Source organism: Argopecten irradians, unplaced genomic scaffold, assembly GCF_041381155.1.
Source record: "Argopecten irradians isolate NY unplaced genomic scaffold, Ai_NY scaffold_0467, whole genome shotgun sequence".
Taxonomy (NCBI): domain Eukaryota; kingdom Metazoa; phylum Mollusca; class Bivalvia; order Pectinida; family Pectinidae; genus Argopecten; species Argopecten irradians.
In genome coordinates, this window is record NW_027187934.1 from 1 (window position 1) to 55728 (window position 55728).

Consider the following 55728-nt stretch of genomic DNA (forward strand, 5'->3'; position numbering starts at 1 on the left):
ACAAACTGCAATAATTTGTTAGTTTTTCTTTATTGTTTGAAGTAGTATTTTTATCATTATCTTATTTGCTTTCATTTAGATTGACTCTCGCAACATAAAATAAATGAATCTGCATTATGTTTGTAGGTGGAAGGCAATGCATTCAACACATGGAAGAGTAAGACATGTCGTTTGGATTTGTTCAAACAGTTGAGCCAAGCGTGTCCGGAGATACAGAATTTGATCAGATTGCCTCTGAAATAAGCACGCGAAATGGCTGGACAACACCAGAAACTTGGCAACAAGCTCTGCAGCAGTTTCTCTACCTATGCGAACAATTCAATTAATAACAACGTAAATGCATGGCTTTATGAATTAAACGCAAACAAAAATAATGATTCATTAACTTGGTCTTTTATTTTTGTTCCTATTGCAATTTTGGTATGACAGCACAATTCTATACCAGTAAAAAAATCGCTCGTACATATTTTTGTAATATTATTACTAATATGCTTTGGGAATGGAATATGAAACAGAAATTAAGCGTCTGGGGGTTTTAATTTTGCAATGATTAAGAAAAGTGAGATAAACAGAGATATGGGAGATAAAACTTAGCCCAATGCTATTCCTTCAAATCTTGACGAAATGAAGCTGCCAGTCCATAAGTACTGCTTGCCATGTATTACTCCACATTATCTGACCAAAATACGTATATGGTATGCATGCCCCCTGCATACAGGATGGCCCTGTCAAGCTTTAGGCAGAGAGTTATACACTGGAATTATCAGAGCGCATGCACACGTGTTTGCTCTTGGTAAAAACCCGTCATCCGCTTCGTGATCAAAATGTACATAGACTCCTGTGATTCCAAGTGGAGGTAGTTTGGAGAGTCCGGTGCAAAATGACAATAAAGAGCCTAGCTCTATTGTGTGGTCATCCATGGACCTCGGTGAATCTGTAGAGCACAAAATATTTTTTTACGTTTTAAAAGAAAACAACACCGACACAGCGTTTTACATAACAGCGTTAATTTGGAGTTATTACTGCGCATTAGCGTTATCGATGCTGATTTTGGTAGGAGGAGGTGATGTTTTGGTGTTTGAAATAAGCTTATACGTATAATATTCTTCATTAACTTATTAAAAGTACAGTTCTAAATAAATAGTTCAAGGTAAAACTTTTTAGTTCAATCGGCCAATAAGATCTTGATATCATAGTTTATTGTATTTATTCCTAAGAGCCGTCAATTCATTTTACGAAAATGAATGCTCTATTTATATGAACTGAATCAAGGTAGAACTGTGTTTGGTTACTGTGATTATAACGGGCAATTTTCTGAAACAGCATACTACATTAAATACTTTAGACATTTATCATGCAAATATCATCTACTTACGATAGACTTCATCTATGTAATCCATGAGGCGTTTAGCCAGTCTTTCTTCGGAAGGCAAATGGTTTGATCCCATCGGGGAGAAAGTTATTTTAGCATCTCTTTCATCCTAATGGCATTCACTTGAAACCTGCAAAATGTATCTAAATATTTTCATAAAATTCGGAATGAACTCGGTAACGTCAATATTACAGACAGGTCCTTGGCCCTGCAGGTAGGGCGTTAGAATTGTACCTGCTGCCCCTATTGCATGATCGTAAAAGGCGACTAAATTTAGGATCTTATCTTTTCTTCCTAACTGACTTTATCTTTCCTAATGCCTCCCTTGCCACCGCCTCACTTTTGGCCTTGAGTTGAGCGTTCGCCTCTGTGAGGAAGGCTCTGGGTTCTGTCCCCTGGCCGAGACACACCAAAGTCTATAAAAGTGGTAGTTTCTGCTCCTGCTTAGCGCTCAGCACACAGGGAGTGGGACGACTGGTTCGCCCGTTGTAAGTATAATGTGACCGGGTGGGGTGTATTGCTTGGTGTCTTCGGCAACATGCTGCAGTGATATAGCACTGGAAAAGGGCAACAGTTCCACTATACAAGAAGATAGAACATAAATATACCGCAGTCTCCCAAAACACGCACCTCGTACAACATACACGCAACACACCGCATGCACAGGAGGCCGTCATTACATGACCATAGCTGTTAATAGGACGTTAATTAATCAAACAAACAAACAAACATACAGAATTTCATTAATCTTTGTGCATTTACTCACATTATGGTCTTTACAAGGTTCAATAAGTATTATTGCAAAGGGCAATAATTCCTGAATTACCGTCGAATCAAGCTGATTTTCGAACTCGTCATGCAAAGTTTCATTTAACTCCGTGCATATTTACTCAAGTTATCCTATTCACAGGTCCAATAATAATTATTAGTGCCAATGGCAATAACTCCGTAAATTCACACTCGTTCGAGATCTTTGCAATGTTAGTTTACGTACAAAACTTCATTAAGTTCGGTTCACATTTACTCAATTTATCGTGTTCACAAGGAAATGACAACGGACGGCGCACGACTGACGACGGACAACAGACTATCACAATATATCATCTTGAACTTTGGTCAGGTGACCAAAAAGTCCTTCACGTATATTATGATTGTCGTTCAAATGCTACATTCCCTAGTAGGATATGAATCACACTGTATGATTTTTGGTTTGATTGATTTAACATCCTATTGATACTTCACGGCCATGGTCATTTAAAGACGTGAAAGGGTAAGGTGGTGGAAGAAAATCGGAGTACCCGGGGGAAAACGACCGACCAACAGTAAGTACCTGGCAACTAATTCGGACTCGCGTCGAAGATGTGGTTATATGTCTGAACATATTAACCACACAGCTTTCGCGTTCCAACAAACAATGTATAAAATTCTATTTTCTTATAAAAAAGTATAATTTGAAAAATATCTTTATAGGAGCAATTATTGAAAGTGTGCATTGCAAATACTTCAGCGCAGATAATATTAAGCTCTTTTCGATTTGGAACATTTTGGGCTTAACTAACGTCTTCAAAATCAATTGCGCCAAAATAAGTACCTTGCCAGTGTCAGCAACGCTGAACTCTAAAATCCAATTCCATTAATACCTACTTGCCATATCCCCACACTTTCAAGTCTGGCTTTAAACTGTCGGTGGTGTTCTTTCTGATTTTTAAGTTGTGGTAAAAGAATATGAAGAAAAGGTACACATGGTCCGCCTTTCATTGCGCTTAGACCTGGAATTTTTAAACACATTAATCAATTTGTTAGTGAAAGCAAAATGCATTTAGCTAAAAACTGTTTTAGATAAAAGCACCGAACTATTAAACGTGTCATTTGAGCTGCAATATTATTATTTTATTGCAATTATTACAATAATATTTCTTACCAATGATGATCCCACTGGCATACTATCTTTGATGTACAATGTCATCAGTTGATTTCCTCAAAGTTATTTTCTCTTCTTCCACACAGACTTGGGTCTCATCTATAAAGAGGCGAGAAACTCTAGGCAGGGCCCGCCTAGATCCTCTCCTAGCTCTCCACAGAAGGTTACTTAAACAGTATTTCGCAGATTTGAGGCTGTCATTACCTCCTCCGTCCCATTCCCGGTCCCTCTCCCTATGTATAGATGTGTAGTTTCACCTTCATCTAAAGGTGTCGTGACATCCGTCATATCCAGAGCTCGTCATGTGATAACTCACGAAGAATTTCTATGGGCTCTTCCGTATTAGCTCTGAAAAATAAGGCTTAAACTGAAAATGCCTCGGTATGCTTTCGAAATCCATCCTTACTGACAAAGTCACACTCAGGAAATAAATGTATACCAATAACACCTCAATAACAATATCAACCTATATCAAACAATGTATACAAAGTGGTAGCTTCTAAACTGTTCTGCCCTGCAGGTAGGGCGTTAGAATTGTACCTGCTGCCCCTATTGCATGATCGTAAAAGGCGACTAAATTTAGAATCTTATCTTTTCTCTTCTTCCTAACTGACTTTATCTTCCCTAATGCCTCCCTTGGCACCGCCTCACTTTTGGCCTTGAGTTGAGCGTTCGCCCCTGTGAGGAAGGCTCTGGGTTCTGTTCTCTGAGCGAGACACCAAAGTCTATAAAAGTAGTAGTTTCTGCTCCTGCTTAGCGCTCAGCATACAGGGAGTGGGACGACTGGTTCGCCCATTGTCAGTATAATGTGACCGGGTGTGGTGTGTTGCTTGGTGTCTTCGGCGGCATGCTTCAGTGATATAGCACTATAAAAAGGGCAACAGTTCCACTATACCAGAAGACACAACATGAATATACCGCAGTCTCCCAAAACATGCACCTCGCACAACATACACGCAACACACCACATAAATGGAAGGCCGTCCTTACATGATCATAGCTGTTAATAGGACGTTAATTAATCAAACAAACAAAACAAACAAATCTAAACTGTTAATGCGTATGTTTTGCATATTAAGACAGACAGTTGACAATATCATCCAAGCCCAACATCATTTAGCTAATCTATTGATCGAATAGACGAATAGAAAATGAATTAGATATGTTGGCATGGCGGCCATCTTGGATTTCGGGCAGGTTTCAGCTAGATAGAATTTTAAATGCGTTTTCAAAATGGCGGCTGCGGTAGCCGACTTGAAAAATAATAGGTAGCCGACTTGAAAAATAATAGGTAGGGATCATTTCAGAAAAGTTTGCGCACTAAGAACGACACACGAAACACGATGATACGATGGCCGACAGCGGCCGTCACCTCGTACACGCATATTAGAAAAAATTGTACCATGACACCTCGTACACGCGAATTAGAAAAACGTGTACACGGAAAATGTGTACCATCATGACACTTCGTACACGCGATTTGGAAAAATGTGTACACGAAAAATTTGTCCAATCACAAATTGCATGTACACTTTTTCTGTGACCTATAACAATACCCCCTCCTCAACCCATACTACTGTAATTTAATCGACTGCATTCCAAAGCGTGATAAGGCGTGATTAATGAGTAGATATTGTTTCTGCGAGACGCAGACACATCGCGCCGGGCTCTCGCACATTTACCTGGTGGGGGAAGAAGGAACCTCAGTTGTATTCAAAACTAAAAAAAAATGTAAGTATTACATTCTATTCAATATTTTGTTATGAGTTGAAGTTTTATACAAAAATACAATTTAACGGAGGACATACATTGAATTTATTCACAAGTCTTATTGATAGGTCTTACATATCCACTATACGGAACAGCGATGGAGAGGACTCCACAATTATCTACTTCCCAGTGCCTGCTGATGGGAATCTTACCCTCGATGATTTGCTTAAGTCTGGAAATATTACCACCATGATGTCAACCGTTAAATATGAATTAAGTATGATCTTATTTTGTCTCTTGAAATCGATACAATTCTTATATGAAAAAACAAGAGGCCCAGAGGGCCTGTATCGCTCACCTGGTTTGTAATGCCAAGTAATGTTCTGAATACAGGTTCACTGTTTCTTTTCTGAAGGAATCTTAATATTAACCTCTAAATCCCCTATTGGGCCCCACCCCTCCTGCCCCTGGGGGATCAGAGCCAAAATTTATACAAGTTCTGTTCCCCTTCCCCCAAGGATGTTTGTGGCCAAATTTGGTTACAATCCATTCAGAACTCTATGACTAGTAGCGATTTAAAGGATTTACCTCTATTTCCCCTATTGGGCCCCGCCCCTCCTGCCCCCGGGGGGCCAGAGCCAAAATTTATACAAGTTCTGTTCCCCTTCCCCCAAGGATGTTTGTGGCCAAATTTGGTTACAATCCATTCAGAACTCTATGACTAGTAGCGATTTAAAGGATTTACCTCTATTTCCCCTATTGGGCCCCGCCCCTCCTGCCCCCGAGGGACCAGAGCCAAAATTTATACAAGTTCTGTTCCCCTTCCCCCAAGGATGTTTGTGGCCAAATTTGGTTACATTCCATTCAGAACTCTATGACTAGTAGCGATTTAAAGGATTTACCTCTATATCCCCTATTGGGCCCCGCCCCTCCTGCCCCTGGGGGGTCAGAGCCAAAATTTATACAAGTTCTGTTCCCCCTCCCCCAAGGATGTTTGTGGCCAAATTTGGTTACAATCCATGCAGAACTCTATGACTAGTAGCGATTTAAAGGAAATGTGGACGACGGACGCCGCGCCATGACATAAGCTCTGGGCCAGGTAAGCTAAAAAATATGTTGTTATTCAAATTAGGACATGTATGGTCGATAATAAAGCGGAAGACGCTTAGTATTTATACCAAATGGTCTTATCTATGTGATTTTCAATCTTGTAAATCTGCCTATGCAAATCTCAAATGTATATTTTTTAATTTGAATCGTCGGCTTAAGTCGGGATAAATTTGTAAACTGTAATCGCAATCTGGTATGCTTCAAGTAATTAAAAACGCTTAGTAATCATCTAAAGAAACAGTTTGTCATGTTTGTTGGATTCAAAATGGAAGACTAAAATATACTATATAATATATATTCGAATTTGCTCATTGAATTATTTCGAAAGCATTAGCAATGTTAAAACAGTTCACATATCCAAAAAAAGACCTAAATGTAAATTGAATAAGATATTTGTAGTGTTGTTCAGTAAAATAAGCTATAGTGATGATTTTACTAACAAAAAACTATATGAATATGTAATGACATTGCATATAATCATCGACAAACACAGAAATGTTTAAGAGTGTTTGAAAAAGTAATTGTAATGAGTTTAACTATTAATGTATGGACAATTTAAAATATTTGCTAAAATTCACAACTTCTACAATTCGAATTTCCAAAGATTTTGAAGTGCTTCAGTATCTTTTCAAAACGGTTTGTATGTATGAAATTTAAAATTTCAACAGTGAAACAGTAACACTGACAGCAAAACCTAGCGCATACTTCTCCTTACTTATTTTGATTCCATATAAACGAATAAACGTTTGGAAACTAGTAAACGAACAAACACTATAATCAAACTTATATCTCTTTATAATCCAATTGTATAGTTTTCTTATTTAATATTGTTTTTCCCATATGCTTCTTATACTCTGTAATAATCTTGTTTAAAATTTGTAATAATCTTGTTTTTTTTAAACTTTTGAATATCACTTTTTAGATATATATAACATTATAGTTTCATGTTAGCGGTACCTACATTCCAAAAAGGATGCATTAGTGTACTGTGTCCTATTCACACATGTCATGTGCATCTTATTTCCTATATTTGGTTGTTAAACAAATGACATTAATATACCAATATATAATGTTACATGATAATTATAGTACACTAACATATTCCGACTCAAACCAAACCAATAGCTCACAATACATGTTACTTCTTAAATAGACTAAGTATATTAATTGTGCTGGTTGAGGTGCATATTGACAGCAAGTGGGCACCGCTCATGACTTTTTAACACAAAGTTCCCTACACATGTATTTTACTAGTCAAACTACATTAAGTAACTTGAAATCGTTGTGTTAATAACTTAATTATAATACAATATATTTCTTAAGTACAGAAGTTATCCACTAAGGAACAATTATATCTACTACGAGCCATGATATTCAAGAGGCATCTCTACACAAGCCAAGACAGGCTCCTTTTGATGCAGCTTCCAGTCGAATTCTTAAAGAAATACATTTTACGTATTAAATGCAGCAATCAGATATATAAATGTGTATTTGTGATGATACTGGTTTAGGCGCATTTTTATAGGTATAGAATCTGGTGTATACAGCTGAAGAGATAAACAACAGTGTTAGTGTGTAATTGACAGCATGCTGACCCCACTGAAGACCTTTTACCGGAAGTCCCCTATACTAGCGAATGCGTATATTTAATAAGTCTATGGGCTATGGGCGGAAATAACAATATACTGCGTTGGGCATCACGCCCTACGCAATAAAAATACTTTCAAAGCAGATTGCACGCTAATTGCTACATACCAAAGTATATTACCTAGGTATTCTGAAATACTTAATTGCTACTGAAAACTATAGATTTTTTACTTTTATATCCAATTAACAATACTAAGATAGGTTTCACTAATTTACATAAAAATATACATCGTTAATCATATGGCCAATTTGTGATGTCAACTACATGTATATAACAATAAACATAGATAATTATTATTCAATAAAAAAAAATATTAAATCAACTATTGTGCTATGAAACAATCCATTGCTTGTATTTGTGTTTAACTATGGTTAAAACAGACGAAACAGTCAAACGACTAGCTGAGATGTTAATATCCCCATAGTGTTCATTAAATGACGCATAAATAGTATGTTCTAAATTTGTAAATTTGTGTTGAATTAAAGGAATCTTGTAATATGTAATAGTACTTATGTTGCTAATGAGTTTCACAAGATTGTTTTACTTTTGATTAATATTGTGTTTTGTACAGGACTCACCGCTTTACAAGACGGTCCCTGTGTGGAATTTTATACACGCGATCCTCCAGGGTCAACCTAGTGATGAACTTAGACAATTTCAAAATGGCCTAGCAAGAACTATATACTAAATATACTATTTCTTCATTATTTGTTGAACTTTTGAGAGAACAAATTAGTTAATGTATAACATATGGTATAAAGCCTACGTGCACCGTTCATATAATTATAGTGCATCGTGCCATGGGTTATTTTCCATTACGTTGTCACTTTCTCTGTATTGTAATATCACGTTTGCGACCATTCGTATAACTATATTTTGAAAATAAATCTCACGATGACAGATTTTCAGGCACATACTGTCATCAGGATTTCATACCTCAATTTCTTTGTTATGTGTGCATATTCAAATGAGATTTGTGACTGCACTATATAACACAAACAAATATTTAGTATTCTGGTGTCACAGTGGGGCTATATAAGGGCATATACTTTACATTTATGATCAATGATATAAATCACGAGTTACCTCTAACTATTGAATCATCATTTTTTAACATTTTTTGTTTTGTAATTTTTTGCTTCAGTTATACGAGAAAAAAACATCACTGAAGTTTCTGTTCATGCCATCAACAACCAACGCTTTAAACGTCGGTAAATTCTTCCACCTGTTCAATGTAAACTTTAAAGAAGAAGGAACTTGGCAGAGGATACGACAAGAACAATGTTACATACTTTTTGTTCGATATGTCCGAGACGTTTATGGTAAGTTTGTACAGATAAGGACTGTAATAAATGGCCATGGAGCTTCATGTGCTACTACTATATGTATACTGTTAACCGATATTCAGAGTAATCAAAAATAAACACTGACAAAGCACTACAGGGGCACTGGAAACTATAGCAATGTGTCATAAAAGTAATAGGGCAAAACATTTTGTTTGTTTGTTTGATCAATTTACGTCCTATTAACAGCTATGGTCATGTAAGGACGGCCTCCCATGTATGATGTGTGTTGCGTGTATGTTGTGCGAGGTGCGTGTTTTGGGAGACTGCGGTATATTCATGTAGTGTCTTCTTGTATAGTGGAACTGTTGCCCTTTTTTATAGTGATGCCCTGCAGGTAGGGCGTTAGAATTGTACCTGCTGCCCCTATTGCATGATCGTAAAAGGCGACTAAATTTAGGATCTTATCTTTTCTCTTCTTCCTAACTGACTTTATCTTTCCTAATGCCTTCCTTGGCACCGCCTCACTTTTGGCCTTGAGTTGAGCGTTCGCCCCTGTGAGGAAGGCTCTGGGTTCTGTCCCCTGGCCGAGACACACCAAAGTCTATAAAAGTGGTAGTTTCTGCTCCTGCTTAGCGCTCAGCATACAGGGAGTGGGACGACTGGTTCGACCGTTGTCAGTATAATGTGACCGGGTGGAGTGTGTTGCTTGGTGTCTTCGGCGGCATGCTTCAGTGATATAGCACTATAAAATGGGCAACAGTTCCACTATACAAGAAGACACAACATGAACATACCACAGTCTCCCAGTACACTCACCTCGCACAACATACACGCAACACACCGCATACATGGGAGGCCGTCCTTACATGACCATAGCTGTTAATAGGACGTAAATAAATCAAACAAACAAACAAACAAATTTTTATAGTGCTATATCACTGAAGCATGCCGCCGAAGACACCAAACAACATACCCCACCCGGTCACATTATACTGACAACGGGCTAACCAGTCGTCCGACTCCCAGTGTGCTGAGCGCTAAGCAGGAGCAGAAACTACCACTTTTATAGACTTTGGTGTGTCTCGGCCTGGGGACAGAACCCAGAGCCTTCCTCACAGGGGCGAACGCTCAACTCAAGGCCAAAAGTGAGGCGGTGCCAAGAGAGGCATTAGGAAGGATAATGTCAGTTAGGAAGAAGAGAAAAGATAAGATCCTAAATTTAGTCGCCTTTTACGATCATGCAATAGGGGCAGCAGGTACAATTCTTAAGCCCTACCTGCAGGGCCTGTTTGATACAGGCAGGTTTAGCGGAGAAAAGGCACGTGTATGTGTTAGGAGTTTTAAAATGGTTCGGACATGATCTGCAATAATAACAATAATAATATTTTAATTGCCTTTTGCGTCTGTGGCTTATAAAACCAGAGAAGGCTATAAATCTTTTTCTAGGGTTGGCCTTGTCTCCTGATATTGTAGTTAAAGATGCTCCACTGCTGACAAATAGCATTTTTCTCAATAAAAAAACAGGAGCAGACGATTTAGTATTTTTCTTCTGTTACAAAAGTTACTTACTTTACACCATGCAACCATTGGAAAGTTAGAGCTTTATATTTTACTTCAAGATACAAATATTAAAAATAATTGCAAGTCGAAAAAAAATCGTGGCAAAATGTTCTATATGGAATGAAGTACTGATTGTGTATGCACCAAAGGCAAAATTAATTATTTAATATGCATTTTAATGTTAATTAAATATATATATATATATATATATATATGAATAAATTTCAGTTATTATTCAAATGATGAGTATGGTTTTCGCTCTGTCGACGGTGGAGTATCTTTGATATAGTATGTGGCATTTTGCATCTTTTAGCTGTGGAGTGCTTTGTTTTTACACGCTATTCGTCGACATTCCTTGTTTAATTTTCAGGAGGCAGAAGACCAGGCGTCAGTCTGGATATGATACTGAAGTTTGTAACCGGGTTATAGTATTGCCTTTACTGGGATTTTCGATCCACCCAATGATTGACTTCAGTAGCGAGATGATCTAACCAACCGCTAGGACATGCACAAACCACCCGGGGGGCGGGGTAATAAGGGGTCAATTTGGCTATTTCCATATAAACGACTTCTTCTCTGAAACCAAGCATGAGATAGCACTCATAATGCAATGGTATCATCCTTATAGGGTTGGGATTAAAAATTGTACAAATGGCTGACCCCCCCCCCATTCCGGGGCCTGAGGTGACCCCCCCCCCATTCCGGGGCCTGAGGTGCGGGGTCAAAAGGGGTCAATTTGGCAATTTGGCAATGGTAGCATCCTTATAGGGTGGGGATTTCAAATTGTGCAAATGATAGGACTGACCCCGCGGGGGCCTGGGGGGGGTCAAAGGTGGTAAATTTGACTATTTCCATATAAATGACTTCTTCTCTGCAACTAAAAATGGGATTACACTGATAATGCAATGGTTAAATCCTTATAGGGTGGGGATTTCAAATTGTGCCAATGATAGGGCTGACCCCCCGGGGGCCTGAAGGTTGGGGTCAAAAGGGGTCAATTTGGCTATTTCCATATAAATGACTTCTTCTCTGCAACTGATCATGGAACAGCTTTCATAATGCAATGATAGCATCCTTATAGGGTTGGGATTTGAAATTGTACAAATGATAGGGCTGACCCCCGGGGCTTGTTTGTTTGAGTTTTACGGCCCATCGACAACTAAGGTCATTTAGGGCCAAACTACAAGTCATGCATTATTATCAGGATAAAAGATCAGGGTAAGAAAAGGGATATAAAAAAAGGTTTGCATGGGATAAAATAGTTTTGGCTAAAACACACGAGAATACTCATGCAAAATGTTGATGAAACGATGAAATGTTGAGTTGATACGATACGAGATATGATGAGAAAACGTTCATATTTTATCTATAATACCGATTTCTCTGAGATAATTAAAAATACGATTATGTCTCACGGCATGAAACAAAGTGTACATGTCGGAGACATCGTAGTGCTTATCTCGTATGTGCTTAAAATCAATACAGTGCACTGCACTCCAAGATATGCTCCACTGTGAGAGGATCCACCCCTCTCTGCAGGTAGGGCGTGGGCCCTGCAGGTAGGGCGTTAGAATTGTACCTGCTGCCCCTATTGCATGATCGTAAAAGGCGACTAAATTTAGGATCTTATCTTTTCTCTTCTTCCTAACTGACTTTATCTTTCCTAATGCCTCCCTTGGCACTGCCTCACTTTTGGCCTTGAGTTGAGCGTTCGCCCCTGTGAGGAAGGCTCTGGGTTCTGTCCCCTGGCCGAGACACACCAAAGTCTATAAAAGTGGTAGTTTCTGCTCCTGCTTAGCGTTCAGCATACAGGGAGTGGGACGACTGGTTCGCCCGTTGTCAGTATAATGTGACCGGGTGGGGTGTGTTGCTTGGTGTCTTCGGCGGCATGCTTCAGTGATATAGCACTATAAAAAGGGCAACAGTTCCCCTATACAAGAAGACACAACACGAACATACCGCAGTCTCCCAGTACACTCACCCCGCACAACATACACGCAACACACCGCATACATGGGAGGCCGTCCTTACATGACCATAGCTGTTAATAGGACGTTAATAAATCAAACAAACAAGGTAGGGCGTTAGAATTGTACCTGCTGCCCCTATTGCATGATCGTAAAAGGCGACTAAATTTGCTATTTTCTATTCTTCCTAACTGACTTTATCCTTCCTAATGCCTCCCTTGGCACGACTTTTGGCCTTGAATTGAGCGTTTGTGAGGAAGGCTCTTCTTTGGCCTATTCTCCTCTTAGCGCTAACTGTTCACCCGTTGTTTAATGTGACCGGGTGGGGTGTGTTGCTTGGTGTCTTCAATGCTTCAGTGATATAGCACTATAAAAAGGGCAACAGTTCCACTATACAAGAAGACACAACATGAATATACCGCAGTCTCCCGAAACACGCACCTCGCACAACATACACGCAACACACTGCATACATGGGAGGCCGTCCTTACATGACCATAGCTGTTAATAGGACGTTAATTAATCAAACAAACAAACAAAAAACAAACAAACAAACAATAGATAGGAATGTGTAAAATATGTGTGTCCAGTTCGGAGCCGAGAGAGAACAACTTCCTCCCTGCGGTCTCTCCGACTGGACAGGTTAGGATTAAGTGTAGGTTGAATTTTAAACAGTTTGTTGTTTGTTTCGGTTGACCACCTTTGTTGCCAATGGTGTTTGATGAATTGAGTGAATTGAAGGTTTTGATGTCGGTGTATGGTAGTTTCAAATCTGTTTGTGCTAGGCGAAGAGCAGTATTAGCTGCTTTATCAGCCTGTTCATTCCCCCCATTATAACCCACATGACTGGGAATCCAGAGATAAGTAATTTGAGTTTTAGAAGACAATCGAAATGTTCGGATCAAAAGATTTTGGATTAATGTGTTTCTAGGGTTTCTTGATTTCAAAGCCTGAAGAACCGAAAGAGAGTCGGAACAGATAATTGCCTTTTCAATGCGGTGTTCTTCGATATGGTCAAGAGCCAGACAGATAGCACAAGATTCCGCAGAGAAAATGGAGGCAACATCCGGGGTGGTCGGATTAGAGAGCAAGGAGCAGTGGATTAGATGTACAGCATGCTGCCGCAACATTTATCACCGATCTTTTGCTAGTTCCTGTCAGTGTAGATGTCTGAACAAGAGTCAGGGAAAAGCGCCTAAATCGTTTTACAATCTGGTGTTTTAACCCCTTACTTGCACTTTTTTTACCATGATTCTTTATCCGGATTAATAATTGCCATGACTTGTAGTTTTGGGCCGTTTAATGACCATTAGGTTGTCGATGGGCGTTAAAACTCAAATAAACAAAAAAAAAAAAAAAAAAAAAAAAAAAAAAAAAAAAAAAAAAAAAAAAAAACAAAAAAAAAAAAAAAAAAAAAAAATAAAAAAAAAAAAAAACAAAAAAAAAAAAAATAAAAAAAAAAAATAAAAAAAAAAATAAAAAAAATAAAAAAAAACAAAAAAAAAAAAAAAATTAACAAAATAAAAAAAAAAAAAAAAAAAAAAAAAAAAAAAAAACAAACAGCTTATGCTTTTGTGTAGAATATTTCTTGATGTTGTGGATTGAATACAAGGTTAAATGCGGGAATTTTGGGGTTGGGATTTCAGTTTGAGCAGCATACTGTTAGGATAATTTTAATTCCATTGAGTGTTGAGGTCAGGATAATTGTGCGGGTTTTCCGTTTTTGACAGAAGTGCACTACAGACATGTTTTTGATCTTGAAAATCTAAAGTAATTTTTCGTCAGCCCAAATTTATGAATTTGCCTAAAAATTGTTGTAGTTGTCGTTCTATAGTGTGCATGTTTTCTGATCTAACAGATCAAGAAATCATCCACGAAATAGAGACCCATCTCCGTAGGATTGGCCAAGACATTTAGTTATGCTGTTATTTTTTAATCCTAAAAAGTTGTGACGGACAGGATACCACCCTGAGGGACGCCCATCTCCTGTGTTTTCAGTTTCTGAATAAGTTGAACCCGTGCGAAACGTTGAAATGCCTGTCAGATATAAAAATGAAATAAACTTTGGCAAATTACCACGTATACCGATGATAATGGAGATCGTTCATGATTCCATATTGCCAAGTTGTGTCGTATGCCTTTTCAAGGTCAAAAGAATACGGCCACAAGATGTTCTTTCTTGGCAAATGCTTCTCGTATAAATGTTTCTAGTCTAACTAAGTGGTCTACCGTTCCCCTGCGGTTTCTGAAGCCGCTTTTGCAAAGGACTTAAAATTATTGTTTGATTCCAGGAACCAAACTAATCTAGTATTTATCATACGTTTCTAGAGTTTTACAAATACAACTCGTCAATGAAATAGGACGATAGTTATTGGCATCAGTAGCATCTTTCCCGGGCTTCGGAAGGGTATAATAGTAGATTCCTTCCAAGACTCGGGAATTTTGCCAGAAGAGTAAACTTGATGTAATATAGTTAAAAGACATTTTAGTGAAGAGTCTTTTAAAAAACATATATGGAATTTCGTCTGGTCCAGCTGCCGAGTCCCTTTGATTTCTCAAGGGACTCGAGCAATTCTGGTAAACTCGAAAGGCCAATTGTAACTGTCACTATTGGAGGATTTAAAATTAAGACGTCTCTTTTCCTTTTCTTTTTTAAATTTTTTTGAAATTTTTTGGAATGATTTTTTGACGGATGAATTTTTAGCAAAATTTTTGGCAAAGGCGTCAGCTATTTCGGATTTTGAAGAAAATATTTAATTTTGTTAATGAGGTGGGAGGATGGTGTTGCTTTTCTTTTCCCACTGATTTTACCAATCATTTCCCAAACTTTCTTCGAAAATGTATTGGAATTAATTTTTTGAGACGTACTCTTTCCAAGTACTTTTCTTGTCGGACTTAATAGACCTTCGAGGTTTAGCTCTCCATATTTTAAAATTGTTATAGTTTGAGACGGTTTGCGAAGCCAAGTACCGCCTCAGGGGCCTTAGACGGCAATAGACGTGGGGTCAAAAAGGTCAATTAGGCAACTAATTTCATATAAATTACTTTGTCTCTTAACCTATATATTGGATAGCATATTTGTATGGTATCAATAGAATCATTGTATGGTTGTGATTCAAAATTAAACTTTGGGAGTCAATTTTGTTTTTTTTTTCTAATTGTCAGAGTCTTTGTGATAATTACAAAAAAACCAGGTGAGCGATACAGGCGATCTGGGCCTCTTGTATTTATCACATAACTTTTATTAAAGATGCTCCACCGCTGACAAATGTTATTTTTTTCACTATCAAAGACAGGATCAGACGATTTAGCATTTTTCTTCAGTTACAAAAGTTACTTACTTTACACCATTACCACCTTTGAAAAGTTTGAGCTTCTAATTTTACTTCAAGTTAAAAATATGAAAAATAATTAATTGCATCCCGAAAAAATTCTTTGGCACTTTATCCTATATGGAATGAAGTACTAATTGCGCATGCATCAAAGGAAAATAAATTATTTATTTTTATTTTTTCTGTTAATTAGACATATATATACACGATAAGACATCAATTAATGTTAAATTGATGATTATCATTTATGCTCTGTCGGCGGTGGAGCATCTTTAATAAAACTATGGGTAAAACTTTTAACTTAGGCGTCTGTATATAAAACAGGATGTGACGCTTCCGTCTACTGAGACGTCATATATAAATTATGACGTCAAAACTACATGTGACGTCATAAAAGTGTTATTACACATGGTCGTACGACATGACTGGACGGGCCAGTTATGTGATAAAAATAATACAATGTATAACAATTTCCAACATTTGTGCAGAAAACATTGTATTTATACCTTGTTCTTCTGGAATTGTATGCAGTATTATTGGTCTCCCATTTGGAATGACAGCCGTTCTTTTGCGTGCAATATGGTGATTATTCCATCTATCCACCAATAAGTCAAGTTCTCGCTGAATTACTGACATGAAACAAAACCTGATGCAACGGCTGCAAAGTAAATAATGACGAAATGAAGGTTTGAAGGTTTGCTTTAGAATATGAGGGATTTTATAAAGCAGACTGTCTTTAACAACAAGAGGCACAAGGTCCTTAATGGTTATCTGACTATCTTGGCAGTAATCATATAGGAAATTTATTAGATATGGTGTCAAGGTTGTCATGGTACCTATCTTTGATTTGGGATCAACCAGAGATGTAACAACACTTTGTCAAGATCATTACAGGATCATTTCAGCCAAAATGCACGGGTAGAACTTGAGAAGAAGTTCGAAATATGTTTTCAAAATGGCGGTTGTGGTGGCCATCTTAGATTTTGGATAGACCCCAATAATAACAAACACTTGGTCGGGAACATGTCATGATTATTTCTTTAAAGTTTCAGCTTAATCGCACTGCAGAACTTGAGAAGTTCAAAACGTGTTTTCAAGAGTGCAGCTGTGGCGGCCATTTTTGATTTCGGATTGATTTGTTTGTTTGAGTTTTGACGGACCATCGACAACTAAGGTCATTTAGGGCCAAACTACTGAGCAGGCATTTAGTACAAGGATATAAATTAGGACTGTATCTAAAAGATCAGGATAAGAAAAAGGCAAGCAAAAACTAAAACAAAATTGTAAATATTGATTAAATAAAAAGAACAACATAGGATGAAATAGTTTTGGCCCTTCGGGTCAGATGACCTAATAACAAATGAAGCATTGGAAATATGTTATTGTATAAAATGCAGAAATGAAATTAGAAATTATTTGATATAAAAATGATAGTCATGCTTACAGATCATTTTCATTGCCTCTGCGAAATGCACCGAAGTTCTCCATGTCTCTGAACAAAGTTATCCACCACTCACTTTGCAGCCATCGCATCATACTCCACCATGCCTCAATTCTCTTTGAATAAATTGTAATTATTAAAATGGAAGCATAGTTATATTTCATACCGATCGAAGTAGTTTCTTATATAGATAAATAAATTTTGTAACTTCCGTTAAAACATAACATACCATGTAATGAACCGATTATCGTTTACTTGTTTTGTCATCGAAGAATTACCTTATTAAAACCGATCTGGTAACAAGATAACTGTTTATATCCCAGAAAAAAAACAATCGCCATCCGTATGTCTGAATAAACATTGCTGAGTTCCCATTACACAGCTTTCTGTTCCGGGATCTGACTGTAATATTTCCGGACAGCCTATAAAGATGACACGTATTCGATAATAAATGCATATCAACAAAAAACAATACTCTCTCACTCAGAAAAATGGAAAATGTTCCACATAAATTATGCTTTACTATGCTTAACATGGCTTGGAATGGATTGAATACAAGAATAGATCACAGAAAAATCATTTTCCTTCTTCCTTTCAATAATCGAATACACACAGACAAACTTCACACTCAGTCTGTCTACCAAAATCACATTTTAATTGTTAAATATGCAGAACTCAAAACCAAACTGACCAAAACATGTTATAATTTGAGGAAACTAGACCCCTTCATTACTTTGCCAGAAAGTGACAAACCCAAAATAGCTGCTTATCAGTCATGACGGTGAAATTCACACTGGATACAACGTTTTCTGCGGTATTGTAAACGACAGTGAAATTTTCATTTTGGTCCGAGAATTAATGATGACATTTTACAATACTATACTTATTCAACTACATTTACGGAAGCCTTGTGTGTCATCGTCGATACTCCATAAGTTACTTTCACTGTCGTTATATTCACCTTAGGAATCTGAAGGCATTTCTTTGGAAAAATTAACTTACCAATCACAAGCCTGCAAACACTTCATTCAATCAGAGTGCACCGTTATTTGACTTCTTTGATACACATGTACATCAAAGGACCCATATTACATTACCCATCTAGTGTCTCCCACAGACTTCAGATTCGCTATGGCATATTCCAGGGGTGGATATAACGGCAGTAATAGTAACTCCTGGGACACCTTGTAAGCCTTAGTCGGGTGTAGGCGGTACTGCAGGGGAATCCAAGAGGGGTAGATATTTTAACAAACTTTTATGAATGGTCGGTTAAACTGTGGAATTTTCGTAGGAAAATCATGAAACTTACCGAATATTCCTGAATATCATCCACCCAACTCAACTCCCTCTAAAATAAACGTTCAACACCTACACCAGACAATATTGTAAGGTATTAACTATAATAATGAGGTCATATCAGTCTTGTCATACTTGTCAATTCTTGTACACATTCAACATAATTTTTCGCGATGATAGCAGGATCATCATTTGAGGGTCCAACACTTAGCCACATAATCTTTCGTGAAAACCAAATAAAATATAAGAATATATTAATAAGAATTTCATTAATGTATCATAGCAGTATTATAAAAAGTTTCTATAATCTAATTGAGTTGGAAATTAAACAGACAAGATATCTGTTAATTTAACTATAATATCTATAATGCTCAGAAAGAAAATAGATGTATGATATGTTTCTACAAAAATGATTGCTATATTTTTTTATTGTGGAAAAATAGATGTATGATATGTTTCTACAAAATGATTGCTATATTTTTTTTATTGTGGAAAATGTATTACATGGAGATTCTGTGTTTGTTTGTTTGTTTGATTAATTAACGTCCTATTAATAGCTATGGTCATGTAAGGACGGCTTCCCATGTATGCGTTGTGATGCGTGTATGTTATAAAACAGATCTATGCATGTATATAATACGATTTTTAAAAGATTTATAATCTATTTAAAAACAGTATAAAGATAATTAAAGGCAGAGCAATGAAGTACTCAACTGTGACTTTATGATAGAGGTGTATGGCACGGGTAAATACAAATAGGTCATTATCTAAAACAACCTATAAAGTACCTGTGATGAACCTATTATTCTCTACTGTCCTCCTCGACGTCACCCCTCCCCCCCCCCCCCCCCCATCTTTTGTCTGTGCATGGGAATATCGTCAATAGATTCTATAATATAATTAGAATCTATTTATTTTTGTTACAATGGTTTACGTATTATTTTTAGCTCACCTGGTCCGAAGGACCAAGGTGAGCTTATGCCATACCGTGGCGTCCGGCGTCCGGCGTCCGTCGTCCGTCCGTCCGCTCTTACAGAGCATACATTGTGGGGTATTTCTTCTGTGGTAATGTGCATTGTGGGGTATTTTTCACATGTGGGGTCGACCCCACAAGCAAAAGTTGTATTTCGGTCTAATTTGACGCTGTGGGGTTGCTGGTTAAATAAAAAAAAACAACCCCAGAATGTTTTGTCCATTATAACGGACAATGTCCATCGCCGACAAGGTGGTTGGTGACGGACAACACCGTGAATTGAGCATAATTTTCCGAATAAAATATCTTTGATGATTCCCGAGGCCTTCCGAATACAACGAGACTTTACGTTATTTCGTCATCTCTCGACATTGATTCGGTCCGCCATTTTGGATGGGTCACCCCTTCAGTCAAAGAAGGTAAGTTTTCTTATTTGTATTGACAGCGTGTGACAAATAGATGGAATAGTGTTATTAGAATTTTCGTAAACATCCTTAGTTTTAACATATTGGAGGGAAAATGTTGTATTTCGTGTATTTATCTGGAGCAACTGCCCTGCAGGTAGGGCGTTAGAATTGTACCTGCTGCCCCTATTGCATGATCGTAAAAGGCGACTAAATTTAGGATCTTATCTTTTCTCTTCTTCCTAACTGACTTTATCTTTCCTAATGCCTCCCTTGGCAACCGCCTCACTTTTGGCCTTGAGTTGAGCGTTCGCCCCTGTGAGGAAGACTCTGGGTTCTGTCCCCTGGCCGAGACACACCAAAGTCTATAAAAGTGGTAGTTTCTGCTCCTGCTTAGCGCTCAGCATACTGGGAGTGGGACGACTGGTTCGCCCGTTGTCAGTATAATGTGACCGGGTGGGGTGTGTTGCTTAGTGTCTTCGGCGGCATGCTCCAGTGATATAGCACTATAAAAAGGGCAAAAGTTCCACTATACAATAAGACACAACACGAACATACCACAGTCTCCCAAAACACTCACCTCGCACTACATACACGCGACACATTCCATACATGGGAGGCCGTCCTTACATGACCATAGCTGTTAATAGTACGTTAATTAATCAAACAAACAAACAAAAAATCTGGAGCAAACTCTTTGTCCTTGTATGTGGGGTAGATTGATAGCCCAGTCTGGTCGCCATTTTGTACACTCAGTAAACAACAACGTAGGCTAACAGGTCATTAATTGAATGATATTAAATGAAATTGAACAGATGTACAAAACAACAAAATTCCTTAGTTAGATGTTATTGATAAGGTTTGGAGTGCGAGATTACTTGTTACGAGATTATTTGTAAGCCTACTTTCGTTTTGAAGGATACGGGGAAACTGACACGTGATCGGCGTAAATAAAATCAATATAATTTTGATAGTTGAATTGATAGTTTGAATATTATTTTATTGAAAGTGGAAATTGGATTTGCTATATCTTTTCATTTAATTGGCGCTTTTACAAGTGCGGGAAGCCATCATCGAAAAGGAACAAAATGGCGGACGTGTTTTCCGTGCTCATATTGGCTGCTCTTCTTATTATCGCATGTGTCCTCGTCGTTATTATGCTTACAGTGTGTGCTTTATATAGAAATTGGTCCTACCTATTTCACAGATGGAATGCAGATCTTTCTTGATTGAAATTCTGGAACTGAAAACGAAAAATTAGTCTTGTTGTAAGAGTGCAAATGCCAATGTAATTGTTGTCGGCATGCCATCGATATATAGTCAAAATTTGCAGATTTTGTCACAATTTGATATTTAATATTTAATTTGTTTCTTTCAAGAATACATCTCCATGTACCGTTTTGCTAATTTTAGGAACTAACTAAAATATGGCCAGTAGAAAGGGAACATATGCATGGGCCCAGTTACCCGGGATGCCACCATCCTTCATGTGGCCAGTTAGGATAGAGGGTACTGTTATTGTAGAGGGTAGCGGGTACTGCAAAACGGAGGTATACTGCAGGGCAGACGATGCTGTGTAAGTATACATTTAGCATATATGCATCATTACCCTCATTTCAACTCTTACACTTATGCACATGTTAAATATGAAATGAAAGAAAATAAACTGATATGCAAAATATTTATCAGTCACATCTCATTGTAGTGTTGTTCCGATTTATCAACTTTTTCAATGTCTAGTCGTTTCTATCCAGATTATTCAATCTAAGTTTATCATGATCGATCACAGTTTGACTAACATTTACAATATATAATGATACAAATTGTGTGGGTCATGACAGGTCAAGACAGGTGTTTCTTGACAAGGAAGCTTAAAGCTAGCGTTTTATTGGGGAAACAATTTAAATGGAAACAGAGCACTTAGACAATAACTAATACATCTTCATTTTCCGATGAAAATGTGTGAAAGATGATCCCGCTACGATATCAGGAAATAAAAGTGATTTTCCGGTAAACAAAAGAGAAAGTAGATTGGTAATTTCGAATTCATAGATAAGTAAATAAAATGAAATCTATACTCTGAGTAATGTAAACTTCAGCTCATGATCGATCATTAGTTGATCATTAGTTGATCATCAGTCACTTGCTTGGAAGTGATGATAGATCATGAAAATGCAACCCATTCCCAACACTATGTCATTGTAGTCTATGGATTACAAATTTTAAAAACATCAAGTTGAAGAGAAACATACATAAACACAATTTTATAAGATTCTTTTGATGATGCACTGGCCAGGTCAAAATTTTGGCATGGTCACTAATTAACCTCCAACTGCATGTTTATATTTTATTTACAATAGATATTTATTCCTTTTTGGTTTTGGATAATTTTGGGTATAAACGTTCCTTAAATATTTAAGATAATGATATGAAGATTTTACATAACATTTATTTAACAATTTTTTTGGATTTCGATATGGCTTCTGCTATGTGCTGTAATATGTGTGTTTAATTTTTTTCTTGGTTACTTTTTTTTTGCCTCATCAGATTTCTTGCTAAGAAGCTAGAAAGCTTTCGGCCTAGAGCCGACATTTGGAAGGCCAAAGGAGAAAGTAATACTTGTTGATTTTTGTTTTCTTGCATGAACAGTTGTTAAATAAGGGTGTAAAATATGTTATCAACGCGACCCAGTGGATATTAAAAAAAAAGAACCACATATTTGATTGTGTTATATGGATGTACCCCTTTGTATACATCAAAGTTAATTATTGAACAGAAAACTCCCTATCCAATCCATTGATCAAACTTTTGATTTGCAAAATATGATAATAATGCATATTAGTAAAGACTAAAAATCCCATTTTATCAACTACAAAAATCTCCTGAGTTTCCTGATTACCATGACTCAGCTATACAGGATTGTTTTGTTATAAATACTAAATTTTACACCCTTTGTTGTTTTATTGTATCAATTTTGCTCAGTTTTACAACAGGTACCTGGAATTAATCAATGCTGATGAAAGCAGATTCAGTTTTCTGCCATGCCCAATATACACCTAATTATTATGTTTTATTAATATGTTAAATATCACTTGCTAGCATGAATATTCAGTTATTATGTTGAGACAAATGGAATAGTAATGTTGTATTCTTCATTGGTTTATCTTGAGTAAGGTAATTTGAGGTCAAATTATATATGGAAAATGTCAACAGTTTTGGTCAACAGATAATTAATATGTGCAAAAATTCCAGAGTGAGGCAAGTCTGCTTTTTTATTCGTGAGCCTCTTGTTTATTAGAACTGTTCAGTTTTTATCGTTTTAAGAGAAATACAGAGGATTTTACTCAACTGTTAACAAAATGTTTACTGTTTAATTTCTCTTTCAAGTTTCGAAAAACCTCTTAAGGTTTATGATTTAGTTTTTATTTCAACATTCAGTGATTTTTAGTGCGAGTGTACTCGTACTATTATTTTCCTTGTCGGGTGTAAGAGTCTGTGTACATCCGCTATGCGCAGATTTCAACTGCGCACACGATGCCGCAAGTCAGTGTCTTATAGTGTTTAATAGATTTCGCCATGATTAAGTGACACCAAACTTTCAAAAACATATATTAAGATATACTTGTCAGCGATAATCTACTATAAATTAACAACAATGACATTACACAGTGCTAAACGCATTTGTTTTGTGTAAACTTCAAGCGGCGTATCATACAAACTCTTGCATCGGTCACAATATTCTAAGCATCTGATCAAGTTTGGAAACTTCCGGAACAATACAATGCAGGTTTATATAAGTCAATAAAAGAAAGTGACGAAATGGATACCTTTTAGTACCGGCCACATATTTAATTTATTTCACATCATCCTAGGTGTACATTGCACTACGCTTACTAAACCCTGTGACCATAGACTGCATTTGCTGCAGTCATTAATTTAAATAATAGTTGAGCGTTCGCCCCTGTGAGGAAGGCTCTGGGTTCTGTCCCCTGGCCGAGACACACCAAAGTCTATAAAAGTGGTAGTTACTTCTCCTGCTTAGCGTTCAGCATACAGGGAGTGGGACGACTGGTTCGCCCGTTGTCAGTATAATGTGACCGGGTGGGGTGTGTTGCTTGGTGTCTTCGGCGGCATGCTTCAGTGATATAGCACTATAAAAAGGGCAACAGTTCCACTATACAAGAAGACACAACACGAACATACCGCAGTCTCCCAGTACACTCACCTCGCACAACATACACGCAACAGACCGCATACATGGGAGGCCGTCCTTACATGACCATAGCTGTTAATAGGACGTTAATAAATCAAACAAACAAACAAATAAATAATAGTTACATCAATGCTTATAATTTTTTTTTAGACTTTTATATATACATATAGCTACTTGATAACTTAAAATACATTTAATCATACGGTTATTCCATCAATTCTGCTTGGATTCACACAAAATGTATTTTCTTCAGTAGTACATGTGTATTTTCATGTAATTTCAGAGGCCCTCCGAAAGAAGCCAGAGACATTCAGAATTTGGCATGATGATTTACTTTGGGTGGAAGAAAATGGTAATTAAGTAGATGTTACTTCTTAATGAAATTTATAAAATAGAACCATAAATATGAGTAGTGGCATTTACCGAAATATATGGACTCTATCAGATATCACATCTTAAAAATTATGGATGACATCTTTTAGAGTATGAATTGTGTTTTGTTTGAATACAACTATAACCATATGTTCAAAGATTTATCATTATCAGTGTATAACTCTATAGCTATAGAATAGCTTTGTATATCGTTGAGTTTATGAAGGGGCTAATGTTAATGGAGCAACTGAAAATTATGTAACCATGCATGGTATGGTATATATATATATATATAGATATGGCCAAGCCTGGTTACGTGATAATGTAGGTATAATGATAATGGAGTCTGTGTAAAATTCAACATAACACAGCTTCTCTGGGGTTACCTAAGTTACAGGTGCACCATCATTATTATACCCTCATAACGGTAGTAAAATACAAATTTATTTATTGAATAATTTCATGTTTTAGATGCCAGGGAGTCTCGACCAAATGCCAAAAATACAATATCTGAGGTTGGACATAACTCTGAGGAAGGACACAACTCTGAGGTGGGACACAACTCTGAGGAGGGACATGATTCTGAGATGGGACACAACTCTGGGGGGGGACATGATTCTGAGGAGGGACACAACTCTGAGGTTGGACACAACTCTGAAGAGGGACATGATGCTCAGGAGGGACACATCTCTGAGGTGGGACACAACTCTGAGGAGGGACACATTTCTGAGAATGGACAAAACTCTGAAGAGAAACATGAATATGAGGAGGAACACAACTCTGGCCAAGTACACAACTCTGAGGAGGGACATGACCCTGGGCAAGGACACAACTCTGAGGTGGAACACAACTCTGAGAAGGGACACAACTCTGAAGAGAAACATGACTCTGAGGAGGAACATAACTCTGAGGTGGAACATGATTCTGAAGAAGGACACAACTCTGAGGTGGGACATAACTCTGAGAAGGGACATGATTCTGAGATGGGACACAACTCTGGGGGGGGACATGATTCTGAGGTTGGACACAACTCTGAAGAGGGACATGATGCTCAGGAGGGACACATCTCTGAGGTGGGACACATTTCTGAGGAGGGACAAAACTCTGAAGAGAAACATGACTATGAGGAGGAACACAACTCTGATGTGGAACATGATTCTAAAGAAGGACACAACTCTGGCCAAGTACACAACTCTGAGGAGGGACATGACCCTGGGCAAGGACACAACTCTGAGGTGGAACACAACTCTGAGAAGGGACACAACTCTGAAGAGAAACATGACTCTGAGGAGGAACACAACTCTGAGGTGGAACATGATTCTGAAGGAGGACACAACTCTGAGGTGGAACATAACTCTGAGAAGGGACACAACTCTGAAGAAAAACATGACTCTGAGGAGGAACACAACTCTGAAGAGGAACATGACTCTGACTCTGAGGAGGAACACAACTCTGAAGAAAAACATCACTCTGAAGAGGAACACAACTCTGAAGAGGAACATGCATATGACTCTGAGGAGGAATACAACTCTGGGGAGGGACATGACTCTGAGGAGGGACACAACTCTGAAGAGGAACATGAAACTGAGGAGGGACACGACTCTGAGCAAGGACATAACTCTGAAGAAAAACATCACTCTGAGGAGGAACACAACTCTGAAGAGGAACACAACTTTGAAGAGGAACACAACTCTGAAGAGGAACATGCATATGACTCTGAGGAGGAATACAACTCTATGGAGGGACACAACTCTGAAGAGGAACATGACTCTGAGGGGGAACACAACTCTGAAGAGGAACATGACTCTAAGAAGGGACACAACTCTGAAGGACACACCTGTCAGGAGGAATACATATTTAAGGACACCAATCCAAGGGACACCATGTCTGAAAATGCTTGTATAATTCCAGATTCAGAATCGGATGATTCTGATATATCTGATGTTTTTCCCATCCTAAATGCTAAAAGAAGGAAGATAGAATTTCATGACACTGATGATCTACAAAAGGATAACGCCAAGGATATCGCAAGAGACATTACTGATCCTGCAATTTTTGTTGCACTCGTTAAAAAAAATGTTTGCAATTCTAAAAGAGTGTATGACGCAAAACACCCATGTTCTTTCTGTGACAAAGTCGTCTCAAATTTTTCTCACCATATATTTATTAAATCTCATGAGCAAGAAGAAGAAGTACAGCTGATAAAAGAAGAAGAAGATGAAAAAAAAAGGAAAAAGCTTATCACCAAGCTTCGGCTCAAAGCTGCCCACGATCACAATTTGGCTGTCCTTAAAGCCAAAAAAGGAGAGATATATTTATTGCGAAGGTCAAGCTCTCTCGGGGATATGGAGGAAGATAAAGAAACTGATGAGGAAGATGATGATTTAAAGCAAACTGTGGACATAGGGAAGTATGGCCCATGTCCAAAGTGCTTTGGATGGATTTTGCAAAAGTCTGTTAAGCGTCACATGAAAACCTGTAGTTCAGACCTTCCTTTGACTGGTACAAAGAGCTCTTTGATTCTCCAATCTGACATCTTACTAGGAAAAATACCAGAAGGTGCCTCACAGGCTTTAACCACAGAGGTTTTTCCAATCATGCAAGTTGATAATGTCTCTGATGTTGCAAAGAAAGATGATCTTATTATTAATTTAGGAAACCAGTGGATGATGCGAAACCGAGGGAATCCGATAATGCGGAAATACTACACAAGTTCCTCAATGAGGCTTTCTGCAAAAATGAAGCTGCAATGTCAGGCGTTGACAAAAAACTCCACAGGAACTCTTGATGATTTCTTCAAGCCAAGCTGCTTTGATGACATAGTACAAGCATCTTTAAATTGCTGCAATGTTGACGAGTTGGATGAGGAAAATTTAAATGCCCCAAGTAATGCAATAAAACTAGGACATGACATCAAGAGAATGTTGTCTGCAAAATTGGCCAAATCAATTAGGAATGGCAATGACTTGAAGATGAAGCAAGCAGAAGAGTTCAGGAAGTTAATGGAAATAGAGTGGGGGTTGCGTGTAGCAAAATTAGCCAGAACACTACTAGCAGAAAGGTCTTTCAATAGTGAACATCGTCTTCCCCTTCCAGAGGATGTAAAGAAACTGGCATCCTTTCTTCAAGAAGAAATTGAAGGTCTTCAATTGGACAACATGTCCTTCTCAAATTTTAGGAAAACTGCTATTCTCACTTTGGCACGGATTACTCTCTTTAACAGAAGGAGATGCCATGAAGTTCAAGCAATGAAGTAATTTATATTTATTATATACATATTCTATCTTTTCAAGTGTGACAGATAATTATATAAAGGGTCGATTGAAATCATGTTATGGCAGAATTTGATTTATGGTGTGGGCACGTACTTGACACTTTCAATATTCTATTTATAACCAGTCCAATAGTAATGGATCTTTTTTGCAAAATTGAATTCCAAAATATTACATTTAACTCAATTTTTATTGCTTCCTTTTTGCAAATTGCTACGAATCATCTGTATAGAATCTAGCTATTGCTAATTGATTGAAAAAATCTTGAATATTTATCAGTGTATTTCTATTTGACAGACTGACAGCATATGCCGCACGCAAAATGGGTATCGATTCAGTTGGTCAAGAGCTGCGAGGGGAGCTTACAAAATTTGAGAGCCACTTATTGCATAGCCAGGAAATGGTGATCATACGTGGAAAGGTATACCATACTTTATAGTTACATTTCAATCGCTGCAACACGAAGGTAGTTTTTTGTTGGCAAAAAAATATAATTATGAAATGTAAGAGCTAATGATTGCAACAATTGTTTTGGAATTTCATTAATATATGCATGATTATACATGATTGACTCATGTTCATACATATTAATTATAGACTTGTTGATTGTCCAAAAAGTAATTTATTAATTATAGACTTGTTGATTGTCCAAAAAGTAATTTAAGAATTTTGTTCAATTCAATCATTAAGATTTCTGTGAAAATCGGGACCATATATATGCTTAAAAATAGTTTTTAGGATACTTGAAATATGTTTTCCCATTTTATCAACAGACTGGTAGAGGAGTGCCGGTCATTCTTCCCCGAGATGTGAAAGAACCACTTTGTTTCCTTGCTGACTCGAATGTACGAAAGGAAGCTGGAATCCTGTCAAGCAACCAATACTTGTTTGCAAATGCTGGTAAGTGAAAAATTCTCCAGACTTAAGAAATAAAAAGTAATTGGAAACAATATTTGAAAAAACTTGTGAAATTCTGAATTTGAAAGTTTGATATGGTAACATTGGAAGTCAGATTTCAGTGGCAGTAACTCAAAGATAGTTTGTACAGTGCAATTGAGCACTGAGCTCTTTAATAATTTGTCATTTTCTATTGATATTAATAACAGAAATTATGAATTGTAGGTGCTGGTGTCTTCCGAGCGTATGATGCAATACGTGAGCTGACTCGTGATCCACGGGCAGGCTTGTCATCACCAGACCTGATAAGAACGTCTAATATGAGAAAATATATGGCCACAATGGTACAGGTATGCATGATGGGGTGCTGTTTGATATTAAATGAAAACTTTTTACTTTTGAATAGATATAATTCAAGGAGTCTTAAATTTTCTTGTTAATATGATAACTGTATTTTACTTTAATAAAGCATCATTCTCCCATTATTACTGAAATGCATAAAATGCAGCAGTTTTACTAAATAGAGACTTTTAACCAAAATTTTTTGCATTCAAAATTTTTTATTTCCTAATATATTTTCTTTTCATCTTCTTAAATGCCTTCATTATTAAAAACTGTGGTTATTAACAGTTTTTTGAGTTTGGCATTTATCTTTCTAGGCCATGAGTACTGACGAATCACAGAAACAGTGGATAATAGACCACTTAGGTCACACCATGGATGTACACACTGTACATTACAGACAAACATCAGATGTGCTTGAGAGAATTGAAGTGGCTAAAATTTTGCTCATTCAAGATCTTGGACTGGTGGGACAATTCCGTGGGAAACGCTTAGAAGAAATACAGTTAGATGGTAAGAATTTCCAGAAAAAACTGGAAAAATGATGAAACTGTTAATTTGTGAAAGAGATGTTGGGCAAATTTGGGTCCTAGTTATGGTTGTTTGTCAATTTGGAGTAGGGTTATTGTGTAATTAATAATGATAATTTATCTTTAATTTCTTAACAGAAATTATGGAAGTCCAGGCGGATGTGGATGTAACTCCCCCGTCAACATTAGATCAGCCTTTCAACAGGAAACGACCACCGGTACAAACTCCAGAATTAGATGAAGATTTCATACCGGATATCACCGAAATAGATGAGGAAGAGGAGGAATATGAGCCAATACCCAAAAAGAGAAGGATGCAAGCACATCAACCGTCAGTGAGGCAGAAGTGGACTAGTGAGGAAGAGCAGGAACTAAAAAGTTTGTTCAAGCAAAATTTTAAGGATGATAAACTGCCAGGACAAAAGCTTATCGAGTCCATGATGAGAAAAAGCAAATTGCAAAAAGGACTTCTCAATAACCAAACATGGAGACTTTATGTCTGTTGGGTCGAATGGCTACCAAGTTTAGTTGAATGTATTTTTTACAATGTGTTATGAAAGTTTCTGGCATTATGAATGTGTCTGAATGACATTAAATACTGATTATTGGAAGGTATCCAATGCATATCATGTCATTATAAGTTCATTTAAGTTGTGAAACTACCTCTACTGTTATATAGGATTTTTACTTATACATGTAAATTCATTTTGAAAGTGTGTAAAGTAAAATAACCCCAAATAAAAGGGCTTTAGTATTTTACTACTTATCTCGTCTTCGACGGTAATTAACATCCAATTTGAACTGAAACTGTGCCAGAAACTCTTGCGTCACTCACATTGTACGTACAAATACTGGATATTTTCGGGTTAAAGTCCACTTTAACTGTCAATTTGTCAAAAAAAACTTCCAACATTTAATTTACCTAAGCAAGAGTGGCAAAGCATGATTACGTGTAATACTTGTTTTTCAGTCATCTGTTTTGTCCACCATGTGTTAACTTTTCACATTTTGAACTTCTTCTCCAGTTCTAACCGTGGAATCTAGCTGAAAGTTGCATAAATGATCCTGATATGGTCCCGACCAAGTGTTGTTATTTTTCGGGTCTATCTGATATCCAAGATGGTCGCCACAATCGCCATATTGAAAACACATTTTGAACTTCTTTTCAAGTACTATAGATGCGATTTGGCTGAAACTAAAATGATCCTGATAGGATCTTGAAAAAGTGTTGTTACATCTTTTGTTGATCCTAAATCGAGATGGCTACCATTATACCACCTAAATTAGTTTCCTATAAGACTATTTCCATAGTAGTCAGTTGACCTTTAAGGTCCCTAGAACTTTTGTTATACCAGATATCTTGATTAAATTCATCAGCATTCTAACAATGTATTGTAAGATAAGTTTTCAAAACAACTTTTGTCAATCTAAACATATTGGATAGAATTAAAATGTTAACCATCTGAGTTTATGTTGTTATGTATTGGAAATTAAGCCCATCAACTGTATGACAGTTTTCTTGTTGGGCAATGACAAATGGGTTTTACTCATTCCACTAAACTGGAATATCTTGGTGTTACGAATTTTGGCTTTTTCTGTTATGATGAATTCTGATCTCTTTTATGATTGAAACACAGAAGATTTGTTTTTGGATCTTGCTTTTTGACCAACCCATTTTCTCAAAATGCTCAAAATATTGTCGCCTCCCTATTTGATTTTTAATGAAAAAATGAAAACAAAACAAAAACACAGATACAAAAAATTTGTTATTATCACGGAAATTAAAATCGTACGAGACAGAAAGGTGAGCAGCCATAATATCTGGCGTTAGTAAAGTAATACAGATGCGGCCATGAATTGATTGATTAAAATTTTTTCAGTCAAGTTTTGTACCAAATAACCAAAATATATACCAGTTTGAGGTTATATTTACATTGAAGCTGCAGTTACCTGCTTTTACAAAGCACTGAAGTGGAGAAGCATACATCAAAGGAATGGGGAAATAACTAAGCATACCTTTGAATCGGTTTGGTATATGTGTAATATGAAACTTAGTAAGGACTAAGCAGGGTAATTGTCCAAAGCATTGTGGGGTATTTTAAGGAACCTACCAAAATTTGACATTGTGGGGTCTGGTTATACATAAACTTGTGAGTTGTCTTATCCATTGCATTGTGAGGTTGTTGTCCAAGGCATTGTGGGGTATTTTAAGGAACCTACCAAAATTTGACATTGTGGGGTCTGGTTATACATAAACTTGTGAGTTGTCTTATCCATTGCATTGTGAGGTTGTTGTCCAAGGCATTGTGGGGTATTTTAAGGAAACTACCAAAGTTTGACATTGTGGGGTCTGTTTATATACATAAACTTGTGGGTTGTCTTGTCCATAACATTGTGAGGTTGTTGTCCAAGGCATTGTGGGGTATTTTGAGGAAGTTACCAAAGTTTGACATTGTGGGGTCTGTTTGTGAGCTGTCTTGTCCATAACGTTGTGAGGTTGTTGTTCAAGGCATTGTGGGGCATTTTGAGGAAGTTACCAAAGTTTGACATTGTGGGGTCTGTTTATTTACATAAACTTGTGGGTTGTCTCGTCCATAACATTGTGAGGTTGTTGTCCAAGGCATTGTGGGGTATTTTGAGGAAGTTACCAAAGTTTGACATTGTGGGGTCTGTTTGTGAGCTGTCTTGTCCATAACGTTGTGAGGTTGTTGTCCAAGGCATTGTGGGGCATTTTGAGGAAGTTACCAAAGTTTGACATTGTGGGGTCTGTTTGTGAGCTGTCTTGTCCATAACGTTGTGAGGTTGTTGTCCAAGGCATTGTGGGGTATTTTGAGGAAGTTACCAAAGTTTGACATTGTGGGGTCTGTTTATATACATAAACCTGTGGGTTGTCTTGTCCATAACGTTGTGAGGTTGTTGTCCAAGGCATTGTGGGGTATTTTGTGCTAAGGACTACATAGTGGGGTGGTATGTCCATTTCACTGTGGGGTAGCATTCTTTATAATATTGTGGGGTTGTTGTCCGTAGCCTTGTGGGGTATTTTATGCTAAGGACTACATAGTGGGGTGGTATGTCCATTTCACTGTGGGGCAGCATTCTTTATAACATTGTGGGGTTGTTGTCCGTAGCATTGTGGGGTATTTTATGCTAAGGACTACATAGTGGGGTGGTATGTCCATTTCATTGTGGGGTAGCATTCTTTATAACATTGTGGGGTTGTTGGCTACCCCAAAATGTAGCTCTTGTCTGAATTCCTAATGCTTCCCCACAATGTCGATTTTAGCAGCATTGAAACCCCATAATGAATGTCCGAACTGACCACCCCATTATGTAACCCTCGTCTGTACGTCCGTCCGTCCGTCAACAATCGACTTCTTCTCCATAACCGCTGGTCGGATTTCAACAAAATTTGGCTGGTAGCATCCTTATGGGCTACTAACTGAAAATTGTACAAATGATGGGGCTGACCCCCCAGGGGCCTGAGGGGCGGGGCCAAAAGCGGTCAATTTGGCTATTTCCATATAAACGACTTCTTCTCTGAAACCAAGCATGGGATAGCACCCATAATGCAATGGTAGCATCCTTATAGGGTGGGGATTCAAAATTGTACAAATGATGGGGCTGAACCCCCGGGGGCCTGAGGGGCGGGGTCAAATGGGGTCAATTTGGCTATTTCCATATAAACGACTTCTTCTCTGAAACTAAGCATGAGATAGCACTCATAATGCAATGGTAGTATCTTTATAGGTTGGGGATTCAAAATTGTACAAATGATGTGGCTGACCCCCGGGGGGCCTGAGGGGCGGGGTCAAAAGGGGTCAATTTGGCTATTTCCATATAAACGACTTCTTCTCTGAAACCAAGCATGGGATAGCACCCATAATGCAATGGTAGCATCCTTATAGGATGGGGATTCAAAATTGTACAAATGATGGGGCTGACCCCCAGGGGGCCTGAGGGGCGGGGTCAAAAGGGGCCAATTTGGCTATTTCCATATAAACGACTTCTTCTCTGAAACTAAGCATGGTATAGCACCCATAATGCAATGGTAGCATCTTTATAGGGTGGGGATTCAAAATTGTGCAAATGATGGGGCTGACCCCCAGGGGGCCTGAGGGGCGGGGTCGAAAGTGGCCAATTTGGCTATTTCCATATAAACGACTTCTTCTCTGAAACTAAGCACGGTATAGCACCCATAATACAATGGTAGTATCCTTATAGTGTGGGAATTCAAAATTGTGCAAATGATAGGGCTGACCCCCCGGGGGCCTGAGGGGTGGGGTCAAAAGTGGTCAATTTCCATATAAATGACTTTTTCTCTGCAACTTAACATGGGATTACGCTCATAATGCAATGGTTACATCCTTATAGGGTTTGGATTCAAAATTTTGCAAATGATGGGGCTGACCCCCCGGGGGCCTGAAGGGTGGGGTCAAAAGGGGTCAATTTAGCTATTTCCATATAAACGACTTCTTCTCTGCAACTAAGAATGGAAGAGCACTTATAATGCAATGGTAGCATCCTTATAGGTTTGGGATTTGAAATTGTACAAATGATAGGGCTGACCCCCGGGGCCTTAGACGGCAATAGATGCGAGGTCAAAAGGTCAATTAGGCTACTATTTTCATATAAATTACTTTGTCTCTGAACCTATGTATTGGATAGCATATTTGTATGGTATCAATAGCATCATTGTATGGTTGTGATTCAAAATTAAACTTAGGGAGTCAATTTTGCTTATTTTTCTAATTGTCAGATTCTTGTGATAATTACTAACAAACAAGAGATCCCAGAGGGATCTTGGCACCCACCAAAGAATGATCTATGTCTGACAATAGAAAGACAGATCTTTTCTCTGCTTTTCAACTTTTTACTACATATTACTACATATGAAATTTGAGAAAGATCCTTTCAGTACTTTCTGAGATATATAACACTAACAAACTTCAATAATCACTTTTCAACTTTTTACTACATATTACTACATATGAAATTTGAGAAAGATCCTTTCAGTACTTTCTGAGATATATAACACTGACAAACTTCAATAATCAAAATCAAAGATGTTGTTGACCGATCAGTACCAATATGCAATATGCAGGTCCTAGGAGTACCTACATATAAAATTTGAGACAGATCACTTCAGTACTTTCTGAGAAATAGCGGTAACAAACTTCAATTACCAAAATTCAAAATGGTGGCCTGTCGGCCATCTTATTGACCGTTCGGACCCAAAATGTAATTAGGGATCTAAGGGAACCTGCACATGAAATTTGAGACATATCCCTTCAGTACTTTCTGAGTAATAGCGGTAACAAACTTCAACTATCAAAATCCAAGATGGCGGCCTGGCGGCCATCTTGTCGACCGATCAGTCCCAAAATGCAATATGCACAACTAGGGCCCTAGGGGAACCTACATGTGAAATTTGAGAGAGATCCCTTCAGTACTTTCTGAGAAATAGCGGTAACAAACTTTAACTATCAAAATCCAAGATGGCGGCCTGGCGGCCATCTTGTTGACCGATCGGTCCTAAAATGCAATATGCACAACTAGGGCCCTAGGGGAACCTACATGTGAAATTTGAGAGAGATCCCTTCAGTACTTTCTGAGAAATAGCGGTAACAAACTTTAAGTATCAAAATCCAAGATGGTGGCCATTTTGTTAACCGATTGGTCCTAATACGTAATATGCACAACTAGGGCCCTAGGGGAACCTACATGTGAAATTTGAGAGAGATCCCTTCAGTACTTTCTGAGAAATAGCGGTAACAAACTTTAACTATCAAAATCCAAGATGGCGGCCTGGCGGCCATCTTGTAGACCGATCGGTCCTAAAATGCAATATGCACAACTAGGGCCCTAGGGGAACCTACATGTGAAATTTGAGAGAGATCCCTTCAGTACTTTCTGAGAAATAGCGGTAACAAACTTTAACTATCAAAATCCAAGATGGCGGCCTGGCGGCCATCTTGTTAACCGATCGGTCCTAAAATGCAATATGCACAACTAGGGCCCTAGGGGAACCTACATATGAAATTTGAGAAAGATCCCTTCAGCCCTTTCCGAGAAATAGCGGTAACAAGAAATGTTAACGGACGGAAGGACGGACGGACGGACGGAAGGACGGACGACGGACCACGGACAAAAAGCGATTTGAATAGCCCACCATCTGATGATGGTGGGCTAAAAAACCAGGTGAGCGATACAGGCCCTCTGGGCCTCTTGTTTATATGAGCTGTATAAGGAACCCATTGATATGTTTCCATCTGTGAGATTTTAAAAATACAATATAATATCATCGAAATATACCTCAATAGCCGCTTTCACTTCAGCTCTCGTATTGGAAGTAAGACCTCTCCGAGACGGTACGCCGGCTCTTCTGAACCGCTTCCGTATAGTTTTGTTTGTTTGAGTTTAACGGTCCATCGACAACTAAGGTCATTTAGGGTCAAACTACAAGTCAGGCATTAATATCTGGGTAAGAAAAGACAAGTAAGGATTAAAACACGTTTATTTGATAAACAAGAGATCCCAGAGGGATCTTGGCGCCCACCAAAGAATGACCTATGTCTGACAATGGTAAGAGGGATATTTTTCCTGCTTTTCAAACTTTTTCAAACACACTACATAAAATTTGAGACAGATCGCTTCAGTACTTTCTAAGAAATAGTGGTAACAAACTTCAACAATAAAATCCAAGATGGCGGCCGGTTGGCTATCTTGTTTACCGATCAGTCCCGAAAGTACGATGGCCGAGGTGAGCCACGTACTCACAACCATAAGTTGGATATAGTTGTACATACAAACTTGACATAGTTAAGAATTTACTTGTCGACACACACATATAAGTAGTGTAGTTGTAGACAGCTGATTTTTTACAAAGTTACTTGTCGACAAACACATATAAGTAGTGTAGTTGTAGACAGCTGATTTTTTACAAAGTTACTTGTCGACACACACATATAAGTAGTGTAGTTGTAGACAGCTGATTTTTTACAAAGTTACTTGTCGACACACACATATAAGTAGTGTAGTTGTAGACATTTAAAACTTGTCAAAGTGACTTGTCGACACACACATATAAAGTAGTGTAGTTATAGACATTTAAAACTTGTCATAGTTACTTGTCGACACATCATATAAGTAGTGCAGTTGTAGACAACTGAATTTTTATAAAGTTTCTTGTCGTCACACGTATATAAATAATGCTGTTGTTTCCCAAAATAATTGATTAATATGTGGTAACCTATAGACCTTTTTGTAATGGGTTACATTTATCACCTAGTTTCTCGTAGCATCAACTCGTTTCGTCTCCGTACCTGTAAACGCGTATCCACGTTATCTTTAAGATTTATGTTGGGTGTATGGTATATGTTGGCTGTAGGAATCTCACACCGTGTTATTTTCTCTGAAGTTTTGTAAAGGAAAGGATTTGGCTGAAAATGTGAGTATTTTTGAAATTTTCGATATCAGATTTGTCTTTGTTAAATCTCTCGGATTGTATTTGCTGAAAGGTTAGTGATTATACTATTTATAGGTCTGCCATCCGAATAAAGTGCTCTGATGAAAAGGACGACACTGTCATTCTATTTCCAATCGGAGAAGATGGGCTATTGACAATTGAAGACTTACGTGAGTACATTTTTTTGTCTTTTCTATAGATACTTATCTTGGCTTTATGACCTTGCGTTCATAATTAGAAGCACACCTGTTTATAGTTTGTATCTGGTCACCTGGTCCGACTAACTAATTGGGGTGAGCTTATTGCAAAACCGTAGCGGTCGTCGTCCGTTCGTCCGTCTGTCTATCAACAATCGACTTCTCGTTCATAACCCCTCGTTGATATTAAACCAAATATGACAGGTAGAATCCTAGACTGGCTATCAGTCTCTAGAATATTGAAAATAAAATCACTAAAGTGGCTTGGTTACTTGTATCTTTACTAAAACTTATCTGATTCCAGTTTTCAAGCTAGGGGGTAATCTAGACGAACTCTGCTGAGAAAGTGTTTTCAACAACTTAGGGTCTGGTGTCCAGTCTAGTCAGACTCCAACTGTACACTGTTGAGCGGGGCCAAAAGAGGTCAATGCATAGCGAGTAGAATACTTAAAAGGCAGAGATTCTAATTTTACTAATTGTTGCTTTTTGCTCTCTTTGGGCATAAGGGGCGGTGCCAAAATTAGCCAGTTTGGCCGAGCTTGTATTTGAAACTGAGTAACCGATATTACTAATATTTGAATAGCTAGTATCATTCATAATTACATGTGCAGTAACCCAGTGAGCGACAAGGGCCTCTAGGCCTCTTGTTCCTTTTAAATAAGATAATAAAATAAATTGTATACGGACTATGTATTCGTTAACGGATTGTATTGTGAGGGAAGTAACCATTCTTAATGACATATTGTAGATGAACGATATTAACATGTAAAACAGTGAATAAATATGTTTTTAAATGTTTGCGTTCTTTATTATGAACTGTAAAAATGATTTTGACCGAGGTAAATCTACCTTTTCCAGTTCATATCGCATCATATCCAACAGCACAAAAGTTCATAATTTTTAATATTTTAATATACGATCAGAGGAATTAATAAACAAGGCCAAACATTCTTAATTCTTTTAAACTCTTAAGAACTGCACAAAATACATAAGAAAACAAACTTTACGCAATCTTACTGTGTTTACATCTGCATTGTAATAATAAAAGAGATAAGACGACAATGCATATATTTCCTGTGCCTGAATGAGCCCACGTCCATAGACAATGTATTTCAAAATCAATTACATTTATGCTAAAACCTTCCAAAATTGAATCCTTGTTTTTGATAATGATCTTCTGTTCTTCATTTGATTAATTCAAAGCTTCATAAACTTTTTAGTTTAGATCTGTGTATGAATATGTAACCCTGGTCAATACTAGCCGCAATATATCGCTCGGCTAGAGAGAACTTCTCTTTAGCTCGATCGGTTGAGCGTCAGACTAGTAATCCAGAGGTCCCGAGTTCGATCCCTGGCAGAGGCAGGTAATAAATTTATTGTAAATCCTGTACCCTGTTACATTGGCGCCCATGTAGGGACTCGGGAATGGTGCTTCACGATACCTGCAAAGAAATTGTTGTGACCCCTGGAAACTCGCGGACGAGTTGTTTCCTGGAGGGGGAGTATGTAACCCTGGTCAATACTAGCCGTAATATATCGCTCGGCTAGAGAGAACTTCTCTTTAGCTCGATCGGTTGTGCGTCAGACTAGTAATCCAGAGGTCCCGAGTTCGATCTCTGGCAGAGGCAGGTAATAAATTTATTGTAAATCCTGTACCCTGTTACAAATAGATGACCCTTAGGCCTTTCATGCTCGTCTAAATCGTCTAAATGTTCCTCTCCGCTTACTTTAATTCACAGTTTAACTAGGCCAATGACCTCCTACCTCTCTGCTCGTGAAAACAATGTGTTTTGATAATGTCCCGGCAGGGCGACTGGCAGTGCTTCGCAGTAATATGATAGAATTTGCAGCGCATTGGCAATTTCTATAGCACAACCTCAAATTAGTGTGTCAGTGTGCTATAAGAAGAATGTATGTAGTCAATGTCAATTAAAACTGCTTTTTAGGCCAAATACTCCATCCGCGTGAACACGCGTTTTCAATAAATTTTCATAATGTAATAGGATTGAACACTGCAATATATGCGCATTATGTAGAGGTTCCACATCAAGTGACTGTTGTTTTTCCTGTTTATCAATCTCGAGTTAGTTAATTTTCAAATTTTGAAAAGACACGAACTTTAGCGAGTGTCTTTTAAAAAATTGAAAATTCACTAACGAGAGTTTAGATAAACATGATAAACAACAGTCACGCGTTGGGGAACTTATTTATCCCATAACTTTAGCTCTATATTTATCCTGTGGTGACCATTTTCTCGTCTTCGTTCAGGGAAACTTACCACCATACATTGTGAAGTGATATCTTTCCGCCATAAAATATAGTGCCTAAACAGACAGCCAATATTCTATTGTTTGATACTTTGAATAAGCAACTACCTGTTAAACAGTAAATACAATGCTATTTAAAAGAAAATGCGCTATGAAAAGTAGCCCGAAGTTGAGAGCCAATCGGAATCAAGAGATCTTGGAATTGACCAATCAGAGGCGCTGTAGGTGTTAACACACTGGAGTGTGTAAACATAAATGATAACCAACTGCTATGGAATTTATCAAATGGTTTTTCCATTTTGAAACATGCATAGTTATGGCATAAACATTTTTTATGAATTGAAAATTGAATATCGAAAACACTGTAAAATTGTTAATATTGTCGGTACATGCTTAGTGCTCAGCTTCAAAAGGGAGGGGGTTGGGCGTTCTGTGTCTCTAGCGGCATGTTTCAGTAAAATAGTACTATAAAGAGGAGCACAACACGAACGTACTGTATATGTTTTGTCTAAAAAGAGGCAAAAGGTCACGCGGCTCTCGGCTGAAACAAGATGCTTAAACTAGGCCTATATATGGTGAAAAATACTAGAGTACATACAATGATTACCCATGTTACATATAGTTTATATGAGTTTTGTTTAAACAATAAAATGAGATAGATAGATGTTTTTAACACGACCCACACATTTGATTACCTAATTTGAAATACACTTGTGCACTTCATTTTTCCTGCCACTTTTAATTAGTGATATATGACCCTGCTTTATTATTATCATTAAAGTTGACATACAAATGGGTCGCGTTATATGCCGAAAACTTAAATGATACGACCTGTAACAAGATAGCCGGCCGGGCCAGCTGTCTATTAGCTCCCTTCGCCTCCCATCCCCGTATCATGTTTTAAACTCAAATGCAGATTTACTTAGTGTTTAGAGTTTATACACATCTTCAATCACATAAATATAACTAATATAACATACCAAACTTTTGCAGAAAACGTCTACACAAAACTAGAAAATGTTTTTAGTACGGCTATCACGGTGAGCCAAAAACCGCGGGGAACGGATTAATGGAGACCGGATTAATGAGGTTCCACTGTACAATGTTAAACCTACATTAGGATCTTACCATATCTGTATCATACATGTAGGATTATGAATTGTGTGATTTGCTGAAATGTTCATTGTGTTTTTAAAAATGGCGAATTTATTATATCAATGAACAAAATCAATTTGTTTATAGGATCTGGTAGATTTTTAAAATTGGTTCTGAATAGGGAACAATTCCCTTCCATATCATTGCTAAGGGTTATGCTATCATTACATGTGGTCTGATAAAATGTAAATAAAGTAAATGGTACCTGTAACTGTTAGTACACACATACAACGTAGGTCCTATATAAAACAAATTCTGTGACAGTTGCCCGTATTTTGTTAGGTAAAGGTATGCGACACACATCAGCAGTAACAAGATAGCCGGCCGGGCCAGCGGTCGGCTAGCTCCCCCTCCTCCTACCCCTGTATCATGTTTACACTCGGCTGCAGATTTCTGTAGTAATATTAAATTATAGTGGTTTTCCAAAGTGTTCCTTTATAGTTTAATACTTCAAAAGCATTGTTCAAAAGTTGATGTGTACTAAGACGCACGCATTACTATCACTTGTCAAATGCACAAAAATTCTACACGTTATACTTTTATTGGAAAATCTGCCACAAAACACGACTTTCGATGCCCAGTACGGCTATAGGCTTCGGCTATCGCCAAAAGCCAAAAACATGCACCCCGCATTTCCTTTTATTGCATTGCTACCATCCATCCCATGATAGCTATTATAATCGGTCGCTATGTCTGCCATGTTGTTAGGATTTCAAATGGTTAACCATAATCTGTTCACTTTGATTGGTTGGCGACATCTACGTGTGTTGATTGGTTACTTGTTGTTGAAGATGTCATGTGTGTAAGGAGTACCGTTGGGGGAATTATTGCAAACAAATTTCATTAGAAGTCAGAATGTCATTTTCTGGTTGTCGGGCATTATGATGACTACAAAACCATTCTAATGTTTTTTTTTCATTTCAGCTGGAAGACGTGGAAACGTCACCATGGAGAAAATTCTTCGTTTCTGTACCGGAAGCGAGGAAGAACCAACGCTGGGATATTCCATGCAGCCAACAATCGAATTCTCGGCGATTGCACTGCCTATGGCCAATACATGTACAAATAAACTTTCATTGCCATTGACAAACCTAAACACTGAACTTTTTGATATGGCATTTCTTAGTGAGTATTTTGGCTATCAATGAAGTTTTCATACCCTCAACCCTGCTGAAGTGACCAAGAAGTGACTTGATCTTACGTGATTATGCAATTGCAGATCGTGCTTACTTGTTTTTGTATAGCATATCCAGTTACGTTTTTCAGAGAGAGTGCATTACATTAAAACGGGAAAATTGGGGTTTCCCCAAGTGATAATCTGGTTGGTAGAGGAGCACACTAGCTCTACTGAATGCTGTTATCCATGTTTATTAGCTAAAACGTAGATGTATAATTTATAGAAAACAACATAGGTTCGTACGTTGCAGTTACAAAATAATAGTCAATCTTCAAAATTATATATTTCAAATCATGGATTAAACGGGTTCCAAATGATAAATGTAGCATTTCGTTGATTTCTCTATTGAATATGATCGACAAAATCAGAATAAATATCGTGCACCACATAATTAACTTATATTTCTTCTTTTTTGTGTTTTGAGTTACAAGTTGTTTATTTTTTACAGTCCTTGAACAGATTAAAATGGGTTATCCCCAAATTTTGTGCCGAACATTAACTTCCCCTTTTATTCAATAATTATTGTAGTTAGGAGTTAAACATTTGTTTTAAACATTTTTGCAGAAAGACATTTTTACATACTCAATGTAATTTTTCAATAAAGATTTGCCTATTGATTTTGTCAATGTGTCATTGTTTAGCTTAGCGAACGCACCGTTGCTATAGTCCGTGACACGAATTGTTAATTAGTAAAAAGTGCCAGAGGGTAGAGATTATCTGTCCTACTGTCTTGGTAGGGAATTATTTTTTTCTGTCCCTGTAATTTCCCAAAATATTGTAGAATTCTTAGTTAATAATCATGAGTGTGTGGTAATTAGCGTATAAATTGTAGAACTATATTCTTATATCATTAGTGTCCAATAAGAGAGGGAATGGGTGTTAGGGGACAGATACAATTAGGTACGCGGCAGATAAAGGTTGCTGTGCTAGCAGTGATCTCTGGGGCTGGGAGTGATTAATGAGTTTTAGTACCCCGAGCTCTCTGTATCTAAATGTCCTCCTCACCTTGGCCAAGTAGAGATTTATGGGATTTAGGTCCACTCTCTGAGAACCGTACATTCGGGCATTCGGTATCTAAAATGCCCCCCCCTCCCTACTTAAAAAGTTTAAGTCTATTTTAGGTCTAGTTTAGATAAAGTTCTAGGTATAGGGGTATATAAGGAGCAAGTAAGATAGTTCGGGGTTCAGAAGTTTTTAGCGGGATTGTTAGTTTTGAGTTGGGAGTTTTTGGTAGGTAGTTTATAGTTTGAAGTTTTTAGCGAGCCGGATAGTTTAGAGTTGGAGAGTATAGAGTTTGAAGAGGAGTTACTGTTTTAGGACTTAAGGATACAGCTATATTTAAAGTGAATTGTGACTAATGTTTATATTGTTAATAAACATAAAACTCCTGCGAATTGTTGTATTGCCTGCTCCCTGCGGAACGCTACAATATGTTTAAAACTGCAAATACAAAAAAATCAATAAATCAACTTGGATATCTTCATTTTACTTTGTGAAAACCGTTGTTAAACTTAATGCCCTGTGACAAGCAAGAATCCAAATTATTTTGAAATATTCACCGTCATAGAAATACTTAATAAAATTTATGAAACTCAGATAAATCAGTCTATTTACCTGGTACACATCAACGAAATATGTGAAGGTAGGTGGAATTCCGATTGCAATGATCATTAGGTCAAAGTTTAGAACGCGCGTGGAGCTCGAGTTCGAATGTGATATCTATTGTCCAATTGGACTGCACCGGTTCATATATACTTTCATATGACGTTTTACAACTTTCGGTTTATCACGTGAACATGTTCTACTCGTGCAGGCTGTTTTGCCCTGGGTAAGACAGAGAAATCTTACCCTCACCGGAAGTGCATATATCTCTATCCGATGGGGTAGAAATAGACCGTCTGTAGTAGCCCGGTATCTTACAGTCTTGAAATAAAAAGAAAATATGTCTAACATCACGAAATACCTATATTAAAATATACATCAAGAGATTTACAAGAAGCGATAATTAATTTGGTAATATCGTTTTATTTCCATTACATCATCAATTAAGAGATTTGCGATTTTCATAGAAATCTGCTTTCAAATTATTTTTATATACAAATAAATGACAATTAAATGACATCAAAAGATAAGTAGAATACATATCTAGATGTAACTTAGACATTCCAATTGCAATGATTCATCCGGTAACCTGTTAGTTAGAAAACACATAAATGTGTAGAGGCACAGTGTCAGCATTTTTTCTCAGATATGAATGGTAAGGTTATGGTCATCGTTATACAACATTACAGCTTCAATGCATATTTTCAAATTGCTTCAATGTTGTATATTGGAGCAAGGCGTCATCCGGGTTAGAAGCGTCGCCCCACTGATGCCTCTCAAATATGCTTGAGGCGAACGAGTCAAACATATCCGAACCCGACCTGCACGTTACTGGGAACACCATAGCATCAACAAAGTCAGCATCTTCTTGTGTGAGGTATTGAAGACAATTTGTAGCACCTGCAAATAGAAAGTATGATGTAAAGATGGATAATGAATACCACATCTAATAAAAAATCAGAACAACTGAAAACTGTCCTGAATTATAAACAAAATCCTTTATTTACACACCAATTACCTTGCAAATTTGGAAGTTGAAATAGAATATCTGGTCGACCTCCTGGACATGTTGCTTGTCGACTTTGCGCAATGTAATGACTGTTCCATTGTACCACAAGGTCATCGAGTTCTCTCTGCAGAAGTGGCATGAAGCAAAAACGGATGGAATACCTAACACGAATAAAATAATAGCATGATAAAATAACTTTCAAAACTTGTTTCATCACATAAACAAGAGATCCCGGAGGGATCTTGGCGCCCACCAAAGAATGATCTATGTCTGACAACAGAAAGAGGGATCTTTTCCCTGCTTTTCAAACTTTTACTGCATACTATATATGAACCTTGAGAAAGATCCTTTCAGTACTTTCTGAGATATGTAGCAGTAACAAACTTCAATTATCAAAATTCAAGATGGCTACCTGTCGATCATCTTGCTGACCGATCTGTCCCAAAATGCAATATGCACAACTAGGGTCGTAGGGGAACCTACATATGAAATTTGAGAAAGATTCCTTCAGTACTTTCTGGGAAATAGTGTTAACAAACTTTAACTATCAAAATCCAAGATGGCCGCCGGTCGGCTATCTTGTTGACCGATCACTCCCAAAATGCAATATGCACAACTAGGGTTCAAGGGGAACATGCATATGAAATTTGAGAGAGATCCCTTCAGTACTTTCTGAGAAATAGCGGTAACAAACTTTAACTATCAAAATCCAAGATGGCCGTCAGTCGGTCGGCCATCTTGTTTGACTGATTGGTCCCAAAATGCAATATGCACAACTAGGGCCCTAGGGGAACCTATATATGAAATTTGAGAAAGATCCCTTCAGTACTTTCTGGGAAATAGCGGTAACAAACTTTAACTATCAAAATCCAAGATGGCCGCCGGTCGGTCATCATTGTTGACCGATTGGTCCCAAAATGCAATATGCACAACTAGGGCCCTAGGGAAACCTACATATTATATTTGAGAAAGATCCCTTAAGTACTTTCTGAGAAATAGCGGTAACAAACTTTAACTATCAAAATCCAAGATGGCCGCCAGTCGGCCATCTTGTTGACTGATTGGTCCCAAAATGCAATATGCACAACTAGGGCCCTAGGAGAACCAACATATGAAATTTGAGAAAGATCCCTTCAAAACTTTCTGAGAAATAGCGGTAACAAACTTTAACTATCAAAATCCAAGATGGCCGCCGGTCGGCCATCTTGTTGACCGATTGGTCCCAAAATGCAATATGCACAACTAGGGCCCTAGGGAAACCTACATATGAAATTTGAGAAAGATCCCTTCAAAACTTTCTGAGAAATAGCGGTAACAAACTTTAACTATCAAAATCCAAGCTGGCCGCCAGTCGGCCATCTTGTTGACCGATTGGTCCCAAAATGCAATATGCACAACTAGGGCCCTAGGGGAACCTACATGTGAAATTTGAGAAAGATCCCTTCACAACTTTCTGAGAAATAGCGGTAACAAACTTTAACTATCAAAATCCAAGATGGCCGCCAGTCGGCCATCTTGTTGACCGATTGGTCCAAAAATGCAATATGCACAACTAGGGCCCTAGGGGAACCTACATGTGAAATTTGAGAAAGATCCCTTCTGTACTTTCTGAGAAATAGCGTTAACAAGAATTGTTAACGGACGGACGGACGGAAGGACGGACGGAAGGACGGACGGACCACGGACGAAAGGCGATTTGAATAGCCCACCATCTGATGATGGTGGGCTAAAAACTTAATTTGCACAACGTATGACGTTTCAGACATATCCAATACTGTATAATTCTTATAAAAAGGAGATACATTTCATGGTTCATTCGCAGAAGCAGAGTGAATATCATGTTTTCTGTTTAAATTCTACTCTCCTTCTTAATGTCAATAGTATAAAGGCACTGGTTGATGGATAGTACTGGAGCCTTTTCTGGGAACAACATCTTCACCATAGTAGTAAGTAAGCATAAATACACAAAAACATTCCTCCATAAAGTGTTAATATTTTTAAAAATATTAACACTTTATTCTTTTTTATTTGTTTAATATATAATCTTAGTTGTCATACTTACAGGTCAAAATGGTTGTTTTTACGAAACAAGTCCATTGCAGCAAGATCTTTGAAGAACTGAATCCACCAGTCACTTCTTTGTCGCCGGAACGTACTCCACCAAGCTTCAATTCGCTGAAATATAGGGAAGTGATCTTTTAACGCTAAAATATTATATATAAAATTTTCTTTTGAATTTTAAATATTATCCACTCTGCTTCTTCTTTCATATGTTTCAAATTATATTACCTGATTAAGAGTCGATTTCACTACACGAAAGCTAGATATCCCTTGGAAACAGTCTGTAGCTTCATGGCGTAATGTACACTGAATTGCACCAATGTGCGTGTTCTCTGTGCCTGGATCGGCTTGTACAACCAATGGACACCCTATTTGATGGAAAATTTAGTGTTTTTATCTTTACAACAAAACAAATCCCCATAAGTGTAAAGGGAGAAATGTCAAATCATATAGGATACGGGTACTAAATGTTAGTTTAAAATGAATTTCCTTATAATACCAATGCTTGATGTTCTGGAATAAACGCTAACTTTATTGACGAACCTTTCAATTTCTTAACACACGTCAGGAAGTTCTGGGCGACCACTCGCGGATCATTATTGGTATAAGCAACAGCAAGCCATAAAATTCTTCTAGAAAACCTAAAATAAGAAGAATGAAATCATTATATAGAATGAAACAATTTCTACTAATCTTGACAAAACACACACGACTATAACATTTTGTTTGTTATCGACGTTACATAGTCATAATATATATTTTTGCATTTATATGAATAGTCATCATAGTTTTTCACTCTCGGCTTCCGTGTTTATACTGTTGTAAAGATGAATTTTACAAAAACCCTCTTAGAATGCAAATGTGGTGGAACGACTATAAATTTAAAACGGTAATGAAGCAAGAACCAACAAATCAATAACCGATAATTACCCGTAATGAATTTCCATTCCGACTTGGCGTAATATAGTGTTATATAGTAAATTAGATATTGCATATTTTCTCTTGCATTCACTTACCCATCTATGCATCCGTGAATTGATAATCCATATGGTTTTAGTTTGTCATACCTAAAGAAATGGGGGAAATATTGCATGAAAACACGACTTATGAACACAAATAATATTATAAACAATAAAAAGTAAATAAAACGGTTCTCGTTTTCATGAGAAAGTGATAAATAAAAAGTAAAAAAGATTGAGGATTGAAGAAAGTACCATGTTTGAGGATTCCATGGCGACTAACTTTTGACAAGTACCATATAATTACATGTATGGATGTTTTCGATCAAAAGTTGATGGATCAAATGAAGCCGGCCTGCAATGACCATTATCTATTATCTTTCCATATTTCGCCTCTTTGTGATACGTAGTGTTTTCTAAATATAGCAAGGCAAGTTTTATGCTTGACTTGCATTGGAACTTCTATAAGACATCATATATTTAGAGATTATTACATAGCATACCCCTTTTCAGCCTGGGTGTCCAGATATTGGCCAGAGCGCTAAATGACCAAGGGCTGATCAGAGGTGTGATATCTAAATGTTCATGTTATAAATTTTTAATCATAAGTTTGTTTTTTTCTTATTTCTGAAATAATCAGAAAATACTACTATAGTTAGAATCATAACAAGTCTTACAATTGTGAAACTGATATAGTAGAATTCGTAGTTAATAGTCATTAGTATGTAGTAATTAGCATATAATCTGTAGAACTATATTCCTATATCATTAGTGTCCAATAAGGGAGGGGATGGGTGTTAGGGGACAGTTACAATAAATTAGGTACGCAGCAGATAAAAGTTGCTGGGCTATCAGTGCTCTCTGGGGCTTGGAGTGATTAATGAAATTTAGCTCTGAAACCTAGACTGTATCCCAGAACACCACGAGCACTCTGTATCTAAATGTCCCCCTCCCCCCTTCCCCGGTCAAGTAGAGATTTATGAGATTTAGGTCCACTCTCTCAGATACGGGCCATTCTGTTTATAAAAATGCCCCCTCCTTATTTTAGTTTAGGTCTAGCTTAGATAGAGTTCTGGGTATAAGGGACTATAAGGTTATATAAGGAACAAGTTGGATAGTTTGGCGAGTTTTAGCATTAAGAACATTGAGAGTTTGAAAAGGAGTTTGGGGCTGTCTCCCGTACTGTTTAGGGCTAGCTTGATTATGTGGATTGAGACTTATGTATATAATGTAAATAAATTTGTAAATAGAACTTATGTGAATTGTTGTATTCCCTCCTCGTCACGTTACTATATAAATAAAATGTTGGTTTGGTTCTAAGATAAAACAACAAATAAACCAGTAAATTTCTCTTAGACTTACAGTGCGAATGCAAAATTCCAAAACTCCTACCAACTAATATGGCAAACATGTCTGATAACACGAAAGAAATTTGAATGTTGGAATTATCTCTGATTCTCGATTGTGTCGTAATTGACGTCACCATAAGCTTTTGCATTTTTTACCGTCCAACAGTCAATACCCAAACTTTTTAGGGGAGGTGATATCATCCTAGCTGATATCAACATGTGGAATTATGGTATATATATCGCATTAACGAGCGTGGATTTTAACCAATAGAATAAAGGTGATATTATTTGGTAACATACTATAGTACTATTTCCTATTTGTAAGTTATATTTGATATTAATTCTAGGAACACGTTTTCAGAAAAAGAGTGAAAAATTAAATAATTTGGCTAAAATATTTCAAACCAATCAATATTCACGATGAAAGCTGTAACCAACTTACCCATCCATATGTCAAACATGATTTGGACCCATGCCCATGTACACTTTACGTTTAATTCTTCGACGGCGGCGAGCATCGACGCCTTCTTTATCCGTTTCTCTCATAATCTTCATTACGGTATCCCTAATATGAAATTAGCATAAACAGAACTATATATTTATACATCTTTATCGAATAGACAAGAAGTCCTCAGCTCACAGGATTTTATTTAGTTATTTTCATAAACAATCTCTTAATTTCAATTGATCAAACCACATATCATTGGGATGACAGCAGTGAAACAAACAGTCCGAGAATCGCTGAAGCAATACTGATCTTAATTTATTTTAGTGACAGCGATATCTGAACATGATCTTATAACCCTAAACTTAATCCGTACATTGGTACAATATGTTAAGTTGTTTGCATTTTCTTTGCCATAAATCTTGTTAAAGATATTGACATTTTTCTGTAACAAAAAGGGAAAGTAAGGGAGTTAACTCAAATGAATATATAAATAAAAACCTCTTAAATAAACCATACTGTACCATAACTGATTACCACTAAACCACTCTCGAAAGTTAGCCATTTTCAAGTACCGTCTTATTCGAAAATAAAACGGTACTTGAAAATAAGCTTGTAATCTCTTACTATTAAAGAAAATAAGTCGCGTCTTATTTTCTAGTTTTAACGGTATTCAAGGATTTATAAGTGAATACGTCCTTGGGGTATTTGATCAATTTCGAATTCCACCCGATAAGGATGCTACCAATGGAATATGAGTGCCATTCAAAGTTTCAGAGAAGTGGTTGTTTACACGGAAACGGCCAGCCACCCCTCATTACAAGGAAAACATGAAACTTTTTTTACCTTCGAACATGCATCCCTTCCCTTCGAAGATAGTCAGTCATGAATCTGTAACCAATGGTCGTCGGCATACGTGGTAATGCATCCTGCAGATAAAACTCAATATTCCTTATCTTATATTTACTGTGTCTTGATCTGTATTCCTGCAAATCGATTTCTGAGTATATACCAATTAACAAAAATGAACCTATATCAACACATCCGCATAAATATTACCTGTATTTTAGACTTTATTTCAATTTCAGAATGCATTGTTGGTCCTTTCCTGCTTGCAATTCCACATCTTTTTAGACGTTTGCAAATGGCATTTCTGCTGTAAAATAAAGAGAAAACTTGTATGATAGAGTTTCTTTAAAACAACATCAGTAATGTTTCCTTCATCTTTAAGTATCACATTCTTTTTAGTATATTATCATCTAAATTAAATTCAATCAATTTCGATATTTTTTGTTTAAATGCGAAAAACACTAGATACAATGTACATTCAGTTTTAAATGTAATTCTAATGTATTTTTTCATAAAAAGAAATGTATGATGGTCAGTTTTACCTCAGTGTGATGTTGAAATCTTTTTGAAGCATAGATGACATTTCAAAGTAAGAGTAATTGTTCCTTGCATACTCACAGAGTGTCCTATTAACTGAAAAAATGGAAACTATTCACAATTTACTGTATTATACGTCAGATTTTAACTGAAGGTTTATTGCGACAACACGTCAAGTACTTATCTTCAATTAAACGTATGCACATGCATACCACTGCTGCCAACGATAATCTAAAATATACAATTCATCGATATGAAACTGACGAGTGAAAAACTGTTCATGAAGACTTCAACTAAACAAGAAAGATGTATGGCATGTAAATTTAAACTATTTCGCACTGGTAGACTTACCCATATCATAATCCATCTCTCTTTGTAAAGAGGATGCAAAACCGATCACATGTCTGCAATAAAATGAATGATACAAATAGCAGTAAGAAATTTGGCCCTTTCGTTGACATTTACTAAGTATTCATACGTTTTATTGAGATTAATTAATCGATACTGAGCTAAACAGTTACACAACAGGGAATATATTGTTTTAATAAATCAAGTAATATTAACCACTTTTTGACATACATTCAATATAGTATCTAATAGAACATCTGGTTAGTATACCACACCTTTGAGTTATTTGTAAATGTGAGATTAATGTTGCTTAGATTAACTATAACTAACACTTTCTAGATGGCAGATTATATCGTTATCCATTTTCAAAGCATGCATGAAACCGTGCCAAGAAGAACACAAAATATAGTAATTAACAAGGGAGGTGTTGTGTGACTGCGAGATAGATATGACTGAATACAAAGGACAAAAATAAGATGAATGCTTACCTCAAATATAGTTTCAAACGCTAGCTGCAACCTTAGATAACCAATGACTAATCTAACAAGGATACGACGGACTCCTAACCCGTTCCTTTTTAAAATGAATAGGCTACATTCTTGAATTTAGTCCACTAGGAAAAGGTCAGTAGGTTATCAAGTAAAACAAATGAATTACAAGTATCGTGGGAAACACAATATCACTTATATGTGTGTGTCGACAAGTAACTATGACAAGTTTTAAATGTCTACAACTACACTACTTTATATGTGTGTGCCAACAAGTAACGTTTTCAAGTTTTAAATGTCCACAACTACACTACTTATATGTGTGTGTCGACAAGTAACTTTGTAAAAAATCAGCTGTCTACAACTACACTACTTATATGTGTGTCGACAAGTAACTTTGTAAAAAATCAGCTGTCTACAACTACACTACTTATATGTGTGTGTCGACAAGTAAATTCTTAACTATGTCAAGTTTGTATGTACAACTATATCCAACTTATGGTTGTGAGTACGTGGCTCACCTCGGCCATCGTACGAAAGGCATTATGCATCAGTCCTAAAAGGTACTATGCACAACGTTAACTATGGTACAAGGGGAACCTATACATAAAATTTGAGAGAGATCCCTTCAGTACTTTCTGAGAAATAGCGGTAACAAACTTAAACAATCAAAATCCAAGATGGCCGTCGGTCGGCCATCTTGTTTACCGATCGGTCACAAATAACAATATGCACAACTAGGGTCCTTGGGGAACCTTCATATGAAATTTGTGAACGATACCTTTAGTACTTTTTGAGAAATAGCGGTAACAATCTTTAACTATCAAAATCCAAGATGGCCGCCTGTTGGCCATCTTGTTGAACGATCGGTCCCAAAATGCAATATGCACAACTAGGGCCCTAGAAGAACCTATATACGAAATTTGAGAAAGACCCCTTCAGTACTTTTTGAGTAATAGCTGTAACAAACTTTAACAATCAAAATCCAAGATGGCCACCTGTCGGCCACCTTGTTCACCGATCGGTCCTAAAATGCAATATGCACAACTAGGGTCCTAGGGGAACCTGTATATGAAATTTGAGAAAGACCCCTTCAGTACTTTTTGAGTAATAGCTGTAACAAACTTTAACTATCAAAATCCAAGATGGCCACCTGTCGGCCATCTTGTTCACCGATCGGTCCTAAAATGCAATATGCACAACTAGGGTCCTAGGGGAACCTGTATATGAAATTTGAGAAAGATCCCTTCAGCACTTTTTGAGAAATTGCGGTAACAAACTTTAACTATCAAAATCCAAGATGGCCCCTGTCGGCCATCTTGTTGCTCGATCAGTCCCAAAATGCAATATGCACAACTAGGGCCCTAGAAGAACCTATATATGAAGTTTGAAAAAGATCCTTTCAGTACTTTTTGAGTAATAGCGGTAACAAACTTTAACTATCAAAATCCAAGATGGCTGCCTGTCGGCCATCTTGTTGACCGATCGGTCCTAAAATGCAATATGCACAACTAGGGTCCTAGGGAACCTGTATATGAAATTTGAGAAAGACCCCTTCAGTACTTTTTGAGTAATAGCTGTAACAAACTTTAACAATCAAAATCCAAGATGGCCACCTGTCGGCCATCTTGTTCACCGATCGGTCCTAAAATGCAATATGCACAACTAGGGTCCTAGGGGAACCTGTATATGAAATTTGAGAAAGATCCCTTCAGCACTTTTTGAGAAATTGCGGTAACAAACTTTAACTATCAAAATCCAAGATGGCCCCTGTCGGCCATCTTGTTGCTCGAATCAGTCCCAAAATGCAATATGCACAACTAGGGCCCTAGAAGAACCTATATATGAAGTTTGAAAAAGATCCTTTCAGTACTTTTTGAGTAATAGCGGTAACAAACTTTAACTATCAAAATCCAAGATGGCTGTCTGTCGGCCATCTTGTTGACCGATCGGTCCCAAAATGCAATATGCACAACTAGGGCCCTAGGGGAACCTGCATATGAAATTTGAGAAAGATCCCTTCAGTACTTTTTGGAGATAATAGCCGGTAAAACTAAACTTTTAATATACATAATCCAAGATGGCCGCCTGTCAGGCCACTCTTGTTGAAACGATCCGGTCCCAAAATGTAATATGTCTCACGTAGGTACAATAGGGGAACCTACATATGAAATTATGAAGAAAGATCCCTTCAGTACTTTCTGAGAAAATAGTTGGTATCAAAAAAATGTCTTTGTTAACTGAGAACGGAAGGACGGACGGTCCACGGACGAAAGGCGATGTTGATGAATAGCACACCACTCTAATGATGTGTGGGCATTAAAAAGGGTTTTGACATGGGATAAAATAGGTTTTGGCTAAAAACACACGAGTATAACTCATGCTCAAATGTTCGAATGAAACGATGAAAATGTTGAGTTGATACGATGTTATGATGAGAAAACGTTCATATATTTTATCTATAATACCGATTTCTTTGAGATAATTAACAATACGATTATGTCTCACGACATTGAACAAAGTGTACATGTCGGAGACATCGTAGTACTTACCTCGTATGTGCTTAAAATCAATACAGTGCACTAAAATATGCTCCACTGTGAGAGGAGAATCACATGCATTGCATGTGGGAGGATCCTCCCCTCTCAATAGATAGGAATGTGTAAAATATGTGTGTCCAGTTCGGAGCCGAAAGAGAACAACTTCCTCTCTGCGGTCTCTCCGACTGGACAGGTTAGGATTTAAGTGTAGGTTGAATTTTAAACAGTTTATTGTTTGTTTCGGTAGACCACCTTTGTTGCCAATGGTGTTTGATGGCTAACTGAATTGAAGGTTTGATGTCGGTGTATGGTAGTTTCAAATCTGTTTGTGCTAGGCGAATATCAGTCTTAGCTGCTTTATCAGCCTGTTCATTCCCCTTTATATACACATGGCTGGGAATCCAGAGATAAGTAATTTGAGTTTTACACAGCCAATATTTCCTAACCTGAATTTCAGGTCAAGATATCTTCACCTGATTTCAGGTCAAGAAATCTTGACATGAAATTCAGGTCAAAAAATCATAACTTGAATTTCAGGTCAAGATTTCTTGACCTGAAATTCTGGTCAATATCAGGCAATTTTTGGTCAAGAAATCTTGACCTAAAATTCAGATTAAGAAATCTTCACCTGAATTTCAGGTCAATTTTGGGTCAAGAAATTTTTACCTGAAATTCTGGTTAAGATTTCCTTGGGTTGACTTTCAGGTCAATTTTTTTTAGATCATTTACTGGATACTGTTATGGCTTTCATAGATCTACTTTCTATTAAAAATAATTTGTAAAATTGTCTATTGAAATGATTCCTCCAGTATAAAAACGTTTAAAAAATGAAGAGAAGACATTGTAAGTGTTTTTAAAGCAGTATTTATTTTGCAGTTAAGAAAAAAAAACTGCTACTTAAAACTTAAGTACATGTTTTGCTTATCATTTGTAGCAAAGAGCGATAACTCTTTACCAATATCTTGTTTGGACATCACTTTGGACTGAGAAATATGCAAATTATGCATGGTATATATACCGGTATGTACAAAAGTTCCTGCTCTAACACATAGCAATTGTACTTATAATTACACAATTCGGTAATAATTGGTATATACACTGATGAAGTTAACTTTTTACATATATGTACATGCTTTGTACAAAGGATGATGTGGGTTTTGTCAGTGTGATATATATGGAGCTGAGTATATGACCAGAGGTGTTGCCTTGTAGCGAATCAAATCCCTTGTTGCCATGGTCAAGCCTGTTACTTGAGAGTAGCCTTCACTTGTTGACCTAACCAATAATTCAGACAAACAGAGTATGGACTCCTCATTCAAATTCAGGGGTTACAAGAAAACCTAAAAAAAAAGAAATAAAAAAACAAATGGCACAATGAATATGATTTTGACTAAGTAAATATCATGATAGCATGTGCACGTATGTATAGATAATATGTTCTACTAGATGTTTCTGAGGTTTGCCGGCACGCATAAAATATGAATTATTGGTCTTAATTAACCGCAAGTAAAAAAGAAAAAGATTTTGTTTATTTGTTCGTCAAATTACCAAATCATTGTTTATTCATCACTGTAAAAACCAATCTCTGTGTTGTATTTTTACCAAGTTAATAAATTTATGACATTTGATTTTTC

At 37.2% G+C, this 55728-nt stretch overlaps 3 protein-coding genes and 1 long non-coding RNA gene across 4 annotated transcripts; 1 reads left to right on the forward strand and 3 right to left on the reverse strand.

Moving 5' to 3' along the window:
* Nucleotides 1-118: 118 nt before the first annotated feature.
* Nucleotides 119-4257, reverse strand: LOC138312785 (uncharacterized). The gene is made up of 4 exons (XR_011207048.1): nucleotides 3294-4257; nucleotides 3017-3141; nucleotides 1376-1502; nucleotides 119-934 (listed from the first exon to the last, which is right to left on the reverse strand). It is a non-coding gene; the product is annotated as an uncharacterized lncRNA (long non-coding RNA).
* Nucleotides 4258-19700: 15443 nt separating this feature from the next.
* Nucleotides 19701-31109, forward strand: LOC138312781 (uncharacterized). The gene is made up of 10 exons (XM_069253540.1): nucleotides 19701-20035; nucleotides 21434-21596; nucleotides 22568-22632; nucleotides 24517-24585; nucleotides 25077-27858; nucleotides 28175-28298; nucleotides 28651-28777; nucleotides 29000-29124; nucleotides 29434-29629; nucleotides 29785-31109. Exons 2-10 carry the CDS (start codon nucleotides 21448-21450, stop codon nucleotides 30201-30203), a joined length of 4056 nt encoding a protein of 1351 aa, XP_069109641.1. The 5' UTR covers nucleotides 19701-20035; nucleotides 21434-21447; the 3' UTR covers nucleotides 30204-31109.
* Nucleotides 31110-46576: 15467 nt separating this feature from the next.
* On the reverse strand, nucleotides 46577-49337 carry LOC138312782 (uncharacterized). Its single transcript, XM_069253541.1, has 5 exons — nucleotides 49330-49337; nucleotides 47596-47646; nucleotides 47123-47220; nucleotides 46808-46947; nucleotides 46577-46693 (listed from the first exon to the last, which is right to left on the reverse strand). The coding sequence occupies exons 1-5, from the start codon at nucleotides 49335-49337 to the stop codon at nucleotides 46577-46579; spliced, it is 414 nt and encodes a 137-aa protein (XP_069109642.1).
* A 3-nt stretch (nucleotides 49338-49340) lies between these two features.
* LOC138312784 (uncharacterized) lies at nucleotides 49341-51088 on the reverse strand. The gene is made up of 5 exons (XM_069253542.1): nucleotides 51070-51088; nucleotides 50724-50814; nucleotides 50392-50488; nucleotides 50179-50261; nucleotides 49341-49452 (listed from the first exon to the last, which is right to left on the reverse strand). Exons 1-5 carry the CDS (start codon nucleotides 51083-51085, stop codon nucleotides 49341-49343), a joined length of 399 nt encoding a protein of 132 aa, XP_069109643.1. The 5' UTR covers nucleotides 51086-51088.
* Nucleotides 51089-55728: the final 4640 nt, after the last annotated feature.

Bases quoted from the DNA above. Each gene is read 5' to 3' on its own strand.
- LOC138312782 (XM_069253541.1), bottom strand. The intron at 46,948-47,122 runs GTTCGTCAATAA...TCCATCAAATAG, and splicing joins GTGTGTTAAGAAATTGAAAG to GGTGTCCATTGGTTGTACAA. The intron at 46,694-46,807 runs GTAATATAATTT...CCTATATTTCAG, and splicing joins TGAAATCGACTCTTAATCAG to CGAATTGAAGCTTGGTGGAG.
- LOC138312781 (XM_069253540.1), top strand. From the start codon at position 21,448: ATGGCCAGTAGAAAGGGAACATATGCATGGGCCCAGTTACCCGGGATG. The intron at 21,597-22,567 runs GTAAGTATACAT...TTGCCTCATCAG, and splicing joins TGCAGGGCAGACGATGCTGT to ATTTCTTGCTAAGAAGCTAG. The intron at 29,125-29,433 runs GTATGCATGATG...TTATCTTTCTAG, and splicing joins ATATGGCCACAATGGTACAG to GCCATGAGTACTGACGAATC.
- LOC138312784 (XM_069253542.1), bottom strand. The intron at 50,262-50,391 runs GTAATATTTATG...TTTTATCTGCAG, and splicing joins AAATAAAGTCTAAAATACAG to GATGCATTACCACGTATGCC. The intron at 49,453-50,178 runs GTAAAAAAAGTT...ATTTCATATTAG, and splicing joins GAAGGGATGCATGTTCGAAG to GGATACCGTAATGAAGATTA.